Source organism: Hemiscyllium ocellatum, chromosome 40 (genome assembly GCF_020745735.1).
Source record: "Hemiscyllium ocellatum isolate sHemOce1 chromosome 40, sHemOce1.pat.X.cur, whole genome shotgun sequence".
Lineage (NCBI taxonomy): Eukaryota > Metazoa > Chordata > Chondrichthyes > Orectolobiformes > Hemiscylliidae > Hemiscyllium > Hemiscyllium ocellatum.
In genome coordinates this window covers 3,323,647-3,394,357 of record NC_083440.1, presented here as the reverse complement: position 1 = coordinate 3,394,357, position 70,711 = coordinate 3,323,647, and the positions used below count along the sequence as shown (strand labels likewise).

The 70,711-nt window shown below is 49.8% G+C and overlaps 2 protein-coding genes and 1 pseudogene across 2 annotated transcripts; 1 reads left to right on the top strand and 2 right to left on the bottom strand.

The window, feature by feature from the left end:
* Positions 1-3,123: 3,123 nt before the first annotated feature.
* On the bottom strand, positions 3,124-3,277 carry LOC132834565 (U1 spliceosomal RNA; annotated as a pseudogene).
* Positions 3,278-10,916: 7,639 nt separating this feature from the next.
* Positions 10,917-44,160, top strand: LOC132834495 (centromere protein Q-like). Its single transcript, XM_060853418.1, has 9 exons — positions 10,917-11,090; positions 33,680-33,778; positions 36,199-36,253; positions 37,351-37,459; positions 37,953-38,021; positions 38,188-38,317; positions 39,339-39,458; positions 41,671-41,739; positions 43,895-44,160. The coding sequence occupies exons 2-9, from the start codon at positions 33,752-33,754 to the stop codon at positions 44,036-44,038; spliced, it is 723 nt and encodes a 240-aa protein (XP_060709401.1). The 5' UTR covers positions 10,917-11,090; positions 33,680-33,751; the 3' UTR covers positions 44,039-44,160.
* Positions 44,161-55,516: 11,356 nt separating this feature from the next.
* Positions 55,517-61,954, bottom strand: LOC132834504 (serine protease FAM111B-like). Its single transcript, XM_060853428.1, has 2 exons — positions 61,880-61,954; positions 55,517-58,411 (listed from the first exon to the last, which is right to left on the bottom strand). The coding sequence occupies exons 1-2, from the start codon at positions 61,952-61,954 to the stop codon at positions 56,660-56,662; spliced, it is 1,827 nt and encodes a 608-aa protein (XP_060709411.1). The 3' UTR covers positions 55,517-56,659.
* Between the last annotated feature and the right edge of the window lie 8,757 nt (positions 61,955-70,711).

Genomic DNA, 70,711 nt, shown 5'->3' with positions numbered 1-70,711 from the left:
GAGAGACCATGCCTGTTTATGTGTGTGTATGCTTGAGAGATAGTCACAGGTGAGGTGCCGGGAGACTGGAGGTTGGCAAACGTGGTGCCACTGTTTAGGAAGGGTGGTGAGGACAAGCCAGGGAACTATAGACCAGTGAGCCTGACGTCACTGATGGGCAAGTTGTTGGAGGGAATCCTGAGGGACAGGATGTACATGTATTTAGAAAGGCAAGGACTGATCAGGGATAGTCAACATGGCTTTGTGCGTGGGAAATCATGTCTCACAAACTTGACTGAGTTTTTTGAAGAAGTAACAAAGAGGATTGATGAGGGCAGAGCGGTAGATGTGATCTATATGGACTTCAGTAAGGCTTTCGACATGGTTCCCCATGGGAGACTGGTTACCAAGGTTAGATCTCATGGAATACAGGGAGAACTAGCCATTTGGATACAGAACTGGCTCAAAGGTAGAAGACAGAGGGTGGTGGTGGAGGGTTGTTTTTCAGACTGGAGGCCTGTAACCAGTGGAGTGCCACAAGGATCGGTGCTGGGTCCTCTACTTTTTGTCATTTACATAAATGATTTGGATGTGAGCATAAGAGGTACAGTTAGTAAGTTTGCAGATGACACCAAAATTGGAGGGTGTAGTGGACAGTGAAGAGGGTTACCTCAGATGACAACAGGATCTTGACCAGATGGGCCAATGGGCTGAGAAGGGGCAGATGGAGTTTAATTCAGATAAATGTGAGGTGCTGCATTTTGGGAAAGCAAATCTTAGCAAGACTTATACACTTAATGGTAAGGTCTGAGGGAGTGTTGCTGAACAAAGAGACCTTGGAGTGCAGGTTCATAGCTCCTTGAAAGTGGAGTCGCAGGTGGATAGGATAGTGAAGGCAGCGTTTGGTATGCTTTCCTTTATTGGTCAGTGTATTGAGTACAGGAGTTGGGAGGTCATGTTGTGGCTGTACAGGACATTGGTTAGGCCACTGTTGGAATATTGCGTGCAATTCTGGTCTCCTTCCTATCAGAAAGATGTTGTGAAACTTGAAGGGGTTCAGAAAAGATTTACAAGGATGTTGCCAGGGTTGGAGGATCTGAGCTACAGGGAGAGACTGAACAGGCTGGGGCTGTTTTCCCTGGAGCGTCGGAGGCTGAGGGGTGACCTTACAGAGGTTTATAAAATCATGAGGGACATGGATAGGATAAATAGACAAAGTCTTTTCCCTGGGGTCGGGGAGTCCAGAACTAGAGGGGCATAGGTTTAGGGTGAGAGGGGAAAGATATAAAAGAGACCTAAGGGTTCACTTTTTCACACAGAGGGTGGTACGTGTATGGAATGAGCTGCCAGAGGAAGTGGTGGAGGCTGGTACAATTGTAACATTTAAAATGCAGCTAGATGGCTAAGTGAATGGGAAGGTTTGGAGGGATATGGGCCAAGTGCCGGCATAAGATTCTAGATTGGGTTAGGATATCTGGTCAGCATGGACGAATTGGACCGAAGGGTCTGTTTCCGTGCTGTACATCTCTGTGACTGTAGAAGGGCTTATGCCCGAAACGTCGATTCTCCTGCTCCTTTGATGCTGCCTGACCTGCTGCGCTTTTCCAGCAACACATTTTTCAGCTCTGATTAGGTGACAGTATCCACCCTCTCCTTTTAACTCCAGCAGGTGGTGAATAGTAAGTGGACAGAGCTGAATATAATCTCTCCGATAAATTGTTGAAAGAAGCATCTTTGAGCAATACTTGAATAGGCAGGTTTTTTTATTTCAAAAATATACTTTATTCATAAATACTTTGATGATCTGTTTGGTTGGACATGCCATACATACGTAAACATTCCACTTCTTTGCATACCGAAACAGAGTAATCGTTCCTATTTACAGGTCTGTACAATTACATATTGAGCTGAGGTGTCAGCAGAGCCCAAATGACTGCGCGGGCCCCCTGATCTTCTTTAGACAGGCAGATGTTACACGGTGGTCTTTCCCCACCGCGCCTTGGCGGCAGCTGCCCCAAGCTTCACCGCATCCCTCAACACGTAGTCCTGGACCTTGGAATGTGCCAGTCTGCAACACTCAGTCGGGGTCAACTCCTTCAGCTGGAAGATCAACAGGTTTCGGACCACCCAGAGAGCGTCCTTCACCGAGTTGATGATCCTCCAGGCGCAGTTGATGTTCGTCTCGGTGTGCGTCCTGGGGAACAGGCCGTAGAGCACGGAGTCCCGCGTCACGGCGCTGCTCGGGACGAACCTCGACAAATACCACTGCATTCCTCTCCAGACTTCCTCTGCATAGGCACATTCCAGAAGGAGGGGTGTGACAGTCTCGACCCCCCCGCAGCCGCTTCGAGGGCAGCGTGCGGTGCAGCTGAGAGTCCGGGCGTGCGTAAAGGATCTCACAGGCAGAGCCCTTCTCACCACCAGCCAAGCCATGTCTTGGTGCTTGTTGGAAAGTTCTGGCGATGAGGCATTCTGCCAAATGGCTTTGACAGTCTGCTCAGTCTGCTCGATAGGATCCACCCTCTCCTTTTCCCGAAGGGTCACTACGTGCTGACCACTTCCTGATGGACTTGTGGTCAAAGGTGTTTGTCTTCATAAATTTCTCCACGAAGGACAAGTGGTACGGAACGGTTCAACTACTCGGAGTGTTCCGCGGCAGCGAGGCCAGGCCCATCGTTTGCAATACTGGGGACAGGTAGAACCTCAGTATGTAGTGACACTTGCATACCGGGGATCCACGCACAGCTTGATGCAGCCACACACAAAGGTGGCCATCAGGGTGAGGGTGACATTGGGTGCTTTTTGGGGTCCCCCACCCCGTTGCCCAGAACATCGTACAGCGAGTCCCTTTGGACCCGGTCCATCTTTGACCTCGATATAAACTGGAAGATGGCCCCGGGATGACTGCAGCGGCACAGCTTCTGGGAATAGGCCAGACCTGCGCCACGTATAAGAGCAGTGACAGTGTCTGGGCAGTAAATAAGAGGGAGATAGATTTGGTAAGTCAAAGTCCTTGCCAAAAGGTTTTAACATAACGAGGGGGTTAATTGGAGGATGAAGGTGTAACATAACAGAGAGGAGCGGTATACGCAGGTAACACATTGAAGCGCCCCCTATTGGATCATCTGCCTTTGGTTTATAAACCAGGGGAGAGCGCGAACGCAGTCCCCCACTACCACAAATGTTGCAGTCGAGTATCCCGCATTTGGGGACATCGCAGGCGTCAGCACACCCGAAGTGCAATGGGATTTTTTTTATTTCAAAAATATACTTTATTTATAAAATTTGCATAAAATAATTTGATACACTGTACATTAGGTAATGCCATACATATGTCAACATTTACATACACAGCTCAGAATTTTCATTATGACATACAGATCTGTGCATTTCTCACTCACATATTGAGCTGAGGTGTCAGCAGAGCCCAAATGACTGCGCGGGCCCCCTGTTCTTCTTTAGACAGGCAGATGTTACACGGTGGTCTTTCCCCACCGCGCCTTGGCAGCAGCTGCCCCAACCTTCAGCGCGTCCCTCAACACATAGTCCTGGACCTGGGAATGTGCCAGTCTGCAACACTCAGTCGGGGTCAGCTCCTTCAGCTGGAAGATCAACAGGTTTCGGACCGCCCAGAGAGCGTCCTTCACGGGGTTGATGATCCTCCAGGCGCAGTTGATGTTCGTCTCGGTGTGCGTCCCGGGGAACAGGCCATACAGCACGGAGTCCCGCGTCACGGCGCTGCTCGGGACGAACCTCGACAAACCCCACTGCATTCCTCTCCAGACTTCCTCTGCATTGGCACATTCCAGAAGGAGGTGTGTGACAGTCTCGTCCCCCCCGCAGCCGCTTCGAGGGCAGCGTGCGGTGCGGCTGAGAGTCCGGGCATGCGTAAAGGATCTCACAGGCAGAGCCCTTCTCACCACCAGCCAAGCCATGTCTTGGTGCTTGTTGGACAGTTCTGGCGATGAGGCATTCTGCCAAATGGCTTTGACAGTCTGCTCAGGGAACCACTCGATAGGATCTGCCCTCTCCTTTTCCCGAAGGGTCTCAAGGACACTACGTGCTGACCACTTCCTGATGGACTTGTGGTCAAAGGAGTTTTTCTTCATAAACTTCTCCACGAAGGACAGGTGGCACGGAATGGTCCAACTACTCGGAGCGTTCCGCGGCAGCGAGGCCAGGCCCATCCTTCGCAACACCGGGGACAGGTAGAACCTCAGGACGTAGTGTACATGGATGATGTTGCCGTTTTCTGCTCGGATCCGCTGTCCGTGCGCAGACTCATGTGCATTTGTGACCAGTTCGAACGGTCCTCGGGGGCCAAGGTAAACCGAGGCAAGAGCGAGGCCATGCTCTTCGGGGACTGGGCCGACCAATCCTCGATCCCCTTCACCGTCAGGACCGACCACCTGAAGGTGCTGGGTATTTGGTTCGGGGGGGGCTGGGGCGTGCGCCAAGTCTTGGCAGGAGCGTATCAGTAAAGTGAGGCAGAAACTGGGCAGATGGAGGCTACGGTCGCTCTCCATCACGGGAAAAAACCTGGTCATCAGGTGTGAGGCACTGTCATTGCTGTTGTACGTGGCACAGGTCTGGCCTACTCCCAGAACCTGCGCCGCTGCAGTCACCCGGGCCATCCTCCAGTTCATATGGAGTTCAAAGATGGACCAGGTCCGAAGGGACTCGCTATACAAAGATCTGGGCAACGGGGGAAAAAATACACCCAATGCCACCCTCACCCTGATGGCCACCTTTGTGTGTGGCTGCCCCGCCCCCTCTCTCCACCCCACCCCCTATCCCAGCCCCGCCCCCTCAGGCTGCACCAGGAACAGTGTCCCAGTGATGTCCCAGACACTTGGAGCTCTCTGCTCTCAGACACTGTTCACAATGGGGAGGTCAACGCCAAATAAAAGCTATTTTTAAACACTTGAACGATACTTTGAAATCACTTTTTCTTTCCCCCTCACCCCTACAAATTGAACAAACCCTCTTCTTGTGGAACTGCAGCGTTGCAATCTCCCACCCTCCCTGTGGATGCAGATGCAGATGCAGACCAACTCCTTCAGGAGACATCACGGCTAAGATTAAGGATTCCAGGCTACAAGGAAATATCTCTCCACATTGCTTGGATGTCACCTTAAACTGAGAGCACCATCTTCTCTGGATGCACATTCCACGGTTTCAACACCCTCTGTTATTTTGAAAAACACTCGCCTGTGATACAAATGCCAATATTATTATCATACGTCTTTGATTTATTTGCTTATTCATACTAATAATGAAACGTGTTTTCCCATAACACACAGTTCTGATGGTTGACGTACAAGATTAGATCCCCTAAGTGTGGAAACAGGCCCTTCAGCCCCACACAGACCCTTGGAAGGCTCATCCACCCAAAACCACTGCCCCCCTGACTGATGCACCTAACACTACAGCCAATTTAGCACGGGCAATTCACTTAACCAGCACATCTTTGGACTGTGGGAGGAACCCCACACAGGCACGGGGGAGAACATACAAACTCCACACAGTCGCCCGAGGCTGGAATCGAACCTACATCCCTGGCGCTGTGAGGCAGCAGTGCTAACCACTGGGCCACCATGCTACTCCCATATAGCACCTCTATAAACCCCACCTGTCCTAATTTACAGAGCAACTTTACAGTTCTGTAATTCCTGTGCCCTCTGGCTTTGAGGGAGCAAGATAATCTTTAATTTTAAAATGTATACTTTAATCGTTAAAATGTCTTTACATGTTTCTATTTTATCAGGGTACAGCAGCATATCAAAGAGACTAATAAACATCGGAGTTTTGTTCTAATCAACAAAGAAAAGGCATCTTTTCTTTGTCCAAGATTGCATTTTCAGAAGGTGATAAAGAGACCCCGATGATAACGGGTCTAACTGAAGATCGGGCTGGCCTCCCTGCTCCCAACGTTTCTGATTCCATGTGCTGATGTTCTCTCTGGAGTGCATGAGGGACCCCTCTGGTCTGAGTTGCTTTATTTAACTTGTGGACAGGCAGGAGGCTGGGAGAACACAGCAAGCCAGGCAGGATCAGGGGGTGGAGAAGTCAACGTTTGGGGTCTGACCCTTCATCAGGACTGGGCTTTTAACTAGTTACTGGGTCACCTCCGAGTACTGTTGGGCTGCAACAGTTTGATGTGAGAATGTACCTTGCATAAATTAATAACTTGATGTTAATTGACATTCTATAGCGGGAAGACTGTTATAAAACACAGTGTCGGATATTGTAATTTACCTATTGACTGAGCGAGACTGCTGTCTCGATAGCAGTTCGACTGAAACCCAGATCTACTGTCCCACCTGAAACCTTGCAGCACTGTCCTGTCAACAGCTATTCAATCGATCACGTTGGATGGCCTGTATATCTGTCTCTATATCTGTACCTATCCCAGCAGTCACTGCAGCAGAGGTTTATCTTCGTGTGAATCCAAGGACAGCGATGGGACCAGACGGAGTACCAGGCCGTGCACTCAGAGCGGGAGCAGATCAACTGGTAGAGGTCTTCTCGGACATCTTCGACCTCTCCCAGCAGCAGGCCGCTGTCCCGGCCTGTTACAAGAGGGCCAACATCATCCCTGTGCCGAAGAAGGCCCATGATGCAGCATGTCTGAATGCCTACCGCCCAGTGGCTCTAGCTTCGGTGGTCAGGAAGTGCTTTGAAAGGCTGGCCATGGCATTAATCACCTCCAGCCTCCCCACGATGCTTGACCCACTCCAATTTGCCTCTCGGACCGACAGATCCACGTCAGATAACATATCACTTGCCCTTCACTCCTCCCTAGAACATCTTGACACCAAGAGCAGCTACGTAAGAATCCCTCCCATCTCCCTCCCCTCTCCCTCCCCTTGCTTCCTCCTCGCCCTCCTCTCCCCTCTCCCTCCCCTCCCTTCCCCCTTAACCTCCCCTCCCTTCCCCCTCTCCCTCCCCTCTCCCTCCCCACTCCCGGCCCCTCCCCTCTCCCTCCCTGACCCCTCCCCTCACCCTCCCCTCTCCCGGCCCCTCCCCTCTCCCTCCCCTCTCCCAACCTCTCCTTCCCTGTCCCCTCCCCTCTCCCTCCCCTCTCCATCCTCTACCTCTCCCTCCCTCCCCCTCCCCTCTCCCTCTCCCTCCTCTTTCTTCCCCCCTCCCTCCCCCTCCCCCCCCTCTCCCTCTCCCACTCCCTCCCCTCTCCCCTCCACACCCCCGTCCCCTCTCTCTCCCCACTCCCTCTCCCTCCCCTCTCCCCCTCTCACCCTTCTCCCTCCCCTCTCTCTCACCCCCCTCTCCCTCCTCTCCCTCCCCCTCCCCTCTCCCTCTCCTTCCCCCTTCCACTCCCCTCTCCCTCCCCTCTCTCTTCACTCCCTTTCACTCCCTCTCCCTCCCTCTCCCTCTCCTTCCTCCTCTCTCTCTCCCCTCTCCCTCTCCCCCCTCTCTCCTCTCTCCCTTCCCTCCCTTCCCCCTCGCCCTCCTCTCCCCTCTCCCTCCCCTAACTTCCCCCACCCTCCCCTCCCTTCTCCCTCCCCTCTCCCTCCCTCCCCCTCCCCTCTCCCTCTCCCTCCTCTTTCTTCCCCCCTCCCTCCCCCTCCCCTCCCTCTCCCTCTCCCACTCCCTCCCCTCTCCCCTCCACACCCCCGTCCCCTCTCTCTCCCCACTCCCTCTCCCTCCCCTCTCCCCCTCTCACCCTTCTCCCTCCCCTCTCTCTCACCCCCCTCTCCCTCCTCTCCCTCCCCCTCCCCTCTCCCTCTCCTTCCCCCCTCCACTACCCTCACCCTCCCCTCTCCTTCCACTCCCCTCTCCCTCCCCTCTCTCTTCACTCCCTTTCACTCCCTCTCCCTCCCTCTCCCTCTCCTTCCTCCTCTCTCTCCCCTCTCCCTCTCCCCTCTCTCCTCTCTCTCCCTTCCCTCCCTTCCCCCTCGCCCTCCTCTCCCCTCTCCCTCCCCTAACTTCCCCCACCCTCCCCTCCCTTCTCCCTCCCCTCTCCCTCCCTCCCCCTCCCCTCTCCCTCTCCCTCCTCTTTCTTCCCCCCTCCCTCCCCCTCCCCTCCCTCTCCCTCTCCCACTCCCTCCCCTCTCCCCTCCACACCCCCGTCCCCTCTCTCTCCCCACTCCCTCTCCCTCCCCTCTCCCCCTCTCACCCTTCTCCCTCCCCTCTCTCTCACCCCCCTCTCCCTCCTCTCCCTCCCCCTCCCCTCTCCCTCTCCTTCCCCCCTCCACTACCCTCACCCTCCCCTCTCCTTCCACTCCCCTCTCCCTCCCCTCTCTCTTCACTCCCTTTCACTCCCTCTCCCTCCCTCTCCCTCTCCTTCCTCCTCTCTCTCCCCCCTCTCCCTCTCCCCTCTCTCCTCTCTCCCTTCCCTCCCTTCCCCCTCGCCCTCCTCTCCCCTCTCCCTCCCCTAACTTCCCCCACCCTCCCCTCCCTTCTCCCTCCCCTCTCCCTCCCTCCCCCTCCCCTCTCCCTCTCCCTCCTCTTTCTTCCCCCCTCCCTCCCCCTCCCCTCCCTCTCCCTCTCCCACTCCCTCCCCTCTCCCCTCCACACCCCCGTCCCCTCTCTCTCCCCACTCCCTCTCCCTCCCCTCTCCCCCCTCTCACCCTTCTCCCTCCCCTCTCTCTCCCCCCCCTTCTCCCTCCCCTATCCTCTGCCTCCGCTCTCCCTCCCCATCTCCCTCTCCATCTTCCTCCCGTCCCTTCCCCACTCCCTCCCCCTCTCTCGCTCTCCCTCCTCTTTCTTCCCTCTCCCTCTCCTTCCCCTCCCCCTCCCCCTCCCTCGCCCTCTCCTCCTTTCCCCCCTCCCTCTCCCTCCCCTCTCCCTCTTCCTCCCCTCGCCCTCCCCTAACTTCCCCCTCTCCCTCCCCCTTCCTCTCCCTTTCCCTCCCCCCACCTCCTCTTCCTCTCCCTCCCCTCCCCTCTCGCTCTCCCTCCCCTATCCCTCCCCTCCCCCTCTCCCTCCCCACCCCCTCCCCTCTCCCTCCCCCCACCCCCTCCCCTCTCCCTCCCCTCCCCCTCCCCCTCTCGCTCTCCCTCCCCTATCCCTCCCCTCCCCCACCCCCTCCCCTCTCCCTCCCTCCCCTCTCCCTCTCCTTCTCCCTCTCCTTCCCTTCCCCTCCCCTCTCCTCTCCTCTCCCTCCCTCTCACTCCCCTTACCTTCTCTCTCCCCTCTTTCTCCTCTCTCCCTCCCCTCCCTTCCCCCTCGCCACCCCTCCCCTCGACTTCCTCTGCCTTCCCCCTCAACCTTCCCTCCCCTCCCCTCTCTCTCTCTTCCCTCCCTCTCCTCTCCTTCCCCTCTCCCTCCCCTATCGCTCTCCCTCCCCTCTCCCTTCCCCTCCCCTTCCCCCCCAATTCCCCACACCTCTCTCTCCCCTCTCCCTCCCCCTCCCTCCTCTTCCTCTCCCTCCTCTCTCCTTCCCCTCCCTCTCCCCTCTCCCCTCTCGTCTCCCTCCCCTCTCCCTCCCGCTCCCCCTCCCCTCTGCCTCTCCTTCCCTCCCCTCTCCCTCCCCGTCCACTCTCCCTCCTCACGCGCCTTCCCACTCCCCTCTCCTTCCCTCAACCCTCCCCTCTCCCTCCACCTCCCTCACCCTCCCACCCTTCGTCTCTCCCTCTCCCTCCCCTCTCACTCCCCTATCCCTCTCCCTCCCCTCTCCTCTCCCTCCCCTCTCCCTCTCCCTCTCCCCCTCAACCTCCCCTCCCCTCTCCCTCCCTTCCCCTCTCCCTCTCCCCCTCCCCCTCCCTCTCCCTCCCCCTCTACCTTCCCTCTCCTTCTCCTCTCTCTCCCCTCTCCCTCCCTTCTCCCTCCCCTCTCCCTCCCCTCTCCCTCCCTCCCTTCTCCCTCCCCTCCTCTCTCCCTCTCCCTCCCCTCTCCCTCTCCCTCCCCTCTCCCTCTCTCCCCCTCCACTCTCCCTCCTCACCCCCTCCCCTCTCCTCTCCCTCCCCTCTCCCTCCCCAATCCCTCTCCCTCCCCCCTCCCCTCTCCTCTACCTTCCCTCTCCCTCCCGCTCCCCTCTCCTCTCCTCTCCCTCCCCCTCCCTCCCCTCTCCCTCCCCTATCCCTTTCCCTCCCCTCTCCCTCCCCCTCCCTCCCCTCTCCCTCCCCTATCCCTTTCCCTCCCCTCTCCCTCCCCCTCCCTCCCCTCTCCCTCCCCTATCCCTTTCCCTCCCCTCTCCCTCCCCCTACCTCCTCTTCCTCTCCCTCCCCTCTCCTCTACCTCCCTCTCCCTCCCCTCTCCCTCCCTCTCACCTCTCCCTCCCCTCCCCTCTGCTCTCCCTCCCTTTCCCTCCCTTCTCCCTCTCCTCACCCTCTCTCTCCCTCCCCTCCCCTCTCCCTCCCCTCCGCTCTCCCTATCCCTCCCCTCTCCCTCCCCTCCCCCTCTCCCTCCCCCACCCCTCCCCCTCCCCCACCCCCTCCTCTCCGTCCCCTCCCTTCCCTCTCCCTCTCCACCCACTCCCCTCTCCCTCCCCTTTCACTCCCCTCTCCCCCTCCCTGCCTTCCCTCTCCCTCCCCCACCCCCTCCCCTCCTTCCCCCCACCCCCTCCCCTCCCTCTCCCCTTTCACTCCCCTCCCCTCTCCCTCTCCCTCCCCTTCCCCCCACCTCCCCACCCTTCTCTCTCCCCTCTCCCTCCCCCTCCCTCCTCTTCCTCTCCCTCCCCTCTGCCTCTCCTTCCCCTCCCTCTCCCCTCTCGTCTCCCTCCCCTCTCCCTCTCCCTCCCCTATCCCTCAACCCTCCCCTCTCCATCCCCTCCCCCTCTACTGCCCCACCCCTCTCCCTCCCATCTCCTCTCCCTCCCCCTCCCCTTCCCCTTCCCCCCCACCTCCCCACCCTTCTCTCTCCCCTCTCCCTCCCCTCCCTCCTCTTCCTCCCCTCTCCCTCCGCTCCACTGTCCCTCCCCCCTCCCTTCAGTCCCCCACTCCCTCCCCTCTCCTTCCCCACCCCTCCCCCTCTCCCTCCCCCTCCCCTCTCCCTCCCTCCCCTCACCCCGGTGGGTTGTGTTGCTGTGGGGGGTGAGCGCCCTGTAGCTGCCCGTTGGCCCACACTGTGGCTGCTGGGAAATGCGGATATTGTCTGAACTGCAGTGAACACAAGACAGAGCGACGGGGCCGGGCTGGAGCAGGGGAAAGGTATGTTCACCATCCCCCCCCCCCTCCCCCTCCCTTTATATTTACAACCATGGCCCTCCAGCTGCCCTGCTCGAGGTCAGTGTCTTTGCAGACACTTCCTTTGCGATGTTTAAAACCTTAACCGAGTCTGTCCCCACCCCCAGAGGTGGTTCTCTGAGCGCGGTTGCAATCTGAATCCCAAAGTGGAGACTGACAGAAGTGGCCCCTGAATTGTCGACAGTGCAGGTCTCTCTCTCTCTGTACAGGCCTCTCTGTCTGTGTACAGGTCTCTCTCTCTCTCTCTTCTCTCTCTCTCTGTCTGTGTACAGGTCTTTCTCTCTCTCTCTCTGTGTACAGGTCTCTCTCTCTCTCTCTCTCTGTGTACAGGTCTCTCTCTCTCTCTCTTCTCTCTCTCTCTGTCTGTGTACAGGTCTCTCTCTCTCTCTCTCTGTGTACAGGTCTTTCTCTCTCTCTCTCTCTCTCTGTGTACAGGTCTCTCTCTCTCTCTCTCTGTGTACTGGTCTCTCTCTCTCTCTCTCTCTGCCTTGGGGATTGATGCGGCCTTTCCAGTTAGTTCACGTTGGGACTCGGCCTGAAAACTTCACTTCTGTGATTACAAACTGTTGCTGCTCTGCACACTGCACCCTCAAAGCAGGCAGGACAGCTTTCCAAACTTGTAAAGTATTCAGCACCCCTCCTGCTGTTTCCCCGATGGGACAGGCTGGAGAAGGGGCTGAATGGCGTTCTGCTCTCCCCACTGTGTGACAGGGTGGGGAAGGGGGTTGATAGGCCTCCTGTTGTTCCCCCTGTGGGATAGGCTGGGGAAGGGGGTGAATGGCCTCCTGAAGTTCCACTATGGGACTGGCTGGGAGAGGGGGCTGATATCCAGGGATTCTTTAATGGAGCTGCAATATTAGAAAGTCCCAATATATTTGGTCATTACATGTTCCTGTCTAACTCTGTGTGTGTGTGTGTGTGTGTGTGTGTGTATCACCAGGGCCTTGCGTGAAATATGACAGATAACATGACATCTCACATGAGTTAGTTTTTTTAAAATGGTCCCATGGACAGTATTTCTAAGAAGGATGGTGGAAATCTCCACAGCCTTGTTAGACCCAACATTGATCTGATTATAGTCATTTGTGAAGCTGTTTGGTATGGAATATTCTGGGTCAGTGGTGCTGGAAGAGCACAGCAGTTCAGGCAGCATCCAACGAGCAGCGAAATTGACGTTTCGGGCAAAAGCCCTTCATCAGGAATAAAGGCAGAGAGCCTGAAGGGTGGAGAGATAAGCTAGAGGGGGGTGGGGGTGGGGAGAGAGTAGCATAGAGTACAATGGATGAGTGGGGGAGGGGATGAAGGTGATAGGTCAGGGAGGAGAGGGTGGAGTGGACAGGGGGAAAAGGAGCTAGGCAGGTAGGACATGTCCGGACAAGTCATGGGGACAGTGCTGAGCTGGAAGTTTGGAACTAGGGTGAGGTGGGGGAAGGGGAAATGAGGAAACTGTTGAAGTCCACATTGATGCCCTGGGGTTGAAGTGTTCCGAGGTGGAAGATGAGGCGTTTTTCCTCCAGGCGTCTGGTGGTGAGGGAGCGGCGGTGAAGGAGGCCCAGGACCTCCATGTCCTCGGCAGAGTGGGATGGGGAGTTGAAATGTTGGGCCACGGGGCGGTGTGGTTGATTGGTGCGGGTGTCCCAGAGATGTTCCCTAAAGCGCTCTGCTAGGAGGCGCCCAGTCTCCCCAATGTAGAGGAAACCGCATCGGGAGCGATGGATACAATAAATGATATTAGTGGATGTGCCGGTAAAACTTTGATGGATGTGGAAGGCTCCTTTAGGGCCTTGGATGGAGGTGAGGGAGGAGGTGTGGGCACAGGTTTTACAGTTCCTGTGGTGGCAGGGGGAAGGTGCCAGGATGGGAGGGTGGGTCGTAGGGGGGGCGTGGACCTGACCAGGTAGTGATGGAGGGAACGGTCTTTGCGGAAGGCGGAAAGGGGTGGGAAGGGAAATATATCCCTGGTGGGGGGGTCTTTTTGGAGGTGGTGGAAATATCGGCGGATAATTTGGTTTATGCGAAGGTTGGTGGGGTGGAAGATGAGCACCAGGGGTGTTCTGTCCTTGTTACGGTTGGAGGGGTGGGGTCTGATGGCGGAGGTGCGGGATGTGGACGAGATGTGTTAGAGGGTACGTGGGAAGGGAAATTGCGGTCTCTAAAGAAGGAGGCTCTCTGGTGTGTTCTGTGGTGGAACTGGTCCTCCTGGGAGCAGATACGGCGGAGGCGGAGGAATTGGGAATAAGGAATGGCATTTTTGCAAGAGGTAGGGTGAGAAGAGGTGTAATCCAGGTAGCTGTGGGAGTCGGTGGGTTTGTAAAAAATGTCAGTGTCAAGTTGGTCGTCATTCATGGAGATGGAGAGGTCCAGGAAGGGGAGGGAGGTGTCAGAGATGGTCCAGGTAAATTTAAGGTCAGGGTGGAATGTGTTGGTGAAGTTGATGAATTGCTCAACCTCCTCGCGGGAGCACGAGGTGGCGCCAATGCAGTCATCAATGTAGCGGAGGAAGAGGTGGGGAGTGGTGCCGGTGTAATTACGGAAGATCAACTGTTCTACGTAGCCTACAAAGAGACAGGCAGAGCTGGGGCCCATACGGGGGCCCATGGCTACCCCTTTGGTCTGGAGGGAGTGGGAGGATTCGAAGGAGAAATTGTTAAGGGTGAGGACCAGTTCGGCCAAACGAATGAGAGTGTCGGTGGAAGGGTAGTGTTGGGGACGCCGGGAGAGGAAAAAACGGAGGGCTTGAAGGCCCTGGTCATGGCGGATGGAGGTGTAGAGGGATTGGATATCCATGGTGAAGATGAGGCGTTGGGGGCCGGGGAAACGGAAGTCTTGGAGGAGGTGGAGGGCGTGAGTGGTGTCTCGAGCGTACATGGGGAGTTCCTGGACTAGGGGGGACAGGACAGTGTCGAGGTAGGTAGAGATGAGTTCAGTGGGGCAAGAACATGCTGAGACAATGGGTCAGCCAGGGTGGTCAGGCTTGTGGATCTTGGGAAGGAGGTAGGACCGGGCAGTGCGGGGTTCCCGGACTATGAGGTTGGAAGCTGTGGGTGGGAGATCTCCTGAGGTGATGAGGTTCTGTATGGTCTGGGAGATGATGGTTTGGTGATGGGGGGGTGGGGTCATGGTCGAGGGGGCAGTAGGAAGAGGTGTCCTCAAGTTGGCGTTTGGCTTCAGCGTTGTAGAGGTCAGTGCGCCAAACTACCACTGTGCCCCCTTTATCCGCTGGCTTGATGGTGAGGTTGGGATTGGAGCAGAGGGATTGGAGGGCTGCGCGTTGTGAGGGTGAGAGGTTGGAGTGGGGGAGGGAGGTAGACAGGTTGAGGCAGTTCATGTCCCGGCAGCAGTTGGAAATGAAGAGGTCGGGGGCAGGTAATAGGCCAGCGCGGGGTATCCAGGTGGATGCAGTGTGTTGGAGGTGGGCGAAGGGGTCCTCGGAAGGTGGGCGGGAATCCTGATTGTGTAAGTAAGCTCAGAGGCGGAGGCGACGGAAGAAGTGTTTGACATCACGGCGTGTATTAAATTCATTGATGCGTGGATGGAGGGGGATGAAGGTGAGGCCTTTGCTGAGGACTGATCGTTCGTCCTCAGTGAGGGGGAGGTCTGGCGGGATGGTGAAAACTCGGCAGGGCTGGGAGCTGGGATCTGGTGTGGGTGTGGAGCTGGGATGGGGGCGAAACCTGTAACTGGAATGGGTGTGGTGTTGGGAGAATGGGGATGGAGTCATGAGCAGAGGTGGTGTTCCCCTCAGGGTTCTGGGGAGTGGGGATAGTGACAGTGGGGTCTGTGGGGGGTGTGTCAGCAGAATGCAGGTGAGTGGCCCCGGTGGGGGTGGAAGGGGTGATGACCATGGCCGTAGGGGTGGCGGAAGTCACTGAGCGTGTGGCATCAGCGATGATGTGAGGGCTGGAAGTGATGTCATGTGTGACGCATGAGGAATTGTGAGGGGCAGAAGTGTTTGTGGGAGTGGCCATGATGGGGGCGGAAGTGACATCATCAATCAGCATGGGTGTGGCAGCTGCATCAACCACATGGCTAATGGCATCTGAGTAGTTTCCCAGGCCAGGGGAATCTTCTGGAATGTTTGAGGAGCGCTGGTTATGGAGGTGGGTAGATAAAAGTTTGTTGTACTTGCAGTTTTTGATGTTTGAGATGGAATTGAAATACTGTTTGTTGAGAGTGAATTCTCCTGAGGATGTAGTACAGAGTGGGTCGCATCTTGTCCACATCCTGCACCTCCACCCTCAGACCCCACTCCTCCAACAGTAACAAGGACAGAACGCCCCCGGTGCTCACCTTCTACCCTACCAACCTTCGCATAAACCAAATCATCTGCCGACATTTCCGCCACCTCCAAAAAGACCCTACCACCAGGGATCAATTTCCCCCCCACCCCGTTCCCTCCGTGACTACCTACAACCCACACCCCCCTACAACTTTCCCCTGCCACCGCAGGAACTGTAAAACCTGTGCCCACACCTCCACCCTCACCTCTATCCAAGGCCTTAAAGGAGCTTTCCACATCCATCAAAGTTTTACCTGCACATCCACCAATATCATTTATTGTATCTGTTGCTCCCGATGCGGTCTCCTCTACATTGGGGAGACTGGACGCCTCCTAGCAGAGCGCTTTAGGGAACATCTCCGGGACACCCGCACCAATCAACCACACCGCCCCATGGCCCAACATTTCAACTCCCCCCTCCCACTCTGCCGAGGACATGGAGGTCCTGGGCCTCCTTCACCGCCGCTCCCTCACCACCAGACGCCTGGTGGAAGAACGCCTCATCTTCCGCCTCGGAACACTTCAACCCCAGGGCATCAATGTGGACTTCAACAGCTTCCTCATTTCCCCTTCCGCCACCTCACCCTAGTTCCAAGCTTCTAGCTCAGCACTGTCCCCATGACTTGTCCGGACTTGTCCTACCTGCCTATCTCCTTTTCCACCTATCCACTCCACCCTCTCCTCCCTGACCTATCACCTTCATCCGCTCCCCCACTCATCCATTGTACTCTATGCTACTTTCTCCCCACCCCCACCCTCCTTTAGCTTATCTCTCCACCCTTCAGGCTCTCTGCCTTTATTCCTGATGAGGGGCTTTTGCCCGAAACGTCGGTTTCGCTGCACTTTGGATGCTGCCTGAACTGCTGTGCTCTTACAGCACCACTGATCCGGAATCTGGTTTCCAGCATCTGCAGTCATTGTTTTTACATGGTATGGAAGATTGCTTAGCTGCATTGTTGTTTTTATTTACATAACAGTAATTGAGTCCAATTCATGACTACCGCAATGGTCGTAATACTCTTTGGATGGTCTGAGACAGTGATGTATGAAATGGAAGTTTTTTAAAAATTTACTGTGGAATAATTGAAAGCCAGGCCAGTGAGGAGATAAATCAGAGAGCACAAAGTGACTGGGTTACAATTTTCAAGAGTGATATCTGATAGATTTCCGTGGGGCTTTGCTGTTGAGGAACATGGAAAATGGACTGGGGAAATGAGGTGAATGCGCTGATCAGTCACTAGCTGATTGAAGGGTAGTATAGACTTGAGGGGTTGAATGGTCTTATCCTGATTCTACCTGATCATAGAATCATACAGTACTCAAGGGGCCTTTCGCCCACTCAAGTCTGTATTGCACAAATTTCGCTGAAGGTAATTGAGATATTATTATTAAAAATATTATTAAGCTGGAGAGGGTTCAGAAAGGATTTGCCAGGATGTTGCCTGGAATAGATGGTATGAGTTATAATGCGAGGCCGAATAAGCTGGGACTTTTTTGACTGGAGTGTAGGAGGTTGAGAGATGGCCTTATAGCAGTTTATAAAGTCGAGGGGTATTGATAAGGTAAATGGCATGTGTCTTTTACCTAGGGTGGGAGATTTCAAGACTAGGGGGCATGTTTTTAATGTGAGAGGAGAAAGATTTAAAAAAGACACGAGGGGCATTTTTTCACACAGAGGGTGGTTCGTGTGTGGAATGAACTTCTGGGGAAGTAGTGTATGTGGATACGGTTACAACATTTAAAAAGACATTTAAATAAGTAGACAAATAAGAACAGTTTGGACGGAAATGGGCCAGGAGCAGGCAGGTGGGACTAGTTTAGTTTGGAATTGCAGTCGGCATGTGCTGTATGACTCTGAGTTAATGCCCACGTTGGGTGACAACACAATATCTGATAAAATATTTGGAGGGGCAGAAGCGTTTCACCTCGCTGGTATTGAAGCTGATTATTTGTAGATTGTTATTTTCAAGGGCATCACTGGCAAACCAGCATTAGCTGCCCGTCTTGGACTGAGTTGGAAGTGATTTTAGAGACGGGCCATCACACTATTATGGATCTGGAGTCGCATGTAATGCTCAACAAGTGAGGATAGCAGATTTCCTTCAGTATGTGACATGAGCAAACCAGATAGGGTTTTTAAAATGAAATTTGCTGGTGGTTTTGTAGTCACCATGACTGAAAATACTTTATTGTTTTGTATTTTATTAATTGAATTTTAAAATTCCATGCACTGGCAGAGTGGGAATTGAACCTGCCACCAGAGTATTGGCCTTGGCCTGTGGGTTGTATTTTATTATGTTATTATTGTCACAGGTATTGATTTAGAGGCTTCTCCAGATCCCACAGAAGGTTCCAGAAGGTGTCTGGGCGGGAATGAATGGAGCTCCCTTCCAGCCACCCCCAGCGGGCGGTTTCAAAAGCCCCGCCGCCGCCCGCGGGACATTAGGGTCACGTGATTTGCCCCGCTTCCCGTCGGTTTCCAGGCGCCCGCACGTCGCGTGGTGGGGGGGCGGGGCTACTTCTGGTGCTGCTCACCACCCCGTGGTGTTCCCAGCCCCACCCCACCCCCATGTGACCCGCTTCGCCCCGCCCTCTTGCCACCTAGCCCCGCCCCTTCGCGCTCCTCGTCCCCACGAGACACCGCCCCTCCGCCCCTTCTTGGTCACCACCCCTCCTCGCTGTCCCACTCCCACGTGACCCACTTTGTTCCCGCCCCCCTGGTTCCGGCTGCCTCTAGACACCGCCCCCTCTTGCCATTTAGCTCCGCCCCTCTGGGTCACCACCCCTTCGCTTTCCCACTCCCACGTGACCCACTTTGTTCCCGCCCCCTGGTTCCGGCTGCCTCTAGACACCGCCCCCTCTTGCCATTTAGCACCACCCCTCTTCGCTTTCCCTGTCCCACGTGACCCGCTTTGTTCCCGCCCCCTCCCCGTCCGTCTGCCTCTGGACACCGCCCCCTTTTCTCCGTCGAGCCCCGCCCCTCCTTGTCACCACCTCGCTCTGTGACCCGTCCCGCCCTCTTGCCACGTAGCCCCGCCCCTTGCGCGCTGCTCGTCCCCACGAGAAACCCGCCCCTCCTTTGCCATTTAGCTCCGCCCCTTTTGGTCACCGCCCCTTCTTCGCTTTCCCACTCTCACGTGACCCGCTTAGTTCCCTCCCTCCCCTACTCCGGCTGCCTCTAGACCCCGCCCCCCTTGCCCAGGAGCGGGTCGCTGTTCCCTGCTGTCACGTGGCTGGTCTCGCCCCGCCCCCCCTCCCGTTGTCCTCCCGCCGCGCGGGCAGGTGGCCCCGCCTCCCCTCATGCCCTCGTGCCGGCGCGTGCTCCCCCCACATTCGGATTCCAACCGTCGCTCGGGTGACGGTTGGAAGCGACCGTTCGCCCATTCAATTAAAAACATGTTGATTGGAGTTTGTGATGGCTCTAAGTGTCTGTTTGTGAGGGAAAGCCGCGCTTGTCTTGCCTGCTCTCTCTCTGTGCTCCTCTCGGGCTGGGGGTAGAGCTTTATTTATTTATTTCAAACTTTGAGGGGGTGCGGAGAGGCAAAAGAAAAGCCAACCAGAGGAAAAAGGGGGCACCCTTGGTGTTGGCCTTTTGTTTTCTTTCGTCGCTTACCCACCTCTGCGGCCAAGGAAGGAACCGTTTCGAGGGAGTGTAGAAGAGGAGGAGGTTGGGGGGGGGGAGAGGATTCCCTCCCGTCGAGGATGGCGAGGCCGGTGACTTGAAGACCGTCGTTCGAGGGCGACGGCGGAGATTGTGGCATGTGACTGGACCCAGCGCCGCTTTTCTTCTCTAACCACGCACCCCCCCCACCCTCTTTTCTTTTGTTGTTGCTTTTTCTCTCTTACCTCTCTCACGCCGGCATTTGTCAAAGGTCATTGCCCGACGGCGAAAGGCTCCATCTCCGGTACTCCAAAAGGAAACGGTGCAGACACCTCGGCGGCGACGGCGCCAGAGATGCCGAGAGGTGACAAAGCCATCTGATCCTTTGCCGCTCCTCCCCCGGTACTCTGCTGGGGTGAGCACGCCTGCCCGCCATCACCAAGAGGCCAGAGAAGCAACCCAACGGAGGAACTGCCGTCAAGACAGCAACTGTGCCCCAGAGGTGATCACCCAAGTGGATCAAGCCAAGCAAGGCCTGAAGAACAGTCACCCAGGAGTCACCAAGTCACGGCGAACAACGTAACCGACCTTTTCCCCAGCAGCCCAGTGAATGGGAGAACCTCTGTTCCTCAACAGTTCACCGTAGTCCGTTGTACACCATAGTCCTTTATACTCCAACCTTTAGCTGGCAAGGGTCGTGACTGAAACCTTCAGCAGCAGAGTGGCGCGGGCGCGACAAACCAGCGCGCCATGTGGCGCTAACAGGAGACGCCGATCAACAATTTCCGCAAGGCAAAGGAGGGCCACCACCACCAGGACAGGGCGTCCAAAAGGGACAGCCCGTGTAAGAGCCGCCAATCAAAGACGAGCTGCAAGAGCCGGCCGTCGCGCAACTTGTGCAAGAGCGTCCCGTCGGCAAGGTGCTTTTCGTGCAAGATCAACTACTCCGAAAAAGCGTACGAAGGCGTCCACCAGACAAACGGCTCCATGTAAAAGAAGGCCTGTTAAGCAAAACGCAGCTGTTAAGAGAGCACCTTGTAAGCGTAAAGTTGTTTGTACGAAAAGGCCATATAGCAGAAGAAACTTCAGGAGAGCATCCCATCGACAGGGTACTACTTCCAAAAAGTTAGCTCATGTTCATTTGAGAACAAGCCGGCAACCACGGACCACCATCTGCAAGAAAAGGAAAAATCAACTGAGAATTGGTGTAAGAGCACCTTGTCAGAAAAAGGCTATCCTGTCATGTGCGTCTTGTCAAAGAGCATTGTCAGGTCGCCAAGTGTTACGTCAGCGTAAAAATAAAGCTGCTATTAGAAAAACACAACGTTTTAGAAAGAGTATTGTTGCAAAAGCATTTTGTGGCTCATTGTGTGGCAGCACAAAAGTACAACGTAACCAGAACGATTTTGGTGCAGGGACTTCCAGACCTTCAAATTGGAGCCAGCCTGTGTTGTGGCCACTAGAGGGATCTGGTTTGAACTTGCAAGGAATTGAGTTTGTACCGCGGAGATACCCTCGTCGCGAAACTCGTCCATTGCATAGATACCCTGAGCCTGATATCGATGTTTTGGGCAGAGGGCCATCAAATGAATCTACTCCTTTTCCAAGAGGAGCTCAGAGGCAGGTCAGGAATTTACAGAATTACCCCTGGCATCAAAATTTAGCTCTTATACCAAGTGCAAATCAGCATGGTAATATTGTGCCGCAAAGTGAATCTCGATTTCAGAGTACGTGTCGAATTCCTATACGTAGTAACATAGTGCTGCAGAGAGAGCATCAGAGTGAATACATTCTTTGGCCACAAATCCCCCTTCCTCCGAATATAGGGTTGCACAGAAATTTTGAGGCTGATAATCCATTACTGGGAACAAACCCGATCAGACCAAGAGTGCTTGTGAGTGAGATTGCTGCTGGTTGGCCAGAAGAGAGAGCAGGACAAAACACTGAACTACAGAGGGACTGTACTCCTGCTGAAACTGCATTACCTAGCAGAGAGCCGTCTGAAAGTTGTATTCGGCCACAAAGCAAAACCCCTATCCCTTTATTGCTGTCAAATGATCTTGATCCAGTTGATCCATTGTTTGACGAATGTAAGTTTGGGAACTTGGCTCAGCAGCCAAGTGGTTTGGATTCCGATAATATCAACAACAACAATAATTTGCTGCCATGCGTCTCAAATGAGCCACCACAAAGAGGCCCCGATCCACGAGACTTTAATCACAATACAAATAATAATTCAGTTCTTGATCTTGGAAGTGTGTTTCCTGGTGCACGTCAGTGTGAAGATTTTGCTTTTCCACAAGACAGAGCACAGCAGAGAGATCCTGTTCCCGTTAGTAGAGCTTTGACCAGAGATCTTCAACGAAGGAGTCTTGCAGTTCCCCCAAACGCATTGCTACAGAGGGACATTGTTCCTCAAAATATTGCAGCGCAGTGTGACCCCCGAAGCGGAGGTGCTGGACGGCCAGGAAATCAACCACCCCCAAATGCATTGTCACAGGGAGACCCAGCCACTGATAATAATAACATAGCATTGCCAAGAGAACCTCGGCGTGAGAGTGTTGTGTGGCCAAGAGATCATCTGTTTCCTAATGCTTTGGTACACAGGGACCGTGTTCTTCAAAACATAGCACCAGCTGGTGACCCTCGACGTGGAAGTGTCACCTGGCCAAGAGATCGTCCCCCTGCTGCATTGTTACAGAGGGTACTTGATTCTGATATTAATACAATAGCATTGCCAAGAGACCCTCGTCGTGAAAGTGTTGTTTGGCCAAGAGACTCATTCCCCCCAAATATAGTGATACCGAGAGGTCATGCCCCTGCTAATGTAGTGTTGCCTTTGGATCCTCGCCGTAGAAGTATTACTTGGTCAAGAGACCAGTCTGCACCAAACGCAGCATTGCAGTGGAACCGTACACCAAATAACTTGGCTTTGAGTAGGGAGCCCCGACGGGAAAGCGTACTGTGGCCCAGAGACGCTTTGCCTCAGAGCGCAGAGTCGCAGAGGGCTCCAGTTCCTCAGGTAGTGCAGGAGGAAGACAACATAGCGTTCCAAAGAGAACCTTTTCGCGAAAGTGTTCTGTGGCCACGCAGTGCTTGCCAGACCACAGAGCCCCAAAGGGGTCCAGCGCCTCGTACGGTACAAGGGGAAGGCCCTCTCCCTGATAACGCAGCTTTACGAGGTAGGCCTCAACGTGGCCCCCAGAGTGCACAGACACAAGCCGATCCAAACACTCCGGGCGAAGGCAACATCTGATAGCACAGCTTTGCAAAGACAGCCTCGACGTGAAAGTGTTACATGGCCAAGGGAGCCTTAGAATATTGATATCTTGCTGATGACTGCTTTGAAATCCGTGAAATCCAATTGTTTTAAAGGTGAATGCAAGGTAATACTTAATTGTTTCTGTTTTTGGTAGCAAAATAGAGTAAGATTTATAGGTATGTGTTTGGTCAGGATGTTAAGGGGCATGTAACCAAAGTAAGGAGATGGATTTAGCTACAGGTCAGTCATATTACTATTGAATGGTGAGCAAATGTGTTGAGCTAACGACCCTAACGCTCTTGGCTTTATATCACATTCTCTCATGATGCAGAGAATCACAAAGGTTTAATGGGAGAGTAAAATCCTGATTCAGTGGTTAAGTAGCAATAAACATATTTAAAAATAAACTTTCTGATTATGAAAAGCCAGCTGGGTAGGTAAGCTCTGAGGAAGATGTAAAAAAAAAAGGTGGCAAATTGAATATGATATGGGGAATGTGGTTTTATTAATATTGTAGAAAGAATGAAGAAACCAAATTTATATAATGGTGATCAGGGAAATTTTGCTGAAATCACAAAGTTAACATGCGGGTACACAAGGCAATGAACAAACAAATGGCATATTACTCTTTTATTGTAAGAGGCTTGAATTTCTGAAAAAGAAAGTTTTGCTGGAATTATATTGAACTTTGGTGAAATCATACTTGGAATATGAAATTCTTTCCTTTTCTATATCCTAGCTAACCAAGAGAGAGTCTGCAACCAGGATTGACCAGGTCGAATCTAGAAAATCAATAAGAAATGATTTGTGTAGAATAGATTTCAGAAAAAGGGTGGGAAGATCTCAGCAAAGCATATAAGATTTGAAGAGGTTTCACAAGTATAAAAAGAAAGGAACAGAAGAGATGAATGGTTGGCTGGAAAGATAATGGAGAATGATTTTAGGTCTATTACACTAATATTGTAACAGTGGGGGCAGTCTTGACTGGGTGTACCCCAAAATGAAAACAAGGTGAACAAGACATTTGTGACAGACAGTGGAAGTAGAGTAAGAATTGGTAAAGGATTAGATGGGGATGGGGGGTAAGAGAGATGGCAATGATATCTATATGCAAACACAAAAGGTTAGAACCAAGTATGGTAAGCTGTCAATGTAAGTAGCTTTGTCTTGGTGATAATGGAGACCTAGCTCAAAAATTTTCTAAAAATTCTATTCATTAATGTTATCAGGAAAGGTAAGGCTGGATAGAAAGAGGGAGAGATGATGATGTGGATTATGGAGAATATTATAGTACCAGAGAGAGAGATTTTGTCTCTGAGCATTCTGTTTGTTTGGAGATTAAAAAGCAACCATTTGTTTGCACTGCTAGAGTTATTCTTGGGCCATAGGAAAGGTACAGAAGACCAAACCTGCAAGAAAATTTCAAAAGGGTTCAAAGAATATAGAATGGTGATAACCGGGAGTTTTAATTACACTAAAATGGTAGTTATGCAAAGGCTAAAGAGTTTCAAGTGTTTTCAGGAGAATTTTGTGGATCAGTATTTTTCTGGTCTCAAGTCAGTGTGGTTCTGCAGAATGAGATGAATCAGGTGTCAGGAGGGATATGTTTAGGGAACAGTGATCATATACGGCACTTTTTGTTGGAGCATTTTGCTTTGCACTTATCAAACCATCTTGCAAGGATACAAATTTGAGGAATAAACCAACATATATACTGCATGAGAGGATATTGATTAGTTGGCAAGTAGACTCTGGTAGAGGTGTTGTCATGGATAATCCAGTTGTTAATACTGATTGGTTGAGAGTAAACTTTGTTTAAATTTTAAACCAGGCAGATTGGCTCTGATCAAGACATTGCCCTGAGAAAGGAGACAGCAAATGGCTGGCTGTTTTTTGTAAGTTGAAACTGGTACAGGGTAACTAAAAGTCTCCAAAAAAAGGGCCATGCCTACTAATGTATGTAGTTCCTTGTGCACCACACTGAGAGTCCAACTGAGTACTGTATAGATTGTCAGCATAATTCCTTAAATGTTTAGGGTTGTCCAGCAAATATTGTCTGATTGAGATGATTCTGCAGTGTTAGATATGGTTTTGTGAGGTTTGCGACTGTGGGCTTGTTGGGTATAGTCAGTATCTTGAGAAGCATAGCAAGGTCAGGCAACATCCGAGGAGCAGGAGAATCGATGTTTCGGGCATAAGCCCTTCTTCAGGAATGCTTCCTCGGATGCTGCCTGACCTGCTGTGCCTTTCCAGCACTACACTCTCAACTCTGGTGGGTGGCACGGTGGCACAGTGGTTAGCACTGCTGCCTCACAGCGCCTGAGACCCGGGTTCAATTCCTGACTCAGGCGACTGACTGTGTGGAGTCTGCACGTTCTCCCCGTGTCTGCGTGGGTTTCCTCCGGGTACTCCGGTTTCCTCCCACAGGAATTCAGATGAATTGGCCATGCTAAATTGTCCGTAGTGTTAAGTAAGGGGTAAATGTAGGGGTATGGGTGGGTTGCACTTTGGTGGGTCGGTGTGGACTTGTTGGGCCGAAGGGCCTGTTTCCACACTGTAAGTAATCTAATCTAATCTGATCTCCAGCATCTGCAGTCCTCACTTTTTCATAGTCAGTATCTTGATTGTGGTGAACACCAGAGGGTCATGTAGTATAACCGGTCTTTGGGGCATGCTGCCAACATACCTGGCATCTCACTGGCACTAAAATTCATAGAGCACATTACTTATTTTTGAGATAGTACGATATCATTTTAGCTTGACAGCATCATTCTGTTAGTGGTGGGCACCACTCATGTTGCTAATCCTGAGTTTGAACTCCTCCAGTCCAAGCTATCCCAGCAGGAAACAGTGTCTTCCCGAAGACAGTGAATCCTTGAAGGCCTTGAACCCAGATCCCTAGCGCTGTGAGGCAGCAGTGCTAACCACTGAGCCACTGTGCCACCCTTGGTATCAATATAATACATGCCATTCTTAATGACAGGTCGAAATAAGTGTTCATTGGACCTGCTGCTCAGCGTAACCAAATTGATCCAAAAATAAGCTAAAACATCTTTTCCTGGACTTATGTAAACATAATGACTTATCGGATGTTTGTCCTCAAGGCTTATCTAGTTTGATCCCTACTAGCCCTTGAGATGGTGGTAGTTACCTGCTGCAGTTGTTAAAAGTGTAGTGCTTTCAGAAAGGGACTTCCAGACTTTTATCCCAAGGACGGTAAAGGGATGGTGATATACTTCCAAGTCAGGATGGTGTTTGGCTTCAAAAGGATTATGGTGCTCCAGTGTTCCTGCTGCCCTTGTCCTTTTTAGGTGAAGCAAGTTACTGGTTTAGAAAATGCTGTGGTAAGGGTCTTGGTGGGTTATTGCAGTGTATCTTGTTATTGGTACACGTGACGGCATTGCTGTTTGAGGGAGTGAATGCTGAGGGTGTGAGGTGGGTCACTGCAATGGGCAGGTGAACAAGGAACAGGAGTAGACCCTTTGAATCTGATGTGACATTCGATAATATCATGGGCTGATCTGCTTTTAACCTTAACTTTGCGTATCTCCAATAATCTCTCACCCCCTTGGTCACGATAAATCTCTCCACCTCTGCCCTGAAAGTATTTAAAGATCCTGTATCTACTGCTCCTTGAGGAAGAGAATTCCAAAAACTCTCAACCACTCGAGAGGAAAAATATTTCCTCATCACTATCATATGGGTGACCCATTAATATCAAATTCTTACCTCAGTTCTAGTTTCTCCCACACGAGGAAACATCCTTTCTACACCAACCTGGTTAAGTCCATTTAGGATCTGTTATATTTCAATTAAGTCACCACTGACTCTTGTAAACATCTGAAAGACTAGGCCTAGACCTCCCTCATAAGGCAATCTGCTCATTCCAAGCATTAATCTATTTATATAAAACAAAGAACTGCTGATGCTGGAGAGTTAAATGAAACCAGAAAGTGATGGAAAAACTCAGGATCTGGAGAGAGAAGAAGCAGAGTTTAATGTTTTGAGTCCAGTGACCCTGTGAACCTTCTCTGAACCGCTTCCAATGCGTTCATGTCCTTGTGAATATAGTGCCCAGTATTGTGCACAGTACTCCCAGATGTGAAAAAAGTGAGGTCTGCAGATGCTGGAGATCAGAGCTGAAAATGTGTTGCTGGTTAAAGCACAGCAGGTTAGGCAGCATCCAAGGAACAGGAAATTCGACGTTTCGGGCCAGAGCCCAATTCCTGATGAAGGGCTCTGGCCCGAAACGTCGAATTTCCTGTTCCTTGGATGCTGCCTAACCTGCTGTGCTTTAACTAGCAACACATTTTCAACTCCCAGATGTGGTCTCACCGAAGCCCTGTGTAATTGTAGCATAACCTTACTATGCTTTCATGTAATTCACAAGAAATCAGAATTCTATTAACTTTCTTGATTACTTGCGAGACCTGCATACTAACCTTTTACAATTAGTGCACTAGGATACCCAGATCTCTCTGCATCTCAGACCTCTGCAACCTCTCATAATCTAGATAATATGCTTTTTTTATTCTTTCTGCTAAAATGGACAATTTCCAACTTGCCTACACTGTGTTCCATTTGCCAGATATTTGCCCACTATCTATGTTCCTTTATAGAGTCCTTATATCCTCCTCACAACTCGTTTACTACCTATCTTTGTGTCATCAGGAAATTTAGCTAATATAGCTTCAGTCCCTGCATCCAAATCATTTCTGTAAATTGTGAAGAGTTGAGACCCCACTCGTGACATCCTGTCAGCCTGAAAATAACCCATTTATTCCTTCTCTTTGCTTCTTGTTAATCGGCCAATTATCCATGTCAATATATTACCATTTACAGAATTTTTAATATTTTTTTGCAATGACCTTTTATGTGGCACCTTATCAAATACCTTTTGGAGCAAAATACCGTATATCCACTGGTTCCCCTTGATCTATAGCACACGTTGCTTAGAGGCCTACAGCATGGAGACAGAGCCTTTGGTCCAACCTGTCCATGCCGAACATAATTCCAAACTAAATGAGCCTCACCTGCCTGCTCCCCACCCATGTCCCTCCAAACCTTTCCTGCTCATGTATTTATCCAAATGTCTTTGAAACACAATTGCGCCTACATCCACCACTTCCTCAGGAAGTTCATTTCCACACACGAACCACCCTTTGTAAAGAAGATAGTTCGTCCCTCATGTCTCTCCTCTCACCTTTTAAAAAAAAATGCCTCCTGATCTTGAAATCCCCTATCCTAGTGAAAAGACAGTTACCACTAAGCCTCTCCATACCTCTCGATTTTATAAACCTCTATAAGGTCACCACTCAGCTTAAATTACAGGTCGTTCTGCTATAACGTGTTTCATTAACGCAAATTCACTGTAAAGCGATTGATGAATTGGGGACCCTGTTTCTAAAACGTGATTTTTTTAAAAAGTATACTGACTGTAATACAATTACGTTGCCAACACTAAGGGCTGTTTCTAATGCGCAATTTTTCTAGAAGCAGGGTTGCAGAACAACACAACCATTGTGTTATAGACAAACTACCTGTAGTTAAACATGATCTCCCTTTAACAAACCCACGCCAATTCTGCCTGATTACATTGAACGTATCCGAGTGCTCTGCTTTCATGTCTTTAATAATTACTTCTAGTATTTTCTAATGTCAAATTTTCAGTGGGTGAGCATTTTGGTAATAGTGACCATAATTCCATAAATTTTCAGAGACATAAGGATAAGGACTAGAGTGAACCTTGGATGAAGGTGTTAAATTGGGGGGAAGGCCAACTCTAAGTGAATTGGACAAGAATTGGAGAATGTGGATTGGCACCAGCTGTTTGAGGGTAAAACTACATCTGATTCGTCGGGGTCTTTTGAAGACCAGTTGACTAGAATGCAGGGTAGACATGTTCCTGTGAAAATGAACGATAGGATTCGGAAACCTCGGATGACAGGGGAAGTTATCAACTTAGTCAAAAGAAAAAGGAAGCATACCTCAGGTCTTGGCAACCAGAAACAGGCAAAGTCCTTGAAGAATATAGAAAAAGTAGGAAGAGGCTCAAACAGCAAGTTGAGAGAGCTAAAATGGGCAATGAAATGTCCTTGGCCAGCAAGTTTGGGAGAATCCTGAAGCATTTTATACATATATTAGGAGCAAGAGGATAGCTAGGGAAAGGATAGGCCTACCTGAGGATAGAGGAGGGAGGTTGTGTGTGGAGCCAGAAGAAATGAGCAAGATCCTTAATGATTATTCACCAAGGAGAGGGACTGGAAGGGTGTGGGAATACTCCGACATAATGAAGGAGGAAGTGTTGGATGTCTTGAAAAGCATTAAGGTCAGCAGGTCCCCAAGGCCAGATGGGATCAATCACAGGACGAAATAGTTGGGGCCTTAACAGATAGCTTTGCATCCTCTTTGGCCTCAGGTGAGGATCCAGAGGACTGGAGAATGACCAACATTGTTCCTTTGTTTAAGAGGGGAAGCAGAGATAATCCAGGGAATGACAAGCCAGTGAACCTGATGTCAGTGGTGGGGAAACCGTTGGCAAAGATAATGGGAGGCAGGATGTTTTCCCATTCAGAAGCAAATGGAATTGTTAGTTGGTAAGCAGGATGGGTTTGTGTGGGGAAAGTCATGTCTCATCAACTTGATTGAGTTTTTTGAAGAGGGACAAAGAATGATTGATGATGGAAGGGCAATGCATGTTGTCCACATGGGACTTTAGTCAGGTAATGGATAAGGTACCTCATGGAAGGCTGGTATAAAAGCTGGAGTCTCATGATATCATAGATGGACTGGCTAGATAGATACAAAAGCGGCTTGGTCGTGGAAGACAGAGTAGCGGTGGATGAATGCGTTTCAGAATGGAGACCAGTAACTGGTGGTGTTCCACAGGGACCAGCGCTGGGACTTTTGTTGTTTGTAATGTATGAATGATCCAGAGGACAATGTAGATGGTCTGATTAGTAAGCATCCACCAAAACTGGCAGAGTTGGAGATCGTGAGGAGGATTGTAAAAGGACACAGCGGGATATCGATTGCAGATTTGGGCAGATTAATCGTAGCTAGAGTTTAATCCGGAAAAATGTGAGGTAATGCATTTTGGAATATCAAAATCAGGTACAAATTATACAGGAAATGTCAGAACCTTTAGGAGCATTGCCATACAGAGGGATCTGGACATACAGGTCCACAGATCCCTGAGAGTGGCAACACAGGCAGATAAGGTGTTCAAGAAGGCAGACAGCACACTTGCCTTCATCGGTCAGGGCATTGAATATAAAAGCTGGCAAGTTATGTGATGGCTGTATAAAACTTTAGTTAGGCCACATTTGGAATATTACATGTTGTTCTGCTCGCAATGCTCCCAGAAGGTTGTGGATGCTTTGGAGAAAGTTTACCAGGATATTGCCTGGTCTGGAGGGTTTTACTAATGAGAGGTTGGATAAACTCTGGAACGATGGTGGTTGAGGGGGTGACCCCTGATAGAGGTCTACAAAATATGAGGGTGGATGGTCAAAGGCTTTTTCCCAGGGTGGAAAGGTCAGTTGCAAGAATGCACAGGTTCAAGATGACAGGGAAAGTTTAAAGGAGAGGGGGTGAGGAAAATTTTTCACACAGAGAGTAGTGGGTGCCTGGAACACTGTGCCATTGGAGAGGGTGGAAGAAATCATGATAGAGACATGAACAGGAGGCAAACGGAGGTATAGAAACGGCAGATGGGAAATAAGTAGCGGATGTAAATAAGGATTAGGAATTGGCGTGTAGCTGAGTGGATAAAGGGCCTGTTCCTGTGTTGTATTGTTTTGTATTTTCCCAATAACACATTCAACACACTAGCAGCCTAATTTCCTGCCCTCTGTCTGCCTCTTTTGTTGCAAAAAAGGAACTACATAAGCTAGTTTCCAATTTAAAGGAACCTTCCCGAATTTAATGAGTTTCAAAAATTAGAATGAACACATCAACTACCTTACCAGCTGCTTCTTTTAAGACCTTCTGATATGTAATCCATCCGAACCCAGGATTTGTCAACTTGCAGTGCCAGCAATTTACTCAGTTCCTACTTTCCTGGTAATTGTTCTTCCCTCTCTTTTAACTCTTACTATTTCCAGGATCAAGTGCTGTCAGGCAGCAGTGCTAACCACTGAGCCACTGTGTCACCCCAACAGGACACACTATCCTAAGAGGTGTGACTGACTCCTGGTACATAGAATGCAGGTGACATTCTCCCTCCGTGAAACATCGCCGTGTCTGTAGTTTAGCCTCCAGCTCATAAACTCTGAGCTGCAGCTGCTCGAATTTCACCCACTTCCTGCAGGTATCACAACGGTATCCACGAGCTTCCACGTTTTGGAGCTGATCCTGATCAAGAGGGCTCCTTTCTCCTGGATGCTAAATTGTCCCATGGTGCGCAGGGATTGGTCAGAGTATTGAGTACACGAGTTGGGAGGTCATGTTGCGGCTGTACAGGACATTGGTTCGGCCACTGTTGGAATATTACGTGCAATTCTGGTCTCCTTCCTATCGGAAAGATGTTGTGAAACTTGAAAGGATTCAGAAAAGATTTACAAGGATGTTGCCAGGGTTGGAGGATCTGAGCTACAGGGAGAGGCTGAACAGGCTGGGGCTGTTTTCCCTGGAGCGTCGGGGGCTGAGGGGTGACCTTATAGAGCTTTATAAAACCATGAGGGGCATGGATAGGATAAGTAGACAAAGTCTTTTCCCTGGGGTGGGGGAGTCCAGAACTAGAGGGGCATAGGTTTAGGGTGAGAGGGGAAAGATATAAAAGGGACCAAAGGGGCAACTTTTTCACACAGAGGGTGGTACGTGTATGGAATGAGCTGCCAGAGGAAGTGGTGGAGGCTGGTACAACTGCAACATTTAAAAGGCATTTGGATGGGTATATGAATAGGAAGGGTTTGGAGGGATATGGGCCGGGTGCTGGCAGGTAGGACTAGATTGGGTTGGGATATCTGGTTGGCATGGACAGGTTGGACTGAAGTGTCTATTTTCATGCTGTACATGCTGTACATCTGAGGTTAGGGTGGATTAGCCATGCTAAATTGTCTCATAGTGCCCAGGGATGTTCAGGTTAGGGTGGATTGGCCATGCTAAATTGTCCCATAGTGCCCAGGGATAGACAATAGGTGCAGGAGTAGGCCATTCTGCCCTTTGAGCCTGTACCACCATTCAATATGATCATGGCTGATCATCCTTAATCAGTATCCTGTTCCTGCCTTATCTCCATAACCCTTGATTCCACTATCTTTGAGAGCTCTATCCAACTCTTTCTTAAATGAATCCAGAGATTGGGCCTCCATTGCCCTCTGGGGAAGAGCATTCCACACAGCCACCACTCTCTGAGTGAAGAAGTTTCTCCTCATCTCTGTCCTAAATGGTCTATCTCGTATTTTTAAGCTGTGTCCTCTGGTTCCCATCAGCGGAAACATGTTTCCTGCCTCCAGAGTGTCCAATCCTTTCATAATCTTATATGTCTCAATCATATCCCCTCTCAGTCTTCTAAACACAAGGGTATACAAGCCCAGTCACTCCAGTCTTTCAGTGTAAGGTAATCCCTCCATTCCAGGAATTGACTTCGCGAACCTACGCTGCACTCCCTCAATAGCCAGAATGTCTTTCCTCAAATGTGGAGACCAGAACTGCACACAGTACTCCAGGTGTGGTCTCACCAGGGCCCTGTACAGCTGCAGAAGCACCTCTTTGCTTCTATACTCAATCCCTCTTGTTATGAAGGCCAGAATACTATTAACCTTCTTCACTACCTGCTGTACCTGCATCCTTGCCATCATTGACTGGTGTACAAGAACACCCAGATCTCTCTGTACTGCCCCTTTACCTAAATTGATTCCATTTAGGTAGTAATCTGCCTTCCTGTCCTTGCCACCAAAGTGAATAACCATACATTTATCCACATTAAACTGCATCTGCCATGCATCTGACCACTCGCCTAACTTGTCCAGGTCACCCTGTAATCTCCTAACATCCTCCTCACATTTCACCCTGCCGCCCAGCTTAGTATCATCAGCAAATTTGCTAATGTTATTGCTGATACCATCTTCTATATCATTAACATATATTGTAAAAAGCTGCGGTCCCTGTACTGATCCCTGCGGTACCCCACAGGTCACTGCCTGCCATTCCGAAATGGAGCCGTTCATCACTACTGTTTGTTTCCTATCAGCCAACCAACTTTCAATCCAAGTCAGTACTTTGCCCCCAACATCATGTGCCCTAATTTTGCTGACTAGGTTAGGGTGGATTGGCTATGCTAAATTGTCCCATTGTGTCCAAGGATGTGCAGGTTAGGGTGGATTGGCCATGGGAAATTGTCCCATTGTGTCCAAGGATGTGCAGGTTAGGGTGGATTGGCCATGGGAAATTGTCCCATAGTGCCCAGGGATGTGCAGGTTAGGGTGGATTGGCCTTGGGAAATTGTCCCATAGTGCCCAGGGATGTGCAGGTTAGGGTGGATTGGCCATGGGAAATTGTCCCATTGTGTCCAAGGATGTGCAGGTTAGGGTGGATTGACCATGGGAAATTGTCCCATAGTGCCCAGGGATGTGCAGGTTAAGGTGGATTGACCATGGGAAATTGCCCTGTAGTGTCTGGGGATATGTGGGTGAGCTGGTTTTGCCATGGGAATCGAGGGGTTATGAGTTGGATCTGAGTGGGATTCGATGGGCTGAATGGCCCACATCCACACTGTAAAGATTCTATGATGATCAGGTATCCCTTAATGTGTCATATTTTGTTTGGTTACGGTTCTGTGACGTGCTGTCGGACATTTCCACCAGTGTTAAAGATGCGAGTTTTGTTTTTGAAACTAGTTTGTCGCTGTTCACAGGGTTCGAGATGTGGTGAGTTATTATCCAACATCCTGGCAACAACTGAATCGTCAGAGTAGATTGCACACTGTCATTCGCCTTTATGTTGGAGGCCAGCTCCGAGTGGGAAACTGCATTTCAGAGACAGACTTCAGGGCCACTATACTAACAAATTAATCTCTGGGAGTACACTGGGAGCATGAGCCAGCCTGACAGGAAGCTTGAGCAAAGGGGGAAAATATAAATTATTTTTCTAATTAAAATATTCAGACACACCACTAGAGGAAGTGGGTCTTGAACCCAGTCCTTCTAGCTCAGAGTTGCCACCACTGCACCACAAGAGCTCCCTTTTGAACAATACTGGAGTTGCTGGATTGCAAATCCAGCAGGAACACTGTCACTTCCCAAGAGGTTAAGATAAAACCTGGGGATTCCTGGTTCCTTCTCGGACCCCAGTCACATCTATCGCGAAAGTGCAAATGTTTGTCAAAGTCATGCTGGGGTTTAGCTGATTGGGAAAACAGACCGAGAGGATGTGGCTCAAAATCACCTCTTAATTTTCTGTTTCTTCAGGAACAAACCAAATCAAAATCCCAGAACCTACCACGGCTGGAAAACCAACAGAGACACTGGAGAGCCAAGACCATGAGGCCGAGGAAGAAAGCATCTAAGGTCATGTCAACGAGGGAGGCTGGGAAAAAGAATATTGAAATGGGGCACAAAGAGATACAGGAAGTGTCACCCAGATGTCAAAGAGAAAGCCAAGAGGGACGTGGCTGGGAAAGTAGAGAGAGAATGTTTATCAGACTGATTCCTGGGCTGTAGGAAGAGAGATTGGATCGATTAGAACCAATGAGGGGGAGATCTCACAGGAACTTATACAATTCCAACAGGACTAGACAGGGTAAACTCAGGAAAGATGTAACTGGGGAGTCCAGAACCAGGGGCTCCCCATCTAAGGATACAGGGTAGAACTGAGTTGAGAAATTTGTTCACGCAGAGAGTGGGGAGCCTGTGGAATTCTCTGCCACAGAAAGGGATTGGGGGCCAAATCATTGAATGCTTTCGAGCAGGAGTTCGATATAGTTCTTGGGGCTAAAGGGACTGAAGGATATGGGGAGCAGACGAGAACAGGGGCCTGAGTTGGATGATCAGCCATGGTCATACGGAATGGGAGAGCAGACTGGAAGGGCTACTCCTATTGTCTCGGCTTTCATGTGGCAAGACAAAGAGATGAGGGCATGAAATGAGAGAGGTCGGAAGGGAATGAGTGCTGGGAATATCCCGAAAATATTCCCCTCCTTATGCTTCGGGCTTTCCTCTTGTCGGGAGCATGGGTGAAATGAGGAAGTGAGCAAGTAAAGTAGCCCAGGCCGTGAACAGTCAGTCAGTCAGTCACAGCCTGCTGTGGTTTTATAACTACTCGCAGCTCCACTCCCTTGATCTCGCTCTCTCATTTACAGCGATGGACACCCAAGTTTCACAGAGGGACTCCATTCTTATCGCCTCCCTGTCCTGAGTTCCAGGTTTCAGTGTTAACCCTGGGTGGGAGGGACAGGGTGCTCTGAAAGGTGTGGGCCAGGGCTCAACAGGGTAAACTCAGGAAAGATGTAACTGGGGAGTCCAGAGGACACGAAGTTTCCAATTATAGGTTGGCGATTGATGGCAACACGATGTAGAGAGAGTCAATCTCCCTGCAACCTCATCCAAGCCTTGGTCCAATGGAGGCCTACACTGTAGGGGTTCAGTGTAAAATACAGGGAAGAGAAACCCTCTCAGAAAGAGAACCTCCTGAAAGCTTCAGTAACCTGATAGCCTTCAATCATGTGGTCATATCACTGAATTAAAAATCCAGAGAGCCAGGTAAATACTCTGAGGGTAAGGGTTCAAATCACACGATGACATAAGAACAAAGAAAATGTACAGCCCAGGAACAGGCCCTTCAGCCCTCCAAGCCTGAGCCGTTCCAAACGTATTGTCTAAACCTGTCGCCCAATTCCTCAGCATCTGTGTCCCTCTGCTCCCCCACCTACTCCTGCATTTATCCAGACGCGTCTTAAGTGAACCTACCGTGCCTGCCTCTACCACCTCCTGCTGGCAACGCGTTCCAAACACCCACCACCCTCTGTGTGTGATGTACTTACTGCGTGTATCCCCCTTAAACTTTCCACTTTGAATGCCTGACCTCTCGTTATTGAATCCTTCACCCAGTTGAACTCAGCTCCTGAAGCTGGAAGTGAAGACCAGTTCTCCGTGATGATAATCACAAAGCTTTCAACTGTTGTTTTAAAGGAACAAAACCGTTGTCCCTTTTCTGATATCGGGTCCAAATTCTGGAACTCTGCCCCTCACACCACCGCGGGGGTCCATTCATGTTAAGAATCCACAATAGTTTGAGAACGCACTATGTCAAGGGGCAACTCTGGGATGGGTAATAAATGGTGACCCAGCCAGTAACAGCACATCCCCTCGAGCAAAAATCAAATATAATTCTTAGGCACCCGTTAGCGGAGAAAATCTGCTGTCCTTACCCATACGATGTCGAAGTGATTCCTGATGCTCTGTCATTGGGTTGACTCCCAACTTGACTCCAAAGGCCAATCAGCTCAAAGCTTGTTAGAAACGGGCCACAAGATTTGACCTCCCCAACCAAGCCCACGTTCCCGTGAAAAATTACAGATGAATAGGTCTTTACTTCAGCCACTGTGTGGGGTGACCTTCTAGGGGTTTATAAAACCATGGGGCATGGACAGAGTAAATAGCAAAAGACTTTTTTCTGGGGAGTCCGGAACTAGGTTTAAGGTGAGAGGGGAAAGATTTAAAAAGGGACCTAAGGGGCAACTTTTTCTGAGTGGGTGGTGTGTGTATGGAATGAGCTGCCAGAGGAAGTGGTGGGGGCTGGTACAATTGCAACATTTAAAAAGTGGATGGGGACATGAATAGGAAGGGTTTAGAGGGAGATGGGCCAAGTGCTGTCTAATGGGACTGGGTAAGGTTAGGATATCTGGGACAGCATGGACGGGTTGGGCCGAAGGGTCTGTTTCTGTGCTGTACATCTCTCTGACTCTATAACTTGTCTCTTCTGTTTACAGAATGAGCAGCCTGCCACAAAGAAGAGAAAACCCACAGACACTTCCAGCCAGATGGGTGAGCACTCTTGTGTTGTGTTTCCGATCAGTTATCATGTGGAGCAAGTGGAAATTGTCCTAAAGAGCAAGACAGTGGGGAATGAGAGCTGGGGGGCGGAGGGAGGATCGTGGGAGGATTTGGATGAAAGAACTGGGGGTATGGTGGACACATTTGCTGTTGGCACAAAGCTCGGGAGAAAATTAAATTGTGAAGATGACATGAGAGGGGGAGAAAGAAGAAATAAGTCTGTAAATGGAGCACAATGTGGGAACATGGAGCATTTTGGCAGGAAGAATTTTAAAACAGCATAAATGGTGAGAGGTTGCATGGGAATCTGGGTATTCTCATGTGTGAATTATTCAGGTCCAACTGGGAATCAGGAAAGCTAAAATCATATTGTTTATTGCAAGGGGGATTGAATGCAAAAATGGGGAGATCATGCTTCAGTTGTCCAGAACATTGGTGAAACCACATCTGGAGAGCTTAGTCCAGTATCAGCCCCCTTATCGAAGGAAGGATCTCAGTGTATTGGAGGCAGTTCAGAGGAAGTTAACTTTACTCAGACCTGGAATGGGCTTGGTGGTCTCACAGGTCAGGCTCGGACCTGCTGGAGTTGAGCACGGTAAGAGGTGACTTGATGGGAAGCTGACAGGCTGGACGTGGAGATGATGTTTCCCGTCCTGACAGCATCCAGAACAAAGGTGTCACCATCTCAAAAACAGTGTGTTGTCCATTTCACACGGAGGGAATGATTTGTTTCTCCCGGAGGCTCCTGAGTTTGTTTGTACTCTCTGCCTCAGAAGCCGAATCCTTGAAGGTCCTCTGTGGATCGATTCTGGAGAAGGGAGGGAGTGAAAGGTTCTCAGGGCTGGACAGTAAGGGGTTGCGCTGTGATCTTATTGAATGGCAGTGGATGGAAACGCTGTGTTAGCTTCCACGCGGTGTTGAAATTGCTGTGTTCGTTGACACACCGGCTTCTGCTCCAAAACAAAGCTTTCTCAGTCAGGCGCTGAGTCACCATTCCTTCTCCCACATCAGACACTGTGACCGATCTTGGTGCGTTTGTTCCATGACAGCGGAGACCATTGCAGTAACCTGCGCTCTTTTCTGTGCAGATCCCAAACAGAAGGTGGGGAAGGTGCCCAATGTGAATACTGCTCGATGGAAACCATTACCCCAGAGTACGAGAGACTACATCGCTGCAGCGATCGACATTGCTATATAGTATGTACCCATCATAATGTTTCATCACTGGCTTCGATTGGCCTTGAGCACAGAGTGGTTGGGAACTGCTTGATGTCAGTCTTTCCAGAATCTCAAAGGAGAAGGTGCATTTATAAATGTGACACCAGACTGGAGGATTGAAGAGCCTGAGGCTTTTCTCAGGACGGGACCTGTCAAATTATTGCTGTGTTTCGTAAAGGGATCACCACTTGACCCACGTGCACCCCTCCCTCCCCAGATGTAACTGGCTTCCAGTCACTGCCCACCAACCCTGACCCCTGCAGAAGTAACATGTCGCCACATGTGGAATAGTGCGCATGTAGCCTCCCGCCCTGGGGTCGTGGTGCTTGGGGAACGTTTGGGTTGTCTGTGTGCCACCCCGCTCCCCTCCCTGTTCCAAAGCCCGTCTCTCTCACGTCCATGTGTTTCATTTTCATCTCTCGTTGTGCCAAACTGCGGCCAGGTTTAAAACGTGCGCTCTGATTTCCCACAGCAATGCGTTGCCACTGAAGGGTTCCAAGATGGAGGCCTGTCAGGAACATCTGAGCCAGTTAAAGCACAGGTAGGTGTGGCTGCTGGGAATCTTCGCCGTGCCATGTGGAGGGAACGGGAATCACATTCAGCAGGAGTTGGAACATTTCAGCCCAGACCAGCATTCTTCAAACATTCAGCTTTCCAGGCATTTTTCAGGCCTGCCCAATAACATTCCTGCTTTTCCTTCTTTCCAGGTTTCTGGATCGATGTTCCTCCCTCAAAGTACCTGTGAGCAAATTGAAAGATTTGAGAAATGTCCAGAGGTCCTGTGCGTCCAAGAAAGAACACTTGAAGGAGGATGAAGCCTCCCTACAAATCTTGCAGGTATTACACTCGAACACGACTTGGCCAGTTAGTAACATTCCAATCGCGGGCAGGAGCTTCCCGATCTCCATCGTATTCTATGGAGAATCTTACCCATCAGGCCCCTCATAGGCCTGTCAGCTGTTTACAGACCTCATCTATTTTAGTCTGTTTCCCCCTCAGTCGACCCAAACCCCATGCGAACCTGCCTGCCTGAATTTACCCAGTTCCCCTCTTAAAGCATCAAACCTCGGGCTGGAGTAGGCCATTCGGCCCTTCCCAGCCTGTTCTGCCATTTGGTGTGACCCTGACTGACCCTCTATCTCCGAGCCGTATTCCCGCATTCCCTCCACGCTCTTGACATGTTTACTATCCAAAAGTGTACCTCCCCTCTCTCTCTCTCGAATGTGCGATGTGGAGGTGCTGGGTGTTGGACTGGGGTGAACACAAAGTCCGAAGTTACACGCCCACAGGTGATAGTCCCACTGGTATTTGAAACCACGAGCTTTGTCGCCTGATGTGGTTCCGAAAGCTCCTGATTCTAGTTAAACCCGTCGGACTATAACCTGGCCGTCGTCTGACTTCTGGCTCTCCGGAATGTTCTCAGTGGCCCCGGCCGCCTGAGCTTTCTGTGGGAGAGAATTCCACAGGATGGGCACCGGCCGTGTGAGGAAGTCGTTCCCCATCTCGGTTGGAAATGGTCTGCCGTGTATCCTGGGATTCTGCGCTCTCCGGTCTGTTCCCCGCCCGAGGACGCACACCAAGACGAAACAACCAACTGCGCCTGGAGGGGAGGGGGTCAGCAACTCGGTGAAAGACCCGCTTTGCTCTGCCTGAAATGTGTGGGTTTTCCAGAGCGAGGGGCTTGACCCTGACCGAGTGCTGCCGACTGCTACGTTCCAGGCTCCAGGACAACGGGCTGAAGGGACACGCTGCAGCTTGCTGCTTTCTCTGCAATGCGCTCCCCCCCCCCCCCCCCCCCCCCCCCCCCAACCCCAAATTCAGTGTCTCCTGGATGACTCGGCCTCTCCTTCTGCCTCAGAATGAGTTGGACAAGATCCTCAAGACCCTGGAGCAGAACAGTGAGGACGTGGACAAGCTGCAGAATGAGATCAGTACTCTGAGAGCATTTCTGGACGAGACAGAAAATGAGCAGTTCCAGGTGGGTGTCTGTCCCCCTCCCTGTTGTGGCCGCACACGCTCAGTGCATTGTCCAAAATTGGCCACAGCCGAATCGGCTCTTCCTATTGGTTAACCCGCCCTCATGCCTGCGAGAGAGCGATGCCTTCATTTCACCCCTCACTCACTCACTATCACAGGCAAAACTGGGGCACAGGATTAACCCTGAGCCTGTTCTTGCTGCATATCCACAGACACAAGCTTTCAGGCTGGGAGTCTTGGAATTATATTCAGGGCCAGTGATATTCCCTCTCGGACTCCAGCCAGGTCAACAGGAACCTATCCTTCCTCTTCCTGATGGTGGCTGTGACTCAGTGTGCTGATCTCCACCACGGGCACACTGTGGAAACAAATCTCGAATACACCCTCCATGAGCCCAGGCTGGATTCACCCTGTCCCTGTCCTGCCACCTTTAGTGAGCAATTATCCAGATGCAGCCAGCTCTCTCTACACCTGCATGCCCTTCAGTATAATACCTTTTCTATTGTGCTGTCTGTGCACGTTCTTCCGAAATCCATCGCATCGCGCTGCTCCAGACTGAACTTCAGCTGCCACTTGCCTGCCCGCTCTGCCAACTGGCTGTGCCCGTTTTTTAATTTACTTCCTTGATTGGGATGTGGCCAGCATTCATTGCCCGTCCCGAATTGCCCAGAGGTTCCGCAACCAACCTGCCTCCCTTACCGTTTCCACTGCTCCCAAGTGCTGTATCATTCACAGGCTGTGAAATGGTCCCCTACACACTAAGGTCCAGGTGGTTATATATTAGAAAATGCTCAGGTCCCAGTGCCAACCCCTGGAGAATTCCACCACAAACCTTTGTCCTGTTACCCCTTCACCGTTCCTCCCCTGTTTCTTCTCCTTCAGTCTGTTTCGGAACCCTTTTACTCCCTGTCCTGAACCTTTCCACACAAGCCTGTTGTGTGGCACTGTATTGAGCAGAAGTCCATGTACACCACATCAACAGTGTTACCCTTATCAATCTTCTGTGTTAGCTCATCGAGTCATCCATCACAGAAACTAGTCCTCACCAACCATCTTCCGAAACTAAACCAGTCCTGTCTGCCTGCGATTGGCCCATATCCCTCTTAACCTTTTCCTATTCATGGACTTACCCGAATATCTGTTCAATGTTGTGACTGTGTCTGCGTCTGCCACTTTCTCTGGCAGTTCATTCCACACAGTAACCACACTCTCTGTCAAAAAAAGTTGCCCCTCCCCCATGTCCTTTTCAAACCTTTCTCTTCTCACCTTAAAAATCTGCCCCCTTGCTTTGAACTCCCCCCACCCCAACCCCACAGCCTTAAGAAAAAGACCTTTGCTATTCACCTTATCGATGCACCTCATGGTTTCATCAGTCTCGTGAAGGTCACCCCTCAACCTCATACGCTGCTGTGAGAAAAGTCCCAGCGTATCCAGCCTCACCTTCTAGCTCCAACTCTCCATTCCCGGCAACATCCTGGAAAACCTTTCCTGACCCCTTTCCAGCTTCATTATCCCCTTCCTGTAGCAGCATCTTCAAGGAACTCAAGCAGGTTAGTTTGAGATGATTCTCCTTGAATGAATCCATGATGAACCTTCCAAATGAACCTGTATTTTTCCATGGGAATACTGGCTCTATCTAGAACTGTTGTTTCCGGAAGATTCCCACTACCAAAGTTAACCCGACTGGGCTAGAATTGCTGAGCCAATCGTTACAACCCTTTTTTCAAGCAGAATGTAACATTTGCCATTCTCCAGTTCTCTGGGACGAGAATGGGAGAATCCCTGCAGTGTGGGACCAGGCCACTCGGCACAACGAATCCAAAATGTCTGAACACACATTGATCTCAATTAAACTCTATTTGCCACTCCTCGGCCCATCTGATGAAGGTCCTGTAGTATTCTGAGGTAATCTGCTTTGCTGTCCACTCCACCTCCAATGTCAGTGTCATCTGCAAACTTCCTGCCCATCTGTCCTATGTTCTAGTTGGAAGGACAGAGATGATCACACTCGTTACTATTCTGAAGGAGGAAGATTGGGGAGATGCTGCTGGCTAATATTCAATGTCATTTTCAACAAGGGATTGTGTCAATGTTGGTCCTTTTTATTGCCATTCCTAAGCCCGACTGGAATGGAGCCTTCTCTCCTTGAGGTGGGATGCTGACTCCTTTCTCTCTCTCTCTCTCTCTCCCCCTCCCTCTCTCTCTCTCCTCAGAATGTGGATGTTGGGGTTCTAAACCTCCCGGAGCTCCCTGAAGCCAGTTTCCAGCAAACCACTCTTCAGGTAGGTGTCGGCAGTGTGGGAATAGTGGAAGGAGTTGGGATTGGGAGAACAGTGTGTGGAAGGAGAAGCGGATTGGAGCAGTTGTGGACAGAGCCGCTAGCATTAATGTGTTTAAAGGAATGAATGTCAGCGCAGGGAGCTGTGAAGCCATCTGCTTTTCACCTCCGAGGGAATGGAACTCTCAGCTCCAGCAGACGTTCACACTGGGACGATCGAGAGACCGGTTACCTAGACTCACCCGTTGAATGGTGGCACTGAAGTGAATTGGGGGGACTGGGTTCTCTTTCTGTGTTGCTAGGAGTAGAAGTAGGCCATTCAACCCCTTGGGTCTGTGCTCAATAAGACCATGGCTAATCACTGAGCCCCATCCCCTAATCCCTCCCTCTCCCCACATCCTTCCATCCCTTTCACCATACGAGCTATATCTATCTCCTTCTTGAAAGCACACAGTGTTTTGGCCTCAGCCCCTGTCTGTGATGGAGAGTTTACACTGGCTCACCTCTCTCTGGGTGAAGACGTTTCACCTCATCTCAGTCCTGACAGGTTTACCCCTTATCCTTAAATTACTCTCCCCCCACCCGACTCAGAGTTGCTCCATTGTCCACGTGTTTCGATTCCCTCTCCAAAATGAGCAATTGGTTCCTTTTATGATGCTATCCAGAATTAAGAAAGGGACTTTCACTTAATTTATCTGACAAATTCAAACAGCATCCATTTATTATCAAAAAGAAATTCATTGTCAAAATAAAAATGGGAAAGCCGATGAATATTTAAGATGTAGTCCAGACTTAGAACTTGAATTAGTTCAGACACACCCACAGAACACAAAAGCCCAAGGCTCTGCAGGGATGATATTGAAAATGGGTGAAAGAAAGGCAGCGTTCTTATTGACCGATGGTCTGGGAAGCAAAAGGTGCGGGTTTGATAAATTCACTTAATCCCCTGGAGTTTCTTCTCTCTTTTTTCCCTTCTTTATGGTCACTCAGACAGCACCTTCCAAACCCGTAACCACTTCCACCTGGAAACACATGGGAACACCACCCCTCCCCTGCAGGTTCCCCTCCGAGCCCCACACCATCATAGCGTGGGGATATATCGCCGTTCCTTCAGTGTGGCCGGGTCAGAATCCTGGAATTCCCTCCCTCAGGGCATTGAGGGTCAATCCATGGCACACTGACTGCAACAGTCCCAGATGGCAGCTCAGCCCCACTTTCTCGAGGGGCAATTACGGACAGGAAATAAATGTTGGCCTGTCATTGATTGATTGATTGAATATTTATTTTTCATGGCCATGAAACAATCCCCACCCCCACCCCAGAATGGTGAGTGGGTTGGAGGGGAGCTTGGGGGATGTTCCCATGTATCTGCTGTCCTTGTTCTTTGAGGTGGTAGGAATTTGGAAGCTTCTGTCCCAGGAGGTTTGCCTGATGGCACACGCCTCTCCCACTGTGTGTCGGCTGTGAATGGTTAATCCAGCAGGGGGCACTGGGTCCCATTCCAGAATGGGTTTCCACCTCTGGTAGGAGCTCATTCCCAACTGCAGGCTGGTCCTGCTGCAGTTCCACACTTCCACATGCACGGACACGTAGGTACACGCAAGCACACACACACACACACACACTGACATGCACGTACACGCAGGTACACACACGGCGCACTTACACGTACATGCATGCACACTGACGTACACGTACACTTACATGCAAATGCACATACCTATATACACATACACGCACACTTGCATATGCTTACACGCACTTGCACTAACGCACATGCACGTACACACAAGCATGTATATATACATACACGCACTATCACGGACACACATATACCCAAACGCAAGCACATATACACACATGAACACTTACGTACATATATACACACATGCATAAACACACACATACACACACACTTGAATACTGACCCAAACGTACTTACATGCACCCCACACATAAACATAGAGGCACACTTGCACGCGTTCGTACACTAGTGCACACATACACACAAGCACACTGATGCACCCATTCCCCAGCATCCTTAGCCGCAGGGACACAATCCCATGCCCCCGTGATGAGATACTGTAGCAGTGTCTTTCCCTGTGTTGGGGGGGTAACTGTGCTGTCTCTGCAACCTCCTGTCTATTGTGTGTTCCCAGGAGAAGCTGATGGCAATCGGAAATCGCGATTCACTCCGCCATGACCTTCAGATTATTCAGCAATGCCCTGCCATGCAAAACCTGTTGACCTTCCTCGAACACGCCCATGCAGAAGCTGAAAACGTCTCTCCTATTGGCCACTGAATTAATTTTACCATTAATGTTTGTTCTGTGTTGTGTCTCAGCCGTTAACTAATTGATTCCTTGCATTGGAGTTATATGTTTCCAGAAGCAGATCTATAATAAACTTGTTAGTTTTAACCAAACCTTTGCCCGTGTCTGTTTGCATTCTGCTGGCCATGTGAGGGGGGGGTCTAACAGGAGGAAGCTTCCTCCTCCCACCTTTCCGACCAATAATCATTTCACTCCTTGTGTGACCATCTGATTCCTCTTGGAAGGAGATATTTAATCAAGCTGTTCAGAGACGTTATGACACACCTCAGAAGCAGGTGGGACTCGAACCCAGTCATCCACAGTCCTCTGGGCCCCCTCGAAACTACCGAGTATAGTTTGTAATCACGCAGGGGCTGAGCAGAGGCAACTGCAGATGTTTTCTGATCAATCTGTTCAGAGATGATACGACACACCTCAGGAGCAATTATTTGTCAAGGTGAAGCATCACGTCCGTGCTTTTAAACACTATGCCTCTATTTATAAACACAAGGATTCTATAAACCTTAAAAACTGTGTCAACTTGCCTGGCTACCACCAGAGACGTATGCGCGTGACCCCTGAGGATCCCCTGCTCCTGTACTGAGTACAACAGCACAGAGAGAAGCCCTTCGGCCCAAACAAGTCCATGCTGACCAAAATGTCCACACTAACCCTGTTTCCCTGCACTTGGTCCATATCCATCTAACCCTTTCCTATCCATGTATTTGTCCAAATGCCTCTTAAATATTGTCAATGTACCCACTTCAACCAATTGCACTGGCAGCTCATTCCATGTGCGTACCACCCTCTGTAAAAAAAACGTTGCCCCTCAGGTTCCCTTCTATTCTTTCCTCTCTAACCTTAAACTGATGCCCTCGAGTCCTCGCTTCCCCAACCCTGGGAAAAAAGACTGAGTGCATTCACTCTATCCATGCCTCTCATGATCTTGTACACTTCTTTAAGACCTCCCCTCGGTCATCCAACGCTCTAAAGAAAAACGACCTATTTGTCCAAACTCTCTCTATAACTCAGACCCTTGGATCTTGGCAACCTCCTTATAAATTTCTATTGCACTTGTTTCTAGTTTAATAACACCCTTCCTATCGTCAGGTGACTTAAACTGAATACAGTACTGCCAAGTTTGGCCTCACCAATGTCCTGTACAACTGCAATATAACTTCCCAACTTCAAAGGTTTTAAACATTCTTCCACAAAAGACAGCGAATGCTGAATCAGTTGTTAAGTTTTCAGACTGGAGGCCTGTGACCAGTGGAGTTCCGCAAAGATTAAGGCCGGGTCCACTTCTTTTCATCATTTCCATAAATGATTTGGATGTGAGCATAAAAGGTACAGTTAGTAAGTTTGCAGATGACACCAAAATTGGAGGGTGTAGTGGACAGCGAAGAGGGATTACAACAGGATCTGGGCCAGATGGGCCAATGGGCTAAGAAGTGGCAGATGGAGTTTAATTTAGACAAATGTGAGGTGCTGCATTTTGTAAATTTCAAACCGATTAAGGCACAGCAGTGGTGCAGAGATTATAATAGGAACTCAGGTGGATGCCGGCATTCTGGAGGGTAAAGATCATGGGAGGTTGAAGGGGCTGCAGAAAGATATCGAGGTGGTGTGCTGTTGTGTGGGCGAGAGGATTTTACAGAGTTGGAGCGAGTTGTAGGGGCTGGAGATGACAGACACTGAAAGGGGTATAGGGGCTGGAGGAGCTAACAGAGATAAGGAGGGATGTAGGGGCTGGAGAACGTTACAGTGAGAGGGAGGGGGTGTCGGGGCTGGAGGGGGGTTACAGAGATAGGGAGGGGGTGTAGGAGCTGGAGGGCGGGTTACAGAGATAGGGAGGGGGTGTAGGGACTGGAGGGCGGGTTACAGAGATAGGGAGGGGGTGTAGGAGCTGGAGGGGGTTACAGAGATAGGAAGGGGGTGTAGGGGCTGGAGGGGGTTGCAGAGATAGGGGCGGGGTGTAGGGGCTGGAGGGGGTTACAGAGATAGGGAGGGGGTGTAGGAGCTGGAGGGGGGTTACAGAGATAGGGAGGGGGTGTCGGGGCTGGAGGGGGGTTACAGAGATAGGGAGGGGGTGTAGGAGCTGGAGGGGGTTACAGAGATAGGAAGGGGGTGTAGGGGCTGGAGGGGGTTGCAGAGATAGGGACGGGGTGTAGGGGCTGGAGGGGGTTACAGAGATAGGGAGGGGGTGTAGGGGCTGGAGGGAGGGTGTACAGAGATAGGAAGGGGGCGTTGGGGCTGGAGGGGGTTACAGAGATGGGGGGGTGTAGGGGGTTACAGAGATAGGGAGGGGGTGTAGGGGCTGGAGGGGGTTACAGAGATAGGGAGGGGGTGTAGGGGCTGGAGGGGGTTACAGAGATAGGGAGGGGGTGTAGGGGCTGGAGGGGGTTACAGAGAAAGGGAGGGGTGTAGTAGCTGGAGGAGGTTACAGAGATGGGGGGGTGTAGAGGCTGGAGGGGGTAACAGAGATAGGGAGGGGTTGTAGGGGCTGGAGGGGGTTACAGAGATGGGGGGGTGTAGAGGCTGGAGGGGTTTACAGAGATAGGGAGGGGGTGTAGGGACTGGAGGGGGTTACAGAGATAGGGAGGGGGTGTAGGGGCTGGAGGGGGTTACAGAGAAAGGGAGGGGGAGTACGGGGTTACAGAGATAGGGAGGGGGTGTAGAGGCTGGAGGGGGTTACAGAGATTAGGGAGGGGTGTAGGGGCTGGAGGGGGTTACAGAGATAGGGAGGGGATGTAGAGGCTGGAGGGGGTTACAGAGATTAGGGAGGGGTGTAGGGGCTAGAGGGGGGAACAGAGACAGGGAGGGGTTGTTGAGGCTGGAGGGAGGATTACAGAGATAGGGAGGGGGTGTAGGGACTGGAGGGGGTTACAGAGATAGGGAGGGGGTGTAGGGGCTGGAGGAGGTTACAGAGATGGGGAGGGGGTGTTGAGGCTGGAGGGAGGATTACAGAGATAGGGAGAATATTGGTGTTTGCACGACATTGCAGCATCAGGCAAGGCTATACGGGTGGAGGAGGTTGAAGACGTAAGGAGAGTTAAAGAGGCGGGAGGAGTGAGGGATCGGAACAGTTGCATTGTTGAAAGCTGAACTGAAAGACTGCTGCATTTTCAGACAATCAGGCCTGAGCAGAGCCACTTCGTTGCATGATCAGCGCAGAATAAAATGTCTCACACATCAAAGAGAGAAGCGTGACTCGCTGAAAATGGCCGCCACAGGGAGCAGCAGTTGGTCACTGTCAGCGCTGAGGGAGTGGGCACTGTCGGAGGGTCAGTGCTGAGGGAGTGCCGCACTGTCGGAGGGTCAGTGCTGAGGGAGTGGGCACTGCCGGAGGGTCAGTGCTGAGGGAGTGGGCACTGTCGGAGGGTCATTGTTGAGGGAGTGGGCACTGTCGGAGGGTCAGTGCTGAGGGAGTGGGCCCTGTCGGAGGGTCATTGTTGAGGGAGTGGGCACTGTCGGAGGGTCAGTGCTGAGGGAGCGGGCACTGTCGGATGGTCAGTGCTGAGGGAGTGGGCACTGCCGGAGGGTCAGTGCTGAGGGAGTGGGCACTGTCGGAGGGTCAGTGTTGAGGGAGTGGGCACTGTCGGAGGGTCAGTGCTGAGGGAGTGGGCCCTGTCAGAGGGTCAGTGCTGAGGGAGTGGGCACTGTCAGAGGGTCAGTGCTGAGGGAGTGCCGCACTGTCGGAGGGTCAGTGCTGAGGGAGTGGGCACTGTCGGAGGGTCAGTGCTGAGGGAGCGGGCACTGTCGGAGGGTCAGTGCTGAGGGAGTGGGCACTGTCAGAGGGTCAGTGCTGAGGGTGTGGGCACTGTCAGAGGGTCAGTGCTGAGGGAGTGCCGCACTGTCGTGGGGTCCATTGTGACGTTGACGGTGACGGTTGGGAATTTGAACGTCCCCGCCTTCCCTTCTCCTGTCGCGTGCGCCTTGTCCCGTTAGCGGGCGGGCGCAGCTTCCCGCCCCCGCCGCTGATTGGAGCAACCGCCGCTGACTGGGCGTGGTCCCGTCCTGAATGGGCGTGGCTCCACTCCACCCTCGCTCGGCACCGGCCTCGAAGGCGGGGCGCTGCTCTTCGTAGGCGGGGCCTGTCCGCCGCACCTCTCCACTGATTGGCTGACGCGGTTCCTCCCGCTCCCTGAGGCCACGTGCAGCGTATTGTCCTCTCTGTGATCACGTGGTTCGTCGCGGCCATGTTGTTGCCAACCTCTTGCTCTTAGTCTTGCCCTCATCCCTATCTCTCTGTACTTACCATTAGGAAGTCTGCTTTTGTATAAACCACCGTGCTCCCAGTCCCCCATGAGAGTTCCTCAGAAGTGTTGACTGTGTACTTTAGGAGCCTGTTGGTGGGGCCATGTTTGGTGTTGATTGGGGCATGTTGAGTTGATGAGTTGGTCAACACCAAGGCATTATGGGTAAAGGTGAAGTTGTCCACTTCAAGGGCAAAGACAGGAAGGCCACTTATTCCCTCCGTGTCCCAGCTAGGCTGGGAAAGGGAATGGTGCCGTGACACTTTGGTGTCCTTGTGTCCAGTCGCTGAATGTAAACATGAAGGTAGAGCAGGTGGTGAGCAAGGTGCATGGTACGTTGGCCAGACTGTTTTCGTCCTGGCTATGGTGCAAGTGTGAAACAGGTTTATTTCCTAACTGATGCTTGGGACGGCGGGACTGAAAAGAGCCTGAATCAGTTCACACTGTATTCAAGGAGGCACAGATAAATGACGGGCATTTCTTGGGAAGCCATAGATTTTAAGAGGACTTGACAGGTTAGATGCAGTCAGGATGTTCTCAATGACTGGGGCGTTCAGAACTAAGGCTCAGAGTCTCAGGAGGTAAAGGAGACAGTTTTGGAAATGAGAAGACGTGTTCACACAGAGAGAGAGGTCATCCTGTGGAATTATGTGTGGGAACTGTTGAGGTCAAAACATCAAATGTTTTCTAGGAGGAATTGGATATGGTTTTTTTTGGATCACAGAGTCCCTACAGTGTGGAAGCAGACCATTTGGCCCATCGAGTCCACACACTGAAGTGCATCCCCACCACCTTACCTTACCCCTGCGTTTCCCATGGCTAGCCCACCAAGCTTACACACCCCAACAGACTATGGGAAACTGGAGCACCTGGAGGAAAGTAGCGCAGACATGGGAAGAACGTGCACACTCCATACAGACAGTCCCCGAGGGAGGAATTACAACCCAGGAGCCTGGCGCTGAGAGGCAGCAGTGCTAACTGCTGGCGATCAAAGACTATGGGTAAGAATTGTGAACAAGGCAGTTTGGATCAGCTGTGATCGTATTGAAAGAGGGATCAGGCTTGACGTTCCTACTCCTACTTTCTATACTCCTATGAACCAGAGGAGAGAAGGTTGACTCGAATGACCCCAGGGATGAGGGCTTCAGCACTTTTTAAATGCGTTTGTGAGGTCTGAAGGTTGCTGGGTGGTTGAGTTTAATTGGCCGTCCATAGTTGCTCCTTGAGATGGTGACTTTGAACGACTCCAGTCCTTGTGCTGTAGGTTGACCAACAACGAGGGAATTACAGGATTGTGACCCAGCAACACTGGGTTTAATATACTTTAAAGTTTTTATATAATATATAATAAAGTTTATATAATAAAGTTTAATATACTTTAAAAGTCAGAATGGTGAGTGGTTTGGAGGGAAACTTAAACGGAGCAGTGTTCCCATGTATTTGCTTACCTTTGGGAGAGGCTGAACAGGCTGGGGCTGTTTTCCCTGGAGCGTCGGAGGCTGAGGGGTGACCTTATAGAGGTTTACAAAATTATGAGGGGCATGGAGAGGGTAAATAGGCAAAGTCTTTTCCCCCTGGGGTGGGGAGTCCAGAACTAAAGGGCATAGGTTTAGGGTGAGAGGGGAAAGATATAAAAGAGACCTAAGGGGCAACGTTTTGATGCAGAGAGTGGTACGTGTGTGGAATGAGCTGCCAGAGGATGTGGTGGAGGCTGGTACAATTGCAATATTTAAGAGGCATTTGGATGGGTATATGAATAGGAAGGGTTTGGCGGGATATGGGCCGGGTGCTGGCAGGTGGGGCTAGATTGGGATGGGATATCTGGGTCGGCATGGACAGGTTGGACCGAAGGGTCTGTCTCCGTGCCGTACATCTCTATGACTCTGTAAGTGGGCGTGGGTTTGGAAGGTGCTGTCTCTCTCTGAAGGTCTGCAGTAGATAGTACACACTGCCTCCACTGAGCATTAAGGTCATGGGAGTGGATGCTTGTGGGCGTGGAGCCAATCAAACAGGCTGCTTGCTGTTGGATAAAGTCGAGCTGTTAACGTGTTGTTGGAGACGTGGGGAATATTCTGTCACACTCCTGGCCTGTACCTTAACGTGGAGGGATTCACGAAGCCGAGATTATGCTTACTCTTCCAAAAGATGAAAATTTCTGCAAAGTGACTTTCTGTCCCAGTTTTTGTCTGTCTGTTCAGTTGTTGAGGCATTTAGATTAGATTAGATTAGATTACTTACAGTGTGGAAACAGGCCCTTCGGCCCAACAAGTCCACACTGACCCGCCGAAGCGCAACCCCCCCATACCCCTACATTTACCCCTTACCTAACACTACGGGCAATTTAGCATGGCCAATTCACCTGACCCGCACATCTTTGTGACTGTGGGAGGAAACCCACGCAGACACGGGGAGAACGTGCAAACTCCACACAGACAGTCGCCTGAGGCGGGAAATGAACCCGGGTCTCTGGCGCTGTGAGGCAGCAGTGCTAACCACTGTGCCACCGTGCCGCCCCCTTGGAGGTGAACCAGTTGCCGGTCTGTAATTATGATGTTTGCGTGGCTGCCCTGTCACTGGGCTAACTCTGACCGGTGCAACAATATCCCCACGTTATGAGCAGACAGTCTTTCATCGTCCCCGACCCACCCAGCAGCACTCTGACTGACTTGGCCGCATACCCGACTCTCCCATTGTGGATGGTTCCCAGCACCCATTTACCCCTGAACCTCCTCAAATCCTTCCCCATCCCCCACTCCCATGGGGAGTTGGTCACTCAACTAACTGATGCATTCCTTTTTTGTTAAGACTCAGCCTTTGGACACATCTGAAGATCACGATGAATTATGGCCATCTTCTCGTGGTGGTGCTGGAGGAGCCATTTCTCAGAAAGGACCGTTTCACCAAGACTATGCCGGCCATCTCGAGAACAGGTAAACGCCTTGGCTATCTCCTTTACAGAAGAGTGCATTGTTCTTCTCAGTTTCTATTAACCAATGTCACCAGCACACAAGTTCAGTGTCATTGTGGTATTTGTGGGCGCCTGCTGTATGGAAATTGCTTGTCGTGTCTCGGACACACTTAATGGGCCGTGTCGCCTTCTTACAGTGCCTGAGGTTTTGTAAGATATTGAAATAAGACAACTTCATTTGGTCATGAGTAAGCATTTATTGCTAATTGCATCAGAGTAATTGTCATATCATTGCACTGAAAATGACAATATGAAACAAGAAGGGCATAACATAGGGTCAGATATAATGTAAAGCAACCCCAACACTGTCCCTATCAAGACAGGTTAAACATGGAGTTAGCTGCCTCAGCACTTCTCTCAGGATAAATATAACACTGGTTCAATTCAGCAAACCTTTCCCCTGTACAAAAGTTCTTCCTACATGCTGAAGTGAGACGTCATTTAATCAACAGCTACCCACTTTGACAAAACCATATTTCAAAAATTTACATTCCTTCATCGTGATTTCACAACAACCGTTCTCAAATTCAGAGTGTGTAGTCTCAGTGACTGCAGAGAGACTGGCAGACTGTTCCTCAAACAGGCAAGGTAACGTGTGGTTTTGTACACTGCCGGGACCTGGACACGATTCCGGCCTTGGACGACCGCACGGACATTCTCCCTGTGTTTGTGTGGGTTTCCTCCGGGTGCTCTGGTTTCCTCCCACAGTGCTGAAAATGTGTTGCTGGAAAAGCGCAGCAGGTCAGGCAGCATCCAAGGAGCAGGAGAATCGATGTTTCGGGCATAAGCCCTTCTTCAGGAATGGAGATGACCTGGGGTGTGCAGTGAGCGGGGGACTCACTGAAATCCTTGTAGAGGGAGGAAGAGAGCTTCTTCAAGGAAGGCATCCTTGCAAGAGGATTCGCAGGAGGTTAAAATCTTTGAGGAGAAAGTGAGGACTGTATGTGCTGGAGATCAGAGCTGAAAATGTGTTGCTGGAAAAGCGCAGCAGGTCAGGCAGCATCCAAGGAACAGGAGAATCAACGTTTCGGACATAAGCCCTTCTTCAGGAATGAGAAGGGCTTATGAGAAGCCGTTCCGGAAGAAGGGCTTATGCCCAAAATCTTTTTGCCAGAGTGGAGATAGACCCACCAGGCTACAGGAAATGTTCAGGGGAGTGCGATTAAGCCTGCAATAGCTTGCCTTTATATAGTTCTTTGTCATCACATGTGTCTCAAAGTGATTCAAAGGAGCATTTATTAGATAAAATAATTGACAGTAAACCATTTGAAAAGTTACAGATATTAGTGACAAAAAGAACGACACATGAGGAGAGGTTCAGTGGTTAATGAGTCCTTTACACTGGTGTTGATCATGGGAGAGAATTCGGATCAAATATTGGTCATTGGCAGTGGAGGGGTTAGTGGGTACGGTGAAAATTGAGAGGAAGCATATACTGGAAAGGCTGCCTATGGTCAGTGGATAAGTCATCTGGCCTGGACGGCTTGTATCCCAAGTTGTTAAGGGAAGTGAGTGAGGAGACACTGGGTAATTGCAGAGATTTTGAAGCCTGCAAAGTGTACTGCACTTATTCAAGAAACAGCCATTCGCAGTCCACTATAGGCCTGCCAGTTTAATGTCAGCACCAGGTAATGTTTTTTTGGAAATGGGGACTTGGAGAGGTTGGAATGACAGGCACGGATTTATAAAAAGCAGAACCCGTTAAACAGATCTGATTTTACGTTTTGATGGAGGTTAGTGAAGGCAAAGTGATGGATGCTGTCTGAATGGATTTTCTGAAAGGTTTTCACAGGACACCACTAAAGAGGCTCATTAAGCTCATGGCTCCTGGGTGTGGGGTTTGCACATCAGCTCGGGTGAAGGTCGATGTTAAAACACAGAAATTCATGGTCAACATTTGTTTTACAGACTGGAGGATGGTAGAAAGTCTTCTTTGTCAGTGCTTTATGTATGATTTGAAGAGTTTATTTAAAATATTCATTCATGGGATGAGAGCATCACTGGCTAGACCAGCATTTATTGCTCAGAAAGAAGGCAGTTCATTGTTGTGGGTCTGGAGTCACATGTAGGCCAGACCAGGTAAGGATGGCAGATTCCTTATCAAAGGCACATTAGTGAACCAGATTTGGTGGGGGTGTTCCAACAATTGACAGTGGATTCACGGTCATCATTATACTCTTATTTCCAGGTTTTACTGAGTTCAAGTTCCACAATCTGTTGTTGCGGGATTTGAACCTGGGTTCCAGGAACGTGACCTGGGGCTCTGCGTTAACAGTCTAGCGATAATACCACTAGGCCATTGCCTCCCAGCACAACACAAGGTGTCGTTTCTTGACCTTTTCAAGTAAAGCAGATCTTTTCAAAACATTTTGTTCCAGGGATGTATGTATCACTGACAAGGTCAGGATTTGTTATCCATCTGTGATTGTCCTTGGGAAGGTGATGGCAAGTTGTCATCTTGAACCAATGCTGTTGAAATGGTGCAGGTAGTCGGTCGCTCGGTTCAGTTAGGGAGTGAAGTTTCAGGAGTTTAACCCAGTGAGAGTGAAGGAATGACAGTATACTTCCAAGTTGACATGGTGCCTGGCCTGGAGAGGGGGTTGTGTTCTGTGTATCTGCTGCACTTTCCTTCCAGATGGTTGGGGGCTTGAGTTTGGAAGGTGCTGAGGAACCTTGATAAATTTCGGCAGTGCATCTGGGAGATGGTACACCCTACGACTGAGCGTTGGTGGCAGAGGGAGTGAACGTTTGTGGATGTGGCGCCAATCAAATGGGCTGCGTTGCCCTGACTGGTTTGTTCTTGGTGTTGAGGTACAGTAAACCCAGGCAAGTGGGGAGTATCCCATCACACTCCTGACTTGTGCTTTGTGATGGGGAAGCAGGCATTGGGGATTGAGGAGGTAAATAACTCGCTTCAATATTCATAGCCTGTAAAGTGAATAAGAGGGAGTATCTGATAGAGGTGTACAGATCCTGACAGGTCTGGATAAGGTTGACAAAGATAAGGTCTTCATGAAGAGGCACAATATGTTTATGTGATCAAGATGTAGGAAGTAGATGAGGAAAACATTTATTTTACGAGTAATGAACAAGTGCGGTTCTCTCTCTCTTTCAATCTCTCTCTCTCTCTCAATCTCTCTCTCTTTCAATCTCTCTCTCGCAATCTCTCTCACACGATCTCTCTCTCTCTTACAATCTCTCTCTCTCGCAATCTCTCTCTCTCGCAATCTCTCTCTCTCTTTCAATCTCTCTCAATCTCTCTCTCTCTCTCAATCTCTCTTTCTCTCTCTCTCGCAATCTCTCTCTCTTTCGCAATCTCTCTCTCTCTTTCAATCTCTCTTGCAATCTCTCTCTCTCAATCTCTCTCTCTCTCTCTCTTTCAATCTCTCTCTCTCGCAATCTCTCTCTGTCTCACAATCTCTCTCTCTCTCGCAATCTCTCTCTGTCTCACAATCTCTCTCTCTCTCGCAATCTCTCTCTCTCGCAATCTCTCTCTCTTTCGCAATCTCTCTCTCTCTTTCAATCTCTCTTGCAATCTCTCTCTCTCAATCTCTCTCTCTCTCTCTCTTTCAATCTCTCTCTCTCGCAATCTCTCTCTGTCTCACAATCTCTCTCTCTCTCGCAATCTCTCTCTCTCGCAATCTCTCTCTCTCTCTCTCTCAATCTCTCTCTTGCAATCTCTCTCTCTCTTTCAATCTCTCTCTCTCTCTCTCTCTCTCTTTCAATCTCTCTCTCTCGCAATCTCTCTCTCTCTCTCAATCTCTCTCTCTCTCAATCTCTCTCTTGCAATCTCTCTCTCTCTTTCAATCTCTCTCTCTCTCTCTCTCTCTCTTTCAATCTCTCTCTCTCGCAATCTCTCTCTCTCTCTCAATCTCTCTCTCTCAATCTCTCTCTCTCAATCTCTCTCTTGCAATCTCTCTCTCTCTTTCAATCTCTCTCTCTCTCTCTTTCAATCTCTCTCTCTCGCAATCTCTCTCTCTCTCTCAATCTCTCTCTCTCTCTCAATCTCTCTCTTGCAATCTCTCTCTCTCTTTCAATCTCTCTCTCTCTCTCTTTCAATCTCTCTCTCACTCAATCTCTCTCTCAATCTCTCTCTTGCAATCTCTCTCTCTCTTTCAATCTCTCTCTCTCTCTCTTTCAATCTCTCTCTCTCGCAATCTCTCTCTCTCTTGCAATCTCTCTCTCTCTCGCAATCTCTCTCTCTCTCTCTCTCTCTCTCTCAGGCTGTGGTGACTTTGCCTGTTACTTTGGGAGGACAGTGGAGGTGGAATTGATCAGTCATTTTACAACGAAGGTGGAAAGGCACTTGAGGAAAATGCAGTTTCAGATCTACTTGAATGGAAGAGGCGGAATAGGAGGTCTGAATCACTCTGCAAAGAGCTGACACAGTGTGAACGGAATACATCGCTTCCTGTTTTGACTGTGGGTGACCAAAGGCTTGGTCAGAGAGGTGTGCATCAAGCAGCAGGTTAAAGTTGGAAGGGCAGACTTAAAAGAGGAAACTAAGAACGTCATTGCTTGGAAAGTAGAGAGAGAGAGAGCGTTAATCAGAGGGATTCCTGGGATGACAGGACATACGTATGAAGAGATTCTGGATCGGTTCAGCCTATACTCACTGGGGTTTAGAACAATGGAGGGGGGAATCTCATAAAATCCAACAGGACTAGACAGGGTACATTCAGGAAGGAACCCAGACCCAGGGGTCACGGTCTATGGATACAGGGTAGGCTGTTACAGGCTGAATGAGGAGAAATTTGTTCACCCAGAGATTGGTGATCATGTGGAAGTCTCTGCCACAGGAGGTGCTCAAGGCCAAAAACATTCACTGTGTTCAAGAAGGAGTTAGGTGTCCATTTTGGGGCGAAAGCGTTCATAGGCGACAGGGACAGTGCATGAGAACAGGTTGGATGGTCAGCCATGGTGACATGGAATGTCCGATCAGGCTTGAAGGGCTGAATGGCCCCTGTTTTTCACATGGGTTTGTGGAGGGATGGGAAGGAATAAAGAGATTCCAGAAGTTGAGGTATGTGTGGGATAGTGGAGCATTGGGAGCTGTGCAAGTGGCTGGAAATTGAGGAATGTGAATTCCCAAAGGGATGTAGGGTTGGATAGGGTTTCTGGAAATGGGGAGAGGAGAAGTCTGCCGCATACATCCACAAAAGAATTGAAATGTGCAGGTGCTAGAGGACCAGATGTCAGTCTTGGTTTTGAGTACAGAAAGCGGGTATACATTGGGATAATACCAGGAGTTTACAGAGGAGTAGAAAGTGGAAGAGAACAGCTTACTGAAGTTTGGGGATAATATTGAAGGTGAGGCAGGAAAGGAACAGCTGCAACAAGAATGAGAATCGTAATAACTCGCTTTGATACTCATTTAGTTGCGTTCTTTTACTGGATGTCCATTGGAATCTCTCCTTGGTCTTCGCGCAGAATGTTCCTGTCATCCTGAATTTGGGAAATGAGGTCAAATCCTGGAAATCGAGCCTTCATGTCATTGACAATGGCTTCAATGGTTGGACCATATTCGATCACGCTGTTTCTCTTGATGCCGATTTGATACTGATATCCTGCAGCATGCATTCCCACTAGCTTCCCAGAGGCATCGAACACAGGAGAGCCAGAGGCACCTTGAAAGAAGCAGGTGTTGTAGGTGATCGTGTCTGAATTTTGGATTTCTTTGAAACTGTACTTTGTGAAAACCTGCATGTAATATTGGATATTTCGCTGTGGAATAGGGATAACCGTACAAGTGTCAGTGGATTTGGGATCACCTTTAGGATGGCCTATAATGTAGACCACTCCATTCCGGGGAGGGCGGTTTGCAGTGTGTAACACACCTGGAGGTAGTTCTACTTGATCATCATTGGGGACCTTCAATCTCAGCACCACGTAGTCAAGGTCTCGGTTATACACTTCAAACCACGGTTCAATGTTATGCCAGCCCCAGGTAGGCTGGCACTTCTCCTTGTAGTCAAAGTGTATGGTCATGGCCTTCTCTATTACGGTCTTCCACTCATTGTCAGGCACACCATCTCCTACAGCCATCTTCACGACATGGAAACATGTCAGGGTATATTCGTTTCCAAGGTAGAAGCAAGAGGCAGTGCCATTACTCCCATTGTTATCCCATTTGACCAATCCAACAGACGCACTCAATCGCACCAGCATTTCATGGACTGTAACGGGAACCCCATCAACTGCAATCTTCCCAAATTCTGTCTTCAGCAGATTCCAGTTTTTACGGTGATGCTTCTCTCCTTTCTCCTTTTCCAGATATTCATCAACCTGCTTTCTCAGCTCACATTTCAGCTCCTCCTGCTCTCCTGGTGCGTTGCCCTGCTCCTGTCTCCTCTTGGGGCTGGCGTGGTCATTATTATCACCATGCTCGTTTCCTGCCGCATACGTCTCGTTGCTGACTTGAACCTCAAAGCATTTATCACGGAGGTCATCGACGGTGAGGGTGAACTGCAGACGTCTGTGCTCATCCATCAGGCTCCACACTTTCTGCTCAATGACTGATGAAAACCTCCCATCCTTGCACAGAGCCTCGCGAATGGTCTCACCTTTAAAAGCGTACAGGCACAGGTCATGTCCGTCCTCTCGCAGACCGGCGTTCTTGATGATAGGCTTTGAACCTGTCCCAAGCTTGCCACCTGTCCTTCCAGTGCTTCTGACACGGAATACAACACATTGCTTGCCTGTAGAGACCTCATCCCGATAGCTGACCTTGCCTTTAACCCGGTAAAATACCACTTCAAAATGGGTCTTGTCCGGCAGACATTTACAGGGCATTCCTAGATTGACGGCACCCATTAATTCCCTTTTCCCAATTAAATGGAATGTCTTGCCCTCACTTTTCTCTCGTTCTTTCTGGAAAGGCGCGGAAGACATGAGAGCAGAATGAATGTTTTCTTCCAGTTTCCCTCTCACCACATGCTCGGTGCTGTTCCCGTTACTCTGGAAGTTGAATGTGAATTCTTTGACTTGGTCGTCTTCACGGTTCTCAGTCCCCTTAGCCGGGGTTCCCTGTGGCGTTTTCCCTGCACTGTTGGAATGGTTCCATTCAGTGAAAGGGCTCCTCCTCTCAGCCCCAAACCCTTTTTTACAAACTGGAGTGGTTGGTGGATTTTCATCATTTCTCTGGAGTGGAGAGCAATCCAATGAAAATAGGAATGTTACACATAAATACAATAAGGCCATAAGAGGCCATTCAACTCCTTCAGGCTCTTACACAGGGAACAGCAGGAGGCCATTCAGCCCCCTTCCCCAGCCTGTTACACAGGGAACCAGCAGGAGGCCATTCAGCCCCCTTCCCCAGCCTGTTACACAGGGAACAGCAGGAGGCCATTCAGCCCCCTTCCCCAGCCTGTCCCCACAGAGGAACAGCAGGAGGCCATTCTGCCCCCTTCCCCAGCCTGTTACACAGGGAACCAGCAGGAGGCCATTCAGCCCCCTTCCCCAGCCTGTTACAAAGGGAACCAGCAGGAGGCCATTCAGCCCCCTTTCCCAGCCTGTTACAAAGGGAACAGCAGTAGGCCATTCAGCCCCTTCCCCAGCCTGTTACAAAGGGAACAGCAGGAGCCCATTCAGCCCCTTCCCCAGCCTGTTACAAAGGGAACCAGCAGGAGGCCATTCAGCCCCCTTTCCCAGCCTGTTACAAAGGGAACCAGCAGGAGGCCATTCAGCCCCTTTCCCCAGCCTGTTACAAAGGGAACCAGCAGGAGGCCATTCAGCCCCCTTCCCCAGCCTGTTACAAAGGGAACCAGGAGGAGGCCATTCAGCCCCTTTCCCCAGCCTGTTACAAAGGGAACCAGCAGGAGGCCATTCAGCCCCCTTCCCCAGCCTGTTACAATTTAAAGCCCTATCTACAGTCCTAGTTATGTGGTTCACTAGGACCCTGGTCGTAGCACAGTTCAGATGAAGACCCTCCCATCGGGACTGGTCCCTCCTATCCCCAGTACTGGTGCCAATGTCCCATGAATTCAAACCCATTTCTCCCACACCAATCTTTGAGCCACACAGTGAACTGCTCCTTCTTATTGACCCTGTGCCGATTAGCTTGTGTCTCAGGTAGTAACCCAGAGATTCTGCTTTTTAATTTCATTCCTAGCTGTTCATACTTCCTCAGCAGAGCCTGTGCCCTAGTTCTATCGATGTCATTGGTACCTACATGGACCAGGACCACTGGATCCCAACCCTCCCACTCCAAGTTCCTCTGAGATATCCCGAATCCGAGCACCAGGCCGGCAACTGAACCTTCGGGACTCTTGATCCTGGTCAGAGAGAACAATGGGTATATTGCCCTAAGACCTGGGGATAGTAACAGGATGTAAGTTGGAATGGTGGTCTGAGTGCAGGACACTAGGGTTTACAACAGTTGGTAGTGATTACGTTGATACCTTATTTAATTTCAATATTTTGACTGAATTCAAATTGCATCAGCTCTTATGGTGGCACTCAAATCTATCTCTGAAGAACATCCCAGTACCATATCTGGGTTTCGAGATTCCTTGCTGAAAAATGTGTTGCTGGAAAAGCGCAGCAGGTCTTCACAGCACCCCCTCTGTGGGGAGAAGTTCTATCCTCAGCTCTGATCTCCGACATCTGCAGTCCTCCCTTTCTCCTTTCTAGATTCCTTGTTCAGTGACATTCACCTGGCTTCACCGCCTTACCTCACGATAATCACTGATCTCTAAACAATCTCTAACATTCCCTTCTTGTCGATTCTTCACCTCGGTCCACAGCCGGGTTATCCTTGTTAAAAAAGGAAGATTATCTGAAGCATACTCTGATAGAGGCCTGGATAGAGTGGCTACGGAGAAGTTGTTTCCCCCCCGAATAGGAGTGACTAGCACCTGATGGCACAGCCTCCAAGTGAAGGGACTGAGGTGGGGTGAATTTCTTCAGCCAGAGGGTAGAACCCCTCCCTACAGAGGGGGGGTTGGGGCGCTGTGGAGACTGTCCTTAAGTATCTTGAAGGCAGGGATAGGTTCTTATTTGTTCAGGGGACCAAGGGGTTAGGGGGAGAAAGCAGGAGCATAGGGCTGAGCCTGTGATCAAATGGCAGAGCAGAGGGGATGGGCTGAACAGCCCAATTCTGTTTCTTTATCTTGAAAGTCCTTGCCCCTGTCTGACCCTGGTGTTATTAATGAGGATGTCTGAAGACTGCTATTTTAACTCCTCCATTGAATTTATAACTTTCCATCCTCAATGTTTTCTCTGTCTCCCTCTTGTTGGTGGCCTCCTGAATGCAGACATTTGAAATCTTTTTGTCATTTATATAAAGGATTTGTATGTGAGCATGAGAGGAATTGTTCGGAAGTTTGCAGATGACCCCAAAATTGGAGGTGTAGTGCACAGCGAAGAGGGTTCCCTCAGATTACAACAGGATCTGGACCAGATGGGCCAATGGGCTGAGAAGGGGCAGATGGATTTTAATTCAGATAAATGCGAGGTGCTGCATTTTGGGAAAACAAATCTTAGCAGGACTTATACACTTAATGCTAAGGTCCGAGGGAGTGTTGCTGAACAAAGAGACCTTGGAGTGCAGGTTCATAGCTCCTTGAAAGTGGAGTCGCAGGTAGATAGGATAGTGAAGGCAGCGTTTGGTATGCTTTCCTTTATTGGTCAGAGTATTGAGTACAGGAGTTGGGAGGTCATGTTGCGGCTGGACTGGACATTGGTTAGGCCACTGTTGGAATATTGCGTGCAATTCTGGTCTCCTTCCTATCGGAAAGATGTTGTGAAACTTGAAAGGGTTCAGAAAAGATTTACAAGGATGTTGCCAGAGTTGGAGGGTTTGAGCTACAGGGAGAGGCTGAATAGGCTGGCGCTGTTTTCCCTGGAGCGTTGGAGGCTGAGGGGTGACCTTTTCGAGGTTTACAAAATCCTGAGGGGCATGGATAGGGTAAATAGACAAAGTCTTTTCCCTGGGGTGGGGGAGTCCAGAACTAGAGGGGCATAGGTTTAGGGTGAGAGGGGAAAAAGACCTAAGGGGCAACTTTTTCACCCAGAGAGTGGTACGTGTATGGAATGAGCTGCCAGAGGAAATGGTGGAGGCTGGTAAAATTGCAACATTCAAGAGGCATCTGGATGGGTATATGAAAAGGAAGGGTTTGGAGGGATATAGGCCGGTTGCTGGCAGGTGGGACTAGATTGGGTTGGGATATCTGGTCAGTGTGGACGGGTTGGGCCGAAGGGTCTGTTTCCCTGCTGTACATCTCTATGGCTCTAACTGGGAGCAGAAATTGTCCACTCAGTCCCTGGAGCATGGCTCACGGTTGATCTGATTCCTCTACTTTCCCACCTAGTCCCAATAACCTCTCAACCCTTTGCTTATCAATGATCTATCTACTTCTGCCTTCAGAATATTCAAAAACTTGGCTTCCATTTCCTTTTGGGAAGGATAGCCAGCAGTTTCGTCAAACAGATTCTATCCTTGATCTCTTCTGCGTATCCATCTTCTCCATCCTCGTATTATTCTCCTTAATCCATGGGCCCAACCCTCCACCTTTGGTTCCTTCTCGACCTACCCAGAAATATATACAATGTGATCATGGATCCCTTGAGACAATTATTGCCATAGCCTTGTTTTCTCAGCTCACTAACCTTCAGAAAGGGACAGATGGTCTCCTTTCCCAGTGCTGAAAGTGTTTTGGATTTCCTGCGATGTGTACGAGGCATGGTTCAGGTTCAGTGGTTATCGCTGGAGAATGAAAGGCTGAAATGTCCCTGAAAAATAGTGATTTATTTATCAGATCGAATAGCCCACTGGCATCCCACTGTTGTTTGGCTGCGGGGGAAGAACTTGTAAATTGTGCAGGCATAATAGGATAGAACAATGAAATAGAAGGAGGAGGCCATTCAGCCCCTTATGTTTGCTACACAGGAACAGGAGGAGGTGTTTCAGCTCTTTCTTGAACCTGTGACACAGGAACAAGTAGAGGCCATTCAACCCTTTAGCCTGTTCCCAAGGAACAGGAAGAGAACCATTCAGCCCTCCTCGAGTGTATTACCCAGAAGAGCGCGGGGTTATTCAGCTCTTTATCGAATGTTTTTATAGAACATAGAACATAGAAAAATACAGCGCAGTACAGGCCCTTCGGCCCTCGATGTTGCACTGACCAAATCCTACCTAACCTACACTAGCCCAATAACTTCCATATGCCTATCCAATGCCTGCTTAAATGACCATAAAGAGGGAGAGTTCACCACTGCTACTGGCAGGGCATTCCATGAACTCACAACCCGCTGCGTAAAGAATCTACCCCTAGCATCTGTCCTATACCTACCACCCCTTAATTTAAAGCTGTGTCCCCTAGTAACACCTGACTCCATTAGCGGTAAAAGGTTCTCAGTGTCTACCCTATCTAAACCCCTAATCATCTTATACACCTCTATCAAATCTCCCCTAAACCTTCTTTTCTCCAATGAGAACAGGCCCAAGTGCCTCAGCCTTTCCTCATACGATCTTCCTACCATGCCAGGCAACATCCTGGTAAACCTCCTCTGCACTCGTTCCAATGCCTCCACATCCTTCCTATAGTATGGCGACCAAAACTGCACACAATACTCCAGATGAGGCCGCACCAGAGTCTTATACAACTGCAACATGACCTCAGGACTCCGGAACTCAATTCCTCTACCAATAAAGCCCAGTACACCATATGCCTTCCTCACAGCACTATTTACCTGGGTGGCAACTTTCAGAGATCTGTGTACATGGACACCAAGATCCCTCTGCTCATCCACACTACCAAGTAGCCTACCATTTGCCCAGTAATCCATCTTCTTGCTACTCCTACCAAAGTGAATGACTTCACACTTAGCTACATTGAATTCCATCTGCCACCTTTCTGCCCAGCTCTGCAACTTATCTATATCCCGCTGTAACCTGCCACATCCTTCTTCACTGTCCACAACTCCACCGACCTTTGTGTCATCCGCAAACTTGCTTACCCAGCTTTCAAGCCCCTCCTCTAGATCATTTATAAAGATGACAAACAGCAACGGTCCCAAAACAGATCCCTGTGGTACACCGCTTGTAACTGCACTCCAAGATGAACCTAGTCCATCAACTACTACCCTCTGTCTCCTTCCAGCCAGCCAATTCCTAATCCAAACCTCTAATGCACCCTCAATGCCATACCTCCGTAGTTTTTGCATTAGCCTACCATGGGGTACCTTATCGAACGCCTTGCTAAAATCCATATACACCACATCTACTGCTTTACCCTCATCCACCTCCTTAGTCACCTTCTCAAAGAACTCAATAAGATTTGTGAGGCACGACCTGCCCTTCACAAAACCATGCTGACTATCCTTGATCACATTATTCCTATCCAGATGTTCATAAATCTTATCCCTTACAATTCTCTCTAAGACTTTACCCACAACAGAAGTAAGACTCACTGGCCTATAGTTACTCGGGCTGTCCCTACTCCCCTTCTTGAACAAGGGGAACACATTCGCTATCCTCCAGTCTTCTGGTACTATTCCCGTTGACAATGACGACATAAAAATCCAGGCCAATGGCTCTGCTATCTCCTCCCTAGCTTCCCAGAGGATCCTAGGATAAATGCCATCAGGCCCAGGAGACTTATCTATTTTCATCCTTTCCAGTATTCCCAAAACCTCCTCCCTACATACTTCAAGGCCATCCATTCTAATCACTTGTGACTCAATATTCACACCAGCAACAGAGTCCCGTTCCTGAGTGAATACTGACGAAAAGTATTGATTTAGTGTCTCACCAATCTCCTCCGCCTCCACGCACAACTTCCCACTACTATCCTTGACTGGACCGATACCTACCCTAGTCATCCTTTTATTCCTGACATACCTATAGAAAGCCTTTGGGTTTTCCCTAATCCTACCAACTAAGGACTTTTCATGTCCCCTTCTCGCTGCTCTTAGCTCTCTCTTCAGATCCTTCCTGGCTGCCTTATAACTCTCAATCGCCCCAACTGAACCTTCACGCCTCATCCTTACATAGGCCGCCCTCTTCCCTTTCACAAGGGATTCCAATTCCTTATTAAACCACGGCTCCCTCACAAGACCCTTTACTCCCTGCCTGACTGGTACATACTTATTTGGTTGTAATCCTTAGACCCCCATTCGTGACAAGAACCTATCAGTCTCATTTTTGAAATTTTAACTGCTTTTCCTGCTTTTAGTTGGAGTATTTTCCAGATTTCCATTCCCCGATCTGAGATCATGTACTCCCAGCTTTCATCCCTGATCTGTCCTCTCAAATTTTAAGTTCTGCCCCATGTTTCTGTTGTCTCCCTCCACTACCCCCTAGTAGAGGAAATAGTTCCTCTTAATCAACCCGTAAACTCCCTGTAATCATTGTAACTGCTGATTCGATCGCCCCTTGATCCTCTTTATGGCTTGTTGGCATTCTGGGGACTGAACGAGGAATGCAGAGGCCAGGAGAGAGACACCGGCTCAGATTTTCAACTCCCAACTGGTGGCGATCTGGAATTTGTTTGGAGAGCCGTGTCAGGCTTTGTACCCAGCCTGCATTCCCACCTGGAGTGGTGGGTCGGCCGAGGGAGGTGACCGACCTGAACCCTTTCTCCTCATGGCTGTCAGAGGCAAAGTTTGTGTGTAATGCAAGGCGATGAGTGACTCGATATTCAGGCTCCTGACTGTCACAGTCAGTCAGCAGTGAGACAGCCGTTAACCAGAGGAAGTAGAGAGCTTGGCAGTCGAGATTGGAGAACGGTGCTGGAAAAGCACAGCACGAGGAGCAGGAAAATCAATGTTTTGGGCAAAAGCCCCTCATCGGGAGTGACCCTGAACCTGATCAGGAACGAAGGGCTTTTGCCCGAAACGTCGATTTTCCTGCTCCTCGGACGCTGCCTGACCTGCGCTTTTCCAGCAACACATTTTCAGCTCTGCACGATATTAGTCTGAGAGGCTGTCGGGTCCCCAAGGTGAAAGTGAAACGTTCATCTTTGAGCTTGTGCTGTAGGGGTTAACATCAAGTTCAATAACTTTCCAGCCTGATTTCCTCCTCTTGTATTTTTTTTATCCGCCCCACCTTCATCTTTGGGTAACCCGAAATTGGGAGAATTTCGGGTCACCTTTGCTGAGTCTGGCCCTAAATGTATCTCCAGGACACAGAGAAACAGCAGAGTCTTGGGGTTACCTGCTGAAACGGCCTTGGAGGGCCATCAGCTCCATCTCAGGGGCATTAGGTAGGGCAGTAAATGCTGACCTTGCTGGTGATGCCACAAATTGATTTATCAAAAAAAAGCAGTTGAGACCATGCAAAATCCCCCTGATGTTTACTCCTTTTGACCTCAGTCTCATTGATTGTAACATTCAGATCAGAAAGTTCATTTCAAAGCTGACCAGTGTGACTCTCCACATGTTGGCGCTTATGCCGTTGTGTTTGCTGTGATTCATCTAGAAGTGGCAAGCTGTACAGGACCTGAGCCAACTGCCGAACGCATTTGTTTTTATTTTTAACTCTTCCCGCACTTTCTTGGTGATCTTGCCCTTGTTTACGTTTTAGTCCAAATGGTGTACCGCGGTTGTAGATTCTATCCCTGCATTTAATCAATAACCAAGAGCTAAGGCTACGTTAATTCCTTCTCCTTCCCTGACTGCCATCCCCAAACATGCCAAAACAAGCGCAAAACCCAATATGTTTAGTGACTTACTGGAAGAAGCTTCTGCTGTCAGACTGCAGAGTTTTGCTGAAAGGCGGGAAGATTTGAATCCTTCTTGGTTTCACTTTGGGTCACAGTGATTGGATGCTGACAGAATGACCTCATCTCACAGTGCACTTTGACCCGGAAAGTCCTTCTGGCTATCGGCTGCCAAAGAACAGAAACTGAACCACCTCACATCCTGCCCCACGCCCTCACTTCCCTATGCCTCAGTCAGTTAGTAAATGCAGGCGGATATATCAATGTAAGGTCCCGCATCTAACTTCATGGAAAACTAAATCTTTCCTTTCACATTGAAATGGGATACTTAGCTTTAGAATCCCAGAAACGTACAGCATAAAAGGAAGACCTTTTCAGCTCATTGTGCCTCTGCCAATTCTTTGGACGTTGTGTCCAATTAGACTACTTCAACCCCATAGCCTTGTAAATTAACCCTTCAGACGCACATCGAATTGATCATACTCCCGACAAAATTTGCTGCCTCCTACCACCCATAGCCTATATACTGCCCTCTCTGAAGTAGATATTCAGTTTCTAATTACCGCTGTGAGAAACGACACTCACTCACTTCAATAATTTCAGTCCGAGACAAGATCTGAATCAGTGGTGTCATTTATTTTACTCTTGCAAGAGGGTGTGGTGTCCACTGTCCACAAGGCAGCGACACACACACACACTGGATTCAACGAGTACACAACATTTATGTAATTTGGTTCCTATTCCATCCTCCCATTGCTCCTCCTCTGTTTACATCTCCCGCCTCTCTAAGACCAGCGCCCATTACTCTTGTTTATCTCTTGCCTTATCCGGCCTTGTCTGTGACAAAATGCTTATTTCTGGCCTCACAAGGCTGTTTGACCACATCCCGCTGTGAGCCATTGTTAGATATATGATGAAGGGCTTATCGTCGAAACGTCGAATTTCCTGCTCCTTGGATGCTGCCTGACCTGCTGCGCTTTTCCAGCAACACATTTTCAGCTTAGATATATCCTCCCTTATTTGTTATGACCTTATGACCTCATGACTTCTGGATTGTGGTTTGTTCTTGGTTTTACAGAAGTGAGAAACAGATGCTTAAAACTACTGTTTGTACAGGCGTATCTAGCTTAACCCCCTCCCCTCACAGCACCTTATCTATTTGTCTGTAACATCTATCATTCTTTACAGGCACATTTCAGCTAATACAAAAACAATTATGTATTTCCTTCACACAGTTTCCATTCTTGTTGACTCAGCTCTTGGCTGAAACAATTACACACTGGTGCGAGTTCATTTACCTTGCATAAGGAAATATGATTGCAGAGGTAACGCTACTTTATCTATATCCCACAATTTCCTCCTTTTTCTTTAATTATCATTTGTTACCTTCTGCATTTTTCTGATGTCACTTCCAAATTGACGAGCATCTTACCCAAAATTTCATTTATTTTGGAAATCTCCCTGAGGTCGCTTATTCCTTCATTGTTGAACAGGTAGAGCCCTTCTCTCTGAATGCTTTTTAGAGGCATTTGTTTCACTAAGGTCGTCACAATCAGTCTCTGGGTTCGCCCTCGTAAACAATAGCCAATAATACCCCGGCTACTACTCTCAGGGGAGTAAGGAGGGAAACCACCACCCCCTTCAGTTTTCCAAAGCATGATTTAAGCCACCCGGTGAGAGATGTGTCTACACCTGAATTCTCAGCCAGTTCCTCTGCTAAGGTAGTCAATCCCCTTAGGGCCTGAGTAATTGAACCATCAGGCACAGTGCTATTAGGAATCAAAGGTACAACAGCTTCCTCCTAACATCACACGCACACACTCCCTTTATCAGCTAGAATTGTATCAAGGGCCATTCGGTTTTCCCATGCCATCCTACTTGTCGCATCAAGCTGTTCTGATATTCCTTTAACCGCATCCCTTGTACAATTTATAAATCACTGTTGATAATAGAAAATGGAATTTATCCAATCTACGTTTTTATTAATTGTTACCCACCAGAAGAGAGCTGACTCAAAGCCTGCAGCAATCTGGTTGCGAGCCTTGAACTCATCAGGCACCCCCCGCCCCCCCCCACCCGAGGGACTCTATAGAGTCTAGATAAATCCTGTCATCGAAAGAGGTGTCTAACGGTGATCTCTTACTCCTTCCCTTTCTCCCTGCTATCTTTTCCTTCTCAAATGCCAGGGTAAATGGAATTGCCAATTGTACAATTGCATATATCCCTCTCCAATCCGGAGGGAGGGTGGGTCTCAGTATTTTGCCTCCACAGTACCACCACAGATCCGCACGGGGAACCTTTGGTGCTGAGTAGTTCCCCCCTTCTCCGTTTCAGTGACATTCTTAATGTCTGTACACAATTTCAGCTCCCCCCAAATCTCTAGACCGATTTGTACCTCGCCTACACGATGTGTGATTTCCAACTGCGGCGGAAAACGTAGGGGGGATTTTTGAATCTTTCTTCTCCAAGGGAGGGAACATCAGAGATAGGGAGGAACAATTCCTATCATTCCATGCAGTCTCATCCTGGTACAGGGCTATCATACATTTCATGCCCTGCCTGTCTCGCGTGGAAAGGGAACCACCTGGGCCACTGGCCTACCGGAGGCACATGCATAGCAATTGCTCTTATTCAGACTTTTTACAGTATACTTTACCCATTCAACCCAGGCAGTTGCATCCCCGTACCCAGTTTCTATTTCAATGGTCTGTTTTAAGTCCTTTACCTCTATAATATTTACTACTTTAAGGTCATCGGGAGGGGTGAAAGGTTGTACCTTATTATCCAGTAGTTCTGCCCGTTTTCCCTGTCCTACACTAATTCGAAAACAACAGCCTGAGAAATCATTCCCATTTTGCTTTCATTTCTATCCCAAATGTTTCATTTAATTGTATCTCATAGGTGCCCCCCCCCCCAGAATTGCTTCGTGCCATGTGGTTTTCTTTATTGTTAGGTATATTGGGTTACACTTTTTATCGGGACAATCGCGAGCTGGTCGGAAGGGGGCCCGGTGTACTGTGACGAGACCATTATACCAAGTACCATCCCCAAGGCCATCCCCATAGGACTTAAGATGTGTCTCTGAGTTGCGGTACTGTCTCTGATTATCTACATCCCCACAATTTACTAAGCTGCATGCATCAGCGTCTATTACTTGTGGATTATCAGACTCAGGAACCGTTAATAACATGTGCGAAAATGATATTTGACAAAATCCCGATACTAAGAGGGCTAGCATCATAACTCTAAACATCCCCAGCATTTTAAATAAACGTGCTGAAGCACAAAAAGACTTACTATACAATCCTACAGAAATAATCCCCGCGCTCGCGTCGCCACTGTATAATCAGTTACTCAAAGTCTCTTTAGCCTGAGTTTCAGCGGGTCTTGCGTTGATTCGGCTGTCCAGACTTCTTCCTCCACTGGAGATTCCACTGGCCCTTTGATCCGAGTGTAGTGAGTCCAGCCTTTCCCCGCCGTCCTTATTGACGTCTCGGTCAAAAGAGCCTGGTACGGCCCTCCCCAGTCCGGCCGCAATTTAGTCTCTGTCCATGATTTTACTAAGACCCAATCTCCCGGTCGAATCAGATGTACAGCGGGGCAGAGTCTGTGCCAATAAACCCTGTTTCCTGAGGAAAGACAAAGAGGAGGACAAGCCCAGAATATACTTCTTTTAGAACAAATCTTTAGTTTCTGGGATTGGCAGTGGCCAGAGATAGGAACTTCCCGAGGACCTGGGACAGTAGGTATTAGGGAATAAACCACCGCTCCCTGGGGATTCAGGGCTGCTTCTTTCGTTACCTCCTCAGCCAGTAATGTAGCTTTCCATTCTTTAATTAACAATGAATTAATGCAGTCATGATTTAAATTAACCAGGAATCAATATGACAGGTCACTGAGACTGCGTGAAAGGATCCTGCCAATTAATGGGCGGCACGGTGGCACAGTGGTTAGCACTGCTGCCTCACAGCGCCAGGGACCTGGGTTCAATTCCCGCCTCAGGTGACTGACTGTGTGGAATTTGCATGTTCTCCCCGTGTGGGTTTCCTCCGGGTGCTCCAGTTTCCTCCCACAGTCCAAAGATGTGCGGGTCAGGTGAATTGGCTATGCTAAATTGCCCGTAGTGTTAGGTAAGGGGTATGGGTGGGTTGCGCTTCGGCGGGTCGGTGTGGGCTTGTTGGGCCGAAGGGCCTGTTTCCACACTGTACGTAATCTAATCTAATCTAATTAATATTGATTCAGGCTAGCACAATCGATTTATTATAAATATTAATTATATATTATATAATTATATAAATATAAAGATCATTCGCTGTAATTCAGGGTGGAAACGCAACAAATGACCAAAACATTTTTAAAACTGTAAATGCGCAGTTCTGTTTGTTTACCAGTCACTTGTGCTTTCCCATTCTGTTCCTGTAATTGTTTTGCTCGAGCACATTCATTTTTAAGAACCTCAACAGATTCCATCGCACCATTTGTGGTTAATTCAATCCCCAATTTGGTGGCAGTATTTTGTCATGAGCGCCAAACTGATTCTTCGTGCCTCTCATCACAAAACTGTCGCCATCATCCAATTAACTCTTTCGTTCCCGCTGCTTTGGGCTTAAATGTTAAGGATGACCTCGCTGCCCCTGTATCGACTAGGAAAACTACGTCCGCTTTAGAAAGTCCCACCTTTAAATTGATCAAGGGTTCCTGGTGGGTCCCCGGGGGCAGGAACTCCTGACACCCCCATTTTTCATCAAGGTTCATAAACGGCACTGCCTTTACTTCCTCT

Coding starts and splice junctions, on each gene's coding strand:
- LOC132834495 (XM_060853418.1), top strand. CDS start 33,752: ATGAGGCCGAGGAAGAAAGCATCTAAG. Junction 38,022..38,187: donor CTGAGCCAGTTAAAGCACAG/GTAGGTGTGGCT, acceptor CCTTCTTTCCAG/GTTTCTGGATCGATGTTCCT. Junction 38,318..39,338: donor CCTCCCTACAAATCTTGCAG/GTATTACACTCG, acceptor CTTCTGCCTCAG/AATGAGTTGGACAAGATCCT.
- LOC132834504 (XM_060853428.1), bottom strand. CDS start 61,954: ATGCCTCGTACACATCGCAGGAAATCCAAAACACTTTCAGCACTGGGA. Junction 58,412..61,879: donor CCATCTGTCCCTTTCTGAAG/GTTAGTGAGCTG, acceptor TCTCCACTCCAG/AGAAATGATGAAAATCCACC.